Source organism: Lupinus angustifolius, chromosome LG01, assembly GCF_001865875.1.
Source record: "Lupinus angustifolius cultivar Tanjil chromosome LG01, LupAngTanjil_v1.0, whole genome shotgun sequence".
In the NCBI taxonomy this organism is placed as follows: domain Eukaryota; kingdom Viridiplantae; phylum Streptophyta; class Magnoliopsida; order Fabales; family Fabaceae; genus Lupinus; species Lupinus angustifolius.
The window spans coordinates 26907150-26979238 of NC_032009.1; the positions used below are offsets into that span (position 1 = coordinate 26907150).

A 72089-nucleotide genomic window follows, 5' to 3' on the forward strand; every position below is an offset into this window, starting at 1 on the left:
TTTTGCTTCAACATCATTAGTGCGAGACATAATTTGAGACAACATATTATTATAAACTCCCCAAAATGAATAATTCACTTAGGTTTGTCTGTAAGTTGGTATTCAGAGGTTAATAAAGAAAAATGATAAAACTTTTGAACCATAAAATATACTTTTAGTCATTCCCATTTATTTATTTTTTCCAAAAATCAAACTCGCAAATACCCTTAGAAAAACATGATCAACTTTTATCAAGACTTGTATAGTAGGTTGCAAAAGCAACCCTTGTTTTTTTGTTTCTCATGTAAACTTGTATAAATTAAATTGTTTCATTTCATCCCCCTTCAAATTTAGGGTATTGTGGATGATTATTTCCTTTCTCTCTACTCAATGAAAGAGCATAGTGGAGATTCTTTCACTCTCGATGTGATCACAAGCTTTTGTACCGGAGCCCGAGATGGACTCCAAATTTTGGCACAATTACTGTAATAATTCTTACTTCTTTGTTACATAATTATTCAATATTCTCATATACATACTCTTTTGTTTAACTTTGATATTTTATTTTCCCTTTAACATAGGGATGAGCCTGTTTTGAACCACGAACGTGTGGAGGAGTATATTTTTAAAGTTAAAGGCAGTTCTTTAAGGTAATTAGCTGAACCTGTTAGGTTTAGTTCTAGTTTCATATATTTGACTGAAAATTTGGTAATGCACGAGTGTTAGAATTTGTAAACCATGGTTTTGGTCTTGTAGACATAACGATTCTTTTTGTCAAACATGTTAATTTGATTAATTATTGGCCTAGTGCACTTTTCTTTCGTTATGATATACTGCATATACCATGTACTTCAACCTTATTCTTGCTTTTGGTTGCTTACTCATCTTCTTTTAACATGTTAATCGTGTAGATGTTAGTTTTTTTTTCGATTAGCAAAAGATTAAGTTAAAAGGGCAAAGGGTGCCAACCCATATACAACAAAAAATTTATAACACATTGGCCAAACCAGATTATAGAATCTGTACTGAGAAAAACATTATTGTTTTGTCTTGTACGATGTATATGTTTGATAAGTGGTATATTTTGTTTTTATACTTTTTTTATCATTTATATTTAAGTTGGTTGGAAATTAGCCCATGGGAACTTATAATGACATAGTTTGAAAAATGAAAATAGAATCAAATAAAAATATTTTACTCAGATTTAGGATCTATTAAATTATAAGTTTATTATATTCAGTTTTAGAGGCATAATGACCACAGTAAATGCTCTCCCGAAACTTTCTGATCACCTACATATTTAATAAGATTGTCACCTGATTTAGAAAATATAATCCTTATATTCATTTAATGTAACTAGATTTTCAATTTAAATTAAAAGATCAAGTGCAAAAATAAAAATCCGGTTACATAATATTTAATTTTCTTTAGACATGAGATAATAGAAGTTAGAAAACAAAAAGTAAAATAAAAATATCCATTAGTTAATTGGTTGTTATATAGAGAATTCACTCATTTTTATACCATTTAACACGCATGCCAGCTAGCCCTAAACATCAAAACATGCATATATTGTTTTCATTGTACTTGCCTGACTTATTTGACCTTCTCAACGAATATCTCTTATCCTAAACTATATTTTATATCAATTAATATGACGTATTTTCATTAATGTAAGACATAGCTTGAGATAACATATTATTGCATGTATCTTTAACTAAGAATACCTTCAATACAAATGATGATCGTAGACACTTTGATCTTTATTTAATTTATTTATTTTAACGAACCAATTAATTGTTGTTTAATATGTTTGCCTAGAATATTTCAATAATTAATTGATTTGATTAGATTTTCTTAGATTTTATCCACTGATATATGCTGTTGAAACTTGAAAAACAAATCCAAATCATTCTCATAAAGCATTTTTTGCTTCTAACTATCTTCATATATTTGTGCATCTCAGCGTGGGTGCTTGTCGTGTGGCAAAAGCATTGAGTAACTTTCAACGAGTTTTTCAAGCGGGCGCTTCTAAAGAAGAGTGATGCAAACCTAAACCTATCTTTTTTACACCAAACCTAATTAACTTAACCTTACATTCATTATAAACCCATTTTCAATGAAAGAAATAGAATTCTCATGGAACTTTTTTTGCAGATGTCTGAAGGCACTGAATCAAGCTGAAGAAGAATACAGTTCAGTGGAAGGGAAGTTCCATGCTTGCATTGAGGTAATTAATTTATTTCATATAACTCGTGTGAAAATGTGCATGTAAGATATGAGTTAGGATCATCTCTAATGGAGAGTTAAGTGCTTCAAGGTAAAAATGTCAAGTTATATTATCTTTTTTTCTTTTGTTTTAGATGTATTTGTCTCTCCATTAATACAGAAGATCCTAAATCGTAAGATATATACTTTCAATGTCAACTTAAAATGTACGTTCTTCAAGTGTTTTTTAGGAGAGGACGGCAAATTAAATATGAACATTAATTTGATGTCAAATTAGTAATTTTGTTAATAGTTAGCATGAGAAAAATTACAGTAACGAATTCAACATGATATTAACCTAGGATTGCTTGAGGTGTCAATTTAAAAATCACAAATAAATAATGAAGAATAAGTTCATTAGGGGATGGGCATGATAAGGAGATTTAAGATCTAAATTGTGAAAATTAGTATGTATGGTTGCTCTTTTAGTCTTCTTCTTTTGGTTTATTTCATTTTCAAATAACTTCATTAATTAAATATATTTACAAGAGTGTAACATACACATTGATAGTATAAAGATATAATATACACAATCAGTATATTATTTATCATTTATTTGTATTATTATAAAAAAACTCTTACACATTTAATATATACATCTTATATTCTATTTACAATGCGAACCTGTTTTATCATGCAGCTTGAAAGCAAAATAATTTTAGGAGTCCGCACAGGGCAAAAGGTCGAGTGAACAATTCAATTTTGATGGTGCTGCGGCCATTGATGGTGATGCAGCTGTTGACAGTTCTATAGAAGAAGAATAAATATCTTTTCTTCCAAATTTTGTCTCTCACCAATGATTTTATGGAAGAGGAATAAAGATTTTTTTCTCTCAAAGTTACTTGTATTTATAAAAACCTTCACCATCCAAATTGTTGAAGTAAAACTGAGATGTAGGTAATACTTGTCATTAGATGTTTATTGATGATAGAAAAAAAAATGATGTACTGGGAACGAGTTCAGCTCTATACAATTTATGGATTTAATTTAAATTAGATTGTGTTTTTGGTTTTCATTCGGATAAGCTCTCTTATTCTTTTGTTTTTGCACCATAGTATATGGTCCTAGGTCTTGTATCATGTCCTTATCTTTATGCTGATAAGCATCCATTGTGCTTTCTAAATGTTATTCTTTCCTTAGTACAAAAAATGAAAGTAAAGTGGAAATGGGCAAGCTGAATATCATGCACGTTGATCGTTACTCACCTAATCAAATGATGAATGTCTTCTTTGTTATTGAGAGTGAGTGATCTGGATAAAAAAAGATTCATGCAGGCCTTGCAAGCCATCTAGAAAAACTTGTGTTTAGCCGGTATCTAATGTTATATTATGAGAAAAGCATATTTATATTTTTTGTATTATCATTTATGAGTAAATTTAAATTAGAATTATTTTTAATATGTTGTCAATAATTTATTAGTTGTCTCTATATATCATATATATCTACAAGTATCTATGCAAATCTTATTCATACTAACAAAATCTATTATTTGATCAATCATGTGCAATGCTTTCAATTTTCTCACATTTTCCGAGAATCAAGTGTTCTTGTAATTCTCTTTTGGCAATTCTCATTCTGGTGTTAAAGCTTATTAATAATTGCTGTTACTTTATTACATTGGTGCTTACTTTCATTAGAGGTCTGTAAATGAAGAAAACTAGCATCTTATGAAATTACATCAACATTCTTATCAAATAGGTATGTAAAGTGTACATTAAGAAGGGCAAATGATATGGGACTTAATTAAGACATTCAAAAACTAAAGAAATCAACCAAACAATTATGGTATGGTTGGAAGTGATGAAAATGAAAGGGAGGGATGGAAAAGAACATGCATCTTACATATGACAAGATACAGTGTCAAATTTCGTTCCTTCAACTCCACTTATTCTATTTTCATCACTACAAAACACACCCTTCAGGAACAAACATAAACATTTATAAATGTTGATATATTAGGTTGTTGTTGTAAATGCAGCAAATTACCATAAGAAATTGGTAAGTTGAGATTGAGCATGAGAATCTTCAAGATTCAGATCTGGTGGAGAATGTACATGTCTACCTTCATATGTGGTTATCACCATTCTTGGATCTTCTGCTAATCGCTCCACGCGTTTCTTTACGCGACAATTTTCTTGTGTACAACGGTAGTAACTTCTACATTTACTCAAATGTTACACGAGATTATTTTTTAGAGTTGATAATAATAAAATATAAATAGTAAAATTGTATAAAACACATATATTATTACACAATTTTCTCTCTATTTATATATAATTCAGTGAACAAAATCTGACATGATGATAAACTCACTTTTTTGTTTTCAGAATTAATTCTCACAATTTACAGTATCATGCATTCTCACGAAATTCTTGATGTTCAATCCTGACATGTGGAATTTGCGACCTCAATTTATTTTAAAAATAAAACATCACTAATACATTTCAAATAATGTCATCGATTGTCATAAATTCTCAATCGACATTCTAGACAGTAATATTTGTCCTATTTTACAGAGAATTTGAAACAACCCAAACATCCAAATAGGAATCCTCCTGAATTTTTGTAAATAAAAATTGACAAAATAATTATTTGATAAATTAAATCTATGATAATAAATGATAAAATCTGATTGAAAAAATATATCAATAACATGTAAAATAATTTTATTTTCAAGCTTTTGTTATTAACGTTGCATTTTAATTACATGAAGTACCCATATTAAATTGATATTAAAAATATTTAATCTTTTCATAAAGTATCCATATTAAATTAATTCTGCAATGCAACTGCAAGATTACTTTCCTAGTGTGTATAATTCAAATGAATTGAGATCCTTTACACCGGATCATCTATTATTAGAATGTCAGGGAAATAAATAATTGTTTATTATTTAATTAAATTTTAAAAATAAAAATCTGATCCATTAAAATTTTATTTGTCATAAATGTCAGTATTTATACCTAGTGGACCTTATGTACTGAAGATAATTTAGACTCAATTCAAAGGGCTTATAAAATTAGAGCAAGAGTTTGTAGTTGGCAAAATCTTTTTTCAAACTCCATGAAACGGAAACTTAATTACTCAAAGACTACCAAATGATTAACCGTAAAGTATTATTTTGTTTTTTAAGTCTTTTCAAATTAAAAAAATAATCTGGTTTTTTTTTGTTCTTGTAAAATAATTTTGATTTCAGTTTCTATCATCTAGTTGCAGTGTTACATCAGCACTTACTATATTTTAGTTAATGATAAAAATGAAAATAAAAAATAAACTAAGTTGTGACTGAACAATTTTTTTAATTTTCATTGACTAAAAACAAAGTGACCTTACTTTTAGGGTTGATAAATACAGGTCAACCTAAATGAAAATATGGAATGTGGTAGGAAATAAAAAATGTTGTATGTATGAAAAGATTCACATCAATTAATGTCCCCTTGTTCAAAATTTAATCAGAAATATAGAACTCATGTGGTAACTGGTAAGTGTTGTCATAGCATACGGTTGAAACATTATTGATGCTAAAATCAGAATCATTGATCATTAAAATGCAAGGGTTATCAATACCGTAATAAAGGCATATTCAAGAGAACATTATTTGTATTTTTATTAGCAAGTTTCAATGTTAAATCCTGGAATGAGAACTATTTGAGTTCAACATTTACATACTATAATAACACATGAGAGCCATAATTTATCAGCAGCTCTTTACCATTGGCAAAGTTTCATCTTTTCTCAAATAACATAATTCACTAGCATATTATTAACTTTTCAGAAATTGACATAAAGTGAAAAAGCTTTAACATCTTTAATAATTGTAGTTATCCCCACATTACTCAGAAAAATAAGATCTTCCTCTAGCAAAGCCAAATATGCAATTATGATGAAAACAATAATATATAGCAAGTGTTTGAGTACACCCAATCCAAAGTTTGTGTATGAGTTTCATGCAAAGTTACTACATTTATCACTTTTTACATTTTATTATTTTTGACTTTTTAAAAAAAAAATCTAAATCAACGGTTGATAATAATGATTTTGTATAAAATTTTATACTAATAGTGCATAGATATTACACTCTTAAACAAATATATAAACTTTTTTAAAGTTTTCAATCAAAGCAAAACAAAAAGAGAGAAATTTTGAAATGAAGAATATACCTTGGATGCTGTGTGTTCTTTACCACTTTCTGTCCGTACTTCCTCCACTTGTAACCATCATCCAACACATCCACATCACTCATTGTCTTGAAGCAAAACCTAGGCTCCCTCACCTTCCTTCTTCCCTTCATTTTCTTCACCTTCATTTTGATGTCAAAAAACCCCATATCATGGTTTTCTTCTCGGCTTCTTTTACTTCTGAAGCAATCAGTTACCTCTCCAAAGGACCTAATTAAATTGAATTATACATATATGAAATCTACTAGGAGACTAGATATATAGACTTCATAACATTTAACAATGCTGTAGGAGATAGTTTTCTCCTCTTTTTCTGTAGGTGCTAAGTTTTGTTAAGATTCCATTTCAAAATCTATTGAAAAATTAGAGAAGTAGTCTAACAAGTAATATAAATGATGAGATTTACTTCTCATGATTAAGGTAGATGACATGAGAATTACTTCCCAACAAGTTTTAATCAAAACAAATTTTAGTTTGAACATGTATATTTAGTGAAGGCAATAGCTAGGTGGAATCACTATGGATGGTAAAGCTTCTCTACCAATTATTTAAGGTAGTTGTATTATTAGAGACTAGAGCTTGAGATGTCATTTTAATCCACAACAATTTCTCACCAATTAATCCATGTTTCTGCGGTTAATTAATTAATTTTATTATCATTTAAATCACTACAAATATCCCTTATTTTTAGCCTTTCTTAATTTCATCATAGTAATTTTGTATCTACAAATAAAGTATTTTGTATGGAATAATGATTAAATAAAGTTCTCAAAGTATTCCAAACCCTAACCCTCCTAGTTCCACCCAACATTATCTAATCTTTAACTAGTATCCAATTCCAAATGAAACCACACTCATGAGTCATGGCCCAAACAGTCTTAATATATGTCTAATTATGGATGTTTTTCATTGATTACACAATAAAAAAGAAAAGATTAACATGCATGGTTATATATAACAATAATTTAAATAGCAGTTATCTCACCATGGATTTACGTTAGATCTATGCAAGGAAAGGAATTGAGGTCCTCCAAAGGTGGACGTGAGGCCATGTTTTGACTTTTGAGCAGTGATTGCAACTAGGGTTTGTGCTAGATTTGATGTAGAACCATCATCTAATTCATTAGATGCAAGTGATGAAGGAGTTATGGAAGTGAAGGATTTAGAATATTGAGGAGAAAACAAAGGAGAAGAGGTAAGGTTTGGTGGGAAAGGAAGAAGGAATCCCATTTGTGTAGGAATCTGATCAAACTGCTCCATGAACAAGTTGTGGTAAGAAATAATTTAATTTGCTAAGTTGTTGGTATGGTCACTTCTTATGATCTCTTGATCCAATAATATATGTATATAGAAATTGATGATATTTCAAGGGAAAGAGGTTGAGGGCATATTACAGAGGGCTTATTTTCTTAACCTTGGCGGCAGATACCAAATCATATATAACTTATTACATTGCCAAACCAACTTTGTCTTTTTGCCCTCTCTCTCTCTATTATATATATATATATATATATATATATATATCTTTCTAGGGGTGTTAATTTAAAGCATTGTTACCTATACAACAATGATATTATTATGACTACCAGTTTGGGCAATTCTTTTTTTATATGCAAAAATAAATTATTATTATAGTGGGAGTATGAGTGTAGCATATTTGTTTGTATCACTTTTTATACCACTCTATGTACTATCAATTCTCATTGGTAAAAGAAAAATTAAATTATAATTATTATTAAATATCTTTTTGACTAATCATACGTCCTGACATATGGAGTGGTTGTGATCGTGAATACGATAGGTACCCAAACCATAATACATCTACCTTAAATTTGTAGTTGCATTGATGCATACCGGATAAAATAAAAGATAAAAAGTAGGTGAGAAATAAAAATATTTTCATCTATCGTAAGAGAAAGGTGTGAAATTTGAAATATATGTAAGATATATTCCTCAACCAAGTTATTTATAAAAAAACAATTGTTATTATGATAAATAAGAACAATTAATATGAACAGTTATTTATGCATACAACTTTTTTAAGTGATCATATAGAAAAAAATCGATAAAAAAACTGTATTAAACTAAGTACAACGGATGTTTGTTAACTCCCTCCCCTCTCACTTCATGGGTAGTTTCCGTGAAAATGGAGGAGTTACTTTCTCCAATAACTCCTCCTAAACTCTCCTATAAATAGAGGCACTCATGCATTGGAAAAACATCTCATTCAATTCATTCTTTGTTATCTCATGAATAGAAATACAAAGTGAGAATTATATAAGCACTGGTGGTTGAGAAAAGAAAGTGTAGTGTCGTATAGAGAATGAAGGAAACTGAGTTCCTAACATCAAAGAACGCGTAAAGGAAAGTCGGAGAGGTGAGAACAAAAGCAACCAAAAAGTACATAAAGGAAAACACAAATAATGGAACCAAGTATTTCTTACTCTATTCTTCTATCACATGTGAATGTCATAATGTTAAGGTCTTACATTAAGGGGTTCTTATGAGTCATTAAAGGCTCATAAAAGTTTTTAAAAGTATAACAATTGATATCATAGCATCAGGTTATGGACATTATGATATTCATTGTATTTCTAGAAATGAATAATGTATACATGAATAAACATGCATCCATAGCAGACATACTTTGTGTGTAAAATGATCAAGGAGTACTTCCAATCAGACATTAGTGATAAGTCTATGGTGGGAAATCTCATGACAGAGCTGACGACCAAGACGTTTGACTGGTCGCAGTGTTAGATATTTTATGAAATGACAAGTGCACCGTATCGTCCAAGTAGTAAAATCCAGTAAAGCACCGAGATATCGTCCTTAGGGAGCAGAGTGGAATTACACTAATTCTTACAAGAATTAGTTGAGCAACTATTTATACGAATTTGTTTGATAATTTGATAATAGTTTTGTAACAAGGTTAAATTAAAATAAAAGGTGTGAATTTAAAAGAATTGAGATCAAAATTCATCATCTTTCCCTTTTGACATCCATAGATTCAATTTCAAGCAACTTGCGAAGTTACTAATTCTGATGCACATTTTCGGCAATTCATTAACATCATGTATGCAACTTCCCTTTCAACACCAGTGTAACCCATTGTTGTCACCAATTTATAAAATTGTCTAGATGTGCATAAGGATCTTCATAATCCTTCCCAAAGAATTGGTGTGCACTAACCAAATTCAGATATGCTGGCTTAATTTCTAATGTTCTCTCTGTGTATGGAATAACAATGCTTGACTAGTGCCTCGGACCTTGATACATTGCATAATCACCTAATATCCTTCTTGGAGGATTATGTCTCTCATTATTTCCAGTTGCAGCATTTGCATTCTCCACTTTTTAGATTGAGGTTCTGAGATTGTTGTCGATTGATAACTAGAATGTGTCTCCTGAGTAACTTGCTTCTTCTTGTCTTTTGCTTTCTTCTTGTTGCTCTTGGCTGATCGCTCAATCTCAGGATTAAACTATAATTCATCTTCAGTAAACTTTCCTCTCAAGAGCATAAATGAGAAGACTACAACAAGGGTTAAAACAAAGTGTAATAAAAACGAAAACTACTTACAAAAAATAAAAATTAATTACAACTACGCAATGAACTATCTTCAGAAACTAATATAAATCGCACATTGCTCCCCGGCAGCGGCACCAAAAACTTCTTAGATATTTTATGGAACGGCAAGCGCACCGTATCGTCCAAGTAGTAAAATCCGGTAAAGTACCGAGATATCGTCCTCGTGGAGCAGAGTGGATTTACACTAATTCCTACAAGAATTAGTTGAGCAACTATTTACGCGAATTTGTTTGATAATTTGATAATAGTTTTGTAACAAGGTTAAATTAAAATAAAAGGTTAACTGTGAATTTAAAAGAGTTGGGATTGAAATTCATCATCTTTCCCTTTTGACATCCATAGATTCAATTCCAAGCAACTTGCGGAGTTACTGATTCTGATGCACATTTTTGGCAATTCATTTACATTAATTCCTTGAGTATAAAATCCTTAGATAATCACTCAATTACCAATTCCTTGGCTAATTGACTAATTAACTAGCATTAAAAACAATGTAAAAGCAATTCTTACATCATTATCCATTCCTGAAATAATGATGTATGAAGGAAGATAATCCAAATTAGGTGTTAAATTTATTCAGTAACTAATTAAACTCATACATTAAGAACGAGATAAACTTCCCAAAATCAAATAACAATTACATTAGAATTGAATCCAAGAGTACAAGGTAAGAAGATTACATTTCAAATCCCAACAACGAAGAACTAGCCACAGATCCTTGCCATTACAACACTCTAATCGTGAAAAATACAAGAAATTCTCGATCTAAAGTTGTTCTCACGACTTCTCTCTTCCTCCCCAGTGTTTCTCTCTCTAAAATCGTGTGAAAAAGTTTGGAAAATGACTGGACCACCCCCTTTGCTTTTCGTAACCGCCTATATTTGTTCCCGACTTTTGGTCTCTCGCTCGAGCGAGAGAGCAAATTTCAGCATTTAAAAAATCTTCTAGCGTGAGCGACAGATCTCTCGCATGGGCGAGAAAAACACAAAAACTTTTACATCCAAAATTAGGAATTGTCGCTTGAGCGACAGTCCCCTCGCTTGAGCGAGGGACAAGTAGTGATTTAAACCTTTTTCCTTGAATTAGCAATTGTCGCCTGGGCTAGGGATCCAGAGCTCCTTTTACGTAGATTCCTTCAATTTCCATCTTTTCTACTCCTCATTCTCCTGCAATTGACACAAAAACATATAAGGTCCTTAAACAAGATTAATCACACTAGAGTTTTTAGAGTTGTGAATGAATTTCATCATAACTACATCATAAGTGCTCAAAATTTATATGAATTTTCTTCACAACATGGCACTTAATATGCAGCCCATTCATGTTCATGTAACTAGCATGGCTAATATGGTTGTGAAAATGAAAGGCATGGGGATGGAGGTGAGAGGAGCATTCTTGGTAAAGTTCATCATTAACTCCATTCCCGTTGAGTTTGGCCAATTTCAGGTGAACTATAACACTGTAAAGAAGAATTGGAATTTTCAGGAAGTAAAAGCCATGCTCGTTCAAGAGGAGGGGAGGTTAAAGAAAATTAAGAATGTCTCATTCACTTGTCCATTTAGGACCCAGGTAGCACCAGCAGATTCAAGCCAAGCAATAGGAACAAAGGAAAGGGAAAGAAAAGATCCCCATTAAAGAAGGGAAAATCCATAAAGAAATGAAGTGCTTTTTTTGTAAGAAGAATGTGCAGTATAAGAAGGATTGTCCTAAAAGGAAGAAATTGTTCGAAAAGAAAGGTAAACATTTTGTTTCCATTATAGATGAATCATTTCTTAGTGAGGTTCCTAATAATACTTGGTGGTTAGACTCTAGTGCAATAACTCATGTGTCATATTGTGCAGGGATTTCTTTCAATCCAAACCCAGGAAACTGAGAAGTTTCTTTAAATGGGGAACAGAATGAAGGCACGAGTTCATGGATTTGGGACATACAGATTGACCCAGGAAACTTTATGTTCCTGAATATTCCAGGAACTTGGTTTCTGTTGCGAGGTTGGATTGTATAGGTTTTAATTTTAAAATGGAACATTCTCGTTTTAAATTATGTAAACATTCATACTATTTCGGTTCTGGTACATTAACGAATGGTTTATATTGCTTCAATCTTGATTTTAAATTTAAGGAATCTTTATTTAATGTTGAACATGATGTTGGTGGCAAGCTTAAAGATTTTGATAAGAAATATGCTTACTTGTGGCATAAAAGATTAGGCCATATATTCAAAGAAAGGATAATGAGGTTAACAAAAAGTGATATTTTACCTCTTTTGGATTTTGGCGATTGGGATGTAAAATATCAAAGAACTCAGCCACAAGTAGTAGCAAACTAAACACATATCAATGAACTCAGCCACAAGAAGTAGCAAACTTCTTGAATTGATACATACAAATATTTGTGGTCATTTTGATGTTCCATCTTGGGGTGGTGAAAAGTTTTTCATCACTTTTATAGACGATTACTCATGTTATTGCTACCTATATTTGTTGCATGAAAAATCTCAATCATTGGATATCCTAAAGATATTCATTGATGAGGTTGAAACTCAAATTGAAAAGAAGGTTAAAGTTGTGAGGTCTGACAGAGGTGGTGAATATTATGACAAATATAATGAGAATGGACAATGTCCATGACCATTTGCAAAGTTTCTCGAAAGTCAAGGCATATGTGCTCAATACATTATGCCTTACACACCGCAACAAAATGGTGTGGCTGAAAGGCGGAATCGTACTCTAATGGAAATGTTAGGTCAATGTTAAGTCATTGTGATGTACCTTTATCACTGTGGATGTACGCATTAAGGACTGCTGCGTATATGCTAAATAGGGTTCCTAGTAAGGCAGTTCCTAAAACTCCCTATGAGTTATGGACTGGTTGGAAACCTAGTTTGAGACATCTACATGTTTGGGGTTGTCCATCAGAAGTGAAAGTGTACAACCCAGATGAAAAGAAGCTTGATGCAAGAACCATTAGTGGTTTCTTTATCGGCTATCCGGAAAAGTGAAATCGGTATAGATTTTATTGTCCTAACCATAGTATGAGAATAGTTGAGAATGGTCAAACCACGAAAGGTGGATATTATAGAGACTTCTGATGAATCTTCTTCACCGAAGACGTCTCCTGATGTTGTTGTTCCTCTAGTTATATTACCGTCAAATAATACATAGAGACAACAAGATAATATTTGAAAACCACAGGATGAACAAATAATTAATGAGCCGATTAATGAAGTCATTAATGATCAAGTGATGAAAGAACCGCAAGAAATAGCATTAAGAAGGTCTGAAAGGCAAAGAAGACCAACTATTTATGATGATTATATTGTATATTCACTTGAACATGAATGTGACTTAAGCATTGATAAGGATACAGTCTCATTCGTACAAGTCATGGAAAGTGACAATTCTGAAAAGTAGCTCAATGCTATGAAAGAAGAGTTGAAATCAATGGATGATAATAAAGTTTGGGATCTAATTGAGTTGTCTGAGGGATCCAAATGAGTTGGTTGTAAATGAGTCTTTAAGATCAAACGTGACTCGAAAGGCAACATTGAAAGATATAAGACTAGACTTGTCGACAAAGGTTTTACTCAAAAAGAGGGCATTGATTACAATGAAACTTTCTCTCCAACATCTAAGAAAGATCCTTTAAGAATTGTTGTTCGTGACCACATGAAAGGAAAATCTACTGTGTAAATTAAATAAGTCAATATGCGGACTTAAAAAAACTTTCAGACAATGGTATATAAAGTTTAATGATACCATTATATCATATGGGTTTGTGGAAAACATTGTTGACCAATGTATCTACATGAAAGTTAGTGGTAGCAAGTTCATAATGTTAGTCCTATATGTTGATGACATTCTGCTTGCTGCAAATAATAAAGGATCGTTACATGATGTAAAGAAGTTTCTCTCTAATAATTTTGAAATGAAGGATATGGGTGAAGCATCCTATATGATAGGAATAGAAATATTTTCTGATAGATCACAAGGATTGTCTCAGAAAACATACATTGATAAGGTATTAGAGAGATTCAAAATGGAAAAGTGCTCCGCATGGATTATTCCAATCCAGAAAGGGGACAAATTCAAGGAAAAGCAATGTCCAAAGAACGATTTGGAACGTAAGGAAATGGAATCAATTCCCTATGCATCAGTGGTTGGAGTTTAATGTATGTTAAAATATGCACTCGGCCAGATATCAGCTTTACTATTGGAATGTTAGGCTGATATCAAAGTAACCCCGAAATGGACCACTGGACGGCCGCAAAGAAGGTTCTTAGATATTTGCAAGGCACTAAGGATCACATGCTCACGTATAGAAGGTCATATCACCTTGAGGTGATTGGTTATTCGAATTCAGACTATGCAGGATGTGTGGACTCAAGGAAATCTACATTTGAGTATGTTTTCCTAATGGGTGGAGGAACCATTTCATGGAGAAGTGGTAGAAAATCTGTAATTGTTACGTCCACCATGGAGGCTGAGTTTGTGGCATGCTTTGAGGCCACAAATCATGCATTGTGGTTGTGGAATTTTACTTCAGGGCTTGGCATTATAGATAGTGTAGCTAGGCCGCTGAAGTTTTATTGTGATGATTCTGCAACTGTATTCTTCTCTAAGAATGACATGTATTCGAGAGGTGCCAAACATATGGATTTAAAGTTCATGTCAGTTAAAGAAGAAGTACGGAATAAGAAAGTGTCTATAGAGTATATCAGTATCGATTAATGGTAGCGGATCCGTTAACTAAGGGATTGTCGCCCAAAATTTACATTGGTCATGTAGAAAGGATGGGCATTATAGATAAGTCTGTGTTAATGTGATATTATCTGATGTATATATACATGTATAGATATTTGCTTATCATTGTATGGCACATTTGAATTCAATGAAAGTTTCATTTCCGTAATTAAAGTTTAAGTTATACATATTAAAGATTGTACTTGTATGATTTTAATGAGATAACTTGGTGAATCTTCAAAAGGTAAATGAAGACTCAAATTAAAGTTGGTTGAGTTGATTGTAATACATGGAAATGATCAGGTTGCCTCATATAATTTGTGACTGCCATGATTCAACCATTTTAATTCAATTAAGAATGATGATTTGTAAGGTTCAATTAAAGTGCGCAATTAAAATCATGAATCTTCAAGTAATCACATGGACCAAGTGAAAGATTGTTAGATTAATTCTAATTAGTGGTCCATGTTCTTGGAAGTTACTAGTTATAATGAAAGTGCCTAATCAAACTAGTAAGGGTGTCGTTAACTCCTTCTCCAATAACTCCTCCCAAACTCTCCTATAAATAGAGGCACTCATGCATTGGTAAAACATCTCATTTAATTCATTCTTTGCTCTATCATGAATAGAAATACAAAGTGAGAATTATAGAAGCACTAGTGGTTGAGAAAGAAAAGTGTAGTGCTGTATAGAGAAGGAAGGAAACTGAGTTCCTAATCATCAAGGAATGCATAAAGGAAAGTCGGAGATGTGAGAATAAAAGCAACCAGAAAGGCAACCAGAAAGTACATAAAGGGAAACACAAATGGAATAAGGTATTCCTTACTCTATTCTTCTATCACATGTGAAAGTCATAATGTTAAGGTCCTACATTAAGAGGTTCTTATGAACCATTAAAGGCTCATAAAAGTTTTTAAAAGTCTAGCAATGCTCACCCAATACAAACGAAAGATCAAGATATGATCTTTGTGGAGACTACATTAATACATAACTTATGATCCAAGCACCATCTAGTAAAAGATAACTTGTTTGTTTTACAAAAGAGGAAAATCAAATTCAGGATCTAGTTTTCATAATTATCCATATTTAGTTGTAAGACTTGGATTTATTCTTGTTTTTTTATCGGCAAAAGGTAAAATATTATTAAAAAAAGATAGATACAAGAGAATTAGAAGAAGAGAAAAGAAAAAAAAAACAATTACAAATTGAAGTTGAGGCATGCTAGGGGTTTTTCTACTCAATCCAAATAGTTTGCCGAGTCCTTGCCCCTCTTTCCGTTATTCCAAAGCCAAGATTTAACCATTGCGGATTCCATTGTTTTATGAATAGAGGGTTTGACCAAATTAAAGATATGATCATTCCTAGTTAGCCAAATTGTCCAAATTGTAGCTAACCAAATTACACTCTAAAGTCGCGAAATAATGAAATGATGAGATACCATGCCCATGTGATTAATGAAATGATGAGTGAGATCAAGAGGTAGAGCGGTGCCGATGTCCAACCATTGGTAAATAAGTTGTCATACAAAATAATTGAAATCACAAGAAAAGAAAAGATGTTGAGAAGTTGGCAAAGAGAGTCTCCTCCATGAGCTACAGAAACCCCCTCTTCATAAGAGTCTCCATCGTTGGTAGCCTATCCTAGAAGACTTAGATTTTTTCTTATAGTTTTCATATGAAAATTATTCTCACATGAGTCACTCAATAAGCATGAAAATATGACTTATAACGAGCTTTTTTTTTTTAATCATTTTTAAATGTTTTTTTCATCTATTGTACACTCTAATTGAGGAATAACTAACTACCTATATATCAACATAATCAATATTAGGATAAAATAAATGAGGCAGGGAATTAACTAGCGTATAATATGCCAAAATTTAAGCTGATGGAGACTCTAGCATACAATATTCAACCAAAGTTGGCAGTTTGCTAGGGATAGTGATGGTACTGTTCCTCCTAAAATGCTTTGAAATTACATGCCTTTCATTGCTAGTGGAATTTTACTGTAACAAAGAGGTCAATGGTAGATACAGTAATCAACCGTCTTATCTTATTTCATGTCTTAAGCTAATGATATATTACCACATTGATAAAAGAAATTTTTTAACAACAAAAAGTAACATTTCAATTAAATTAAAACAGTGAAGAAATATCATTCAAGACATATGATCTCTGTCCTAATAGTACATGATAAAATGACTCAACAGATAAGTATTGATGTCTTTGCCCTCAACAAATGTTTGAGTATGAAAGTTCCATGCAGCATCCCCAGTAATAATGATCGTATGGGCAAAAGGGAAACTTAACTTTGTTGAGTGCACAATAATAGAAAAAGATACATAATTATATGTAAGTAAAAATTATCTATAATTCATCACCAACCCCGATAAAGTATCTCAATAAACAGTGTAGAAAGATGATAATCACTTTTTTATATGAAAAAACATTAGTAAAATTTAAGTGGTAAATTTAACATGTGGAGAAATGATAAACTTAATTTCCTAACGGTCAATTACTCATTTAAAGTTGAGCTATCTTGCATGATCATGGGTGTGATATTGGTATAGATACAAGTAAAAGATATGACATTTAAAAAAATCTGAAGTATAAATTTGATAAAATAAATTTAATATATATATGAGAAATGTATGAAAGATGGTCTGAAGATCATATGTTTGAGATCAAAAACCACCTGAGATGTAATGATCAAAGATTAATTATATGACCTAGATTCAACATTATGATATGATTTAGAAGAAAAGTGGAAAAATTCTAAATTTTCATGCAAAAATACCATAATTTTGGAATAATTTACACCAAAGGAATACTTATATATAAATACCAATATTTTATAGGTCTGTAAAGTACTCATTTGAAATTATTTATGTGGTCAATTTATGGATTTGAAGATTTATGTTGCACCATGCTGATTTTATTATTTTATTATAATGATCATCTCCTTTGGGGCAACACATATATAAAAGAGGGGAAATATTAACGAATGTGTTTAACCTATCCAAAAATATTAAACTTATATTTTCAATTATTCACTCAAAATATTTTTCTTTAATAATGTATAAACTTGTTAACACAACCAGAAAAAGAAACATGGGAGGGCAATGATGATAGATATTGGGTGATCTATCACCCTCTCTCTGCAGCAGTGGTAAAGATCATTATGATGGGTGATTGCATATTTGACATTTTTGCATCAAAAAAGCTTATTACCTTTCTCACAACCCTTTTTTCTCTTTTAACTTTCTAAGACTCGAACTAACCCCACAATACCAACCTTTTTCTCTCAAATTCCAAACCAAACATATAATATTGCTATCATCTCTTGAATTAATTAAGAGTGTCAATCATGATTAGCTTTATATTTTGTCATGCCTAAATATTTGTGGACCCATTGGGCGATTGAAAGCATGTAGTTTATCTACCCGTTAGAGATTTTTGTCATAATTCAATAATTATGTTCTCTCTTTGTACTTCATTTAGCAATTAATTATAAACACAATTTTTGTTGAAATTAATGAATGAAGTAATGAATACTAAGAACTCCTATATAGAAAACTAAGGATTCTGTGATTGTAAAATCCATAAGCAATTAATTATACAAGTATATATATATATATATATATATGTTGAAAAGGGTCTATAATTAATAGAGTATTTGGTAAGGGGTGTTTTACTTAAAAGCGGACAAAATCCAATCAGAAAACAAAAGAAAAATATGCATTTAACATAATAAATAGCATTAAAATTTAAATCTCAAGCAGTTTGTAAAAAAACATCATTTGTACTTTTGTACATAAGAAATTGATAGCTATAGTAACGTATGTTCAATATTTGATCTTCATATTGCTGCCACCTCTTCAAATCTGAATAAGTACGTAGATGAAAAGAAAAATGATAAATGTAATTGGTAGCTAAAAGAATTTGGGAGTTGGATAAATCTTTGTGCTTAGCTTATATTGATAAAAATAGTGAAGTTGTGATAAAGCAACTCCAAGACCCTTGATTCTATAGTTTTTATGGAGGGTGGAGTTTGTTCAGGGGGGTAGTTTGGCTTATTTTGAACCAGGATCTTCTCTCCCAAAATTTCTTATCTTCATGTTTTAAATCAATTATATCTCACCAAATAATATAAAAATATTATTTTATTTTTCTTTTTAAGTATGTGACAATTTTCCATTAAATTGAGAGAACTTTTCAATTTAAGTACTACTAATAAAACTTGTTTTTCCTTTAAAAATATTCTATCTTTATCCAAATTCACTTCTCTCAATCATTAACTGATTTTCCCCAAAGTATATTTTCTTCATGTCTTTGTGGGTGGAACCAAATGATATAATCAACATGATCATCATGATAAAGGGAAATAGATTACGATCATATAACTCCAATTGAGATTAAATAAATATTCTACTTATACTAGGATATGAATAGTATGTATTTATAATATTGTGATTTTATGAGTTTCGTAAGACATCACAAGTGCAATTATGACTGAAAATTATATTCTTTTTTTCACAATTGCATTAAACTTGATCCGGATTGAAATCATAAAATCAAAATTCCAAAATCTATAAGTTGTAGCCTTAATGATAATCGTTGCACAAAAAAGAGAGCAATGCTCTAAGCAACTTGCTCATTTTTTATTTGAAAATTGCTTTTCTATAAACACTTCCCAAAAATAAGTTTAAAAATTGTTCCCCTCTAAAAACAAGTTAATTTTGTAATTGGAAATTAATATAGAAGGTTAGTGTGGAGAAAATCATGTGCATATTGGTGAAATGGTTTTTGCTGGCGTTATGCTATCGTGCTGATGATGTCAGCGGTAAATATTTCTTGCATCATCAACAGAAAGAATAAACCATGGATTATTAAGCGTATTGATTTTAAATGACTATGCTTTTTTCTTTTTTGCTTTAAGCCTTAAGTGATTAATCTTGAAAAAGCTAAGGACATGGCCGGTGGCAAACATGCATCATTTCCTTTTGTCTATGTTTACAGGTGGACACCATTATATTGAATTTAAATTACAAGCTATTAATTTATAGTTTTACTTAACTCGCTTTACCTTTTTTATTTTCTTCATGTTCTATAGGTGAAATTATTTATATTTTTGTTACAATATGTAAAATTATATACTAGACATGCAATGTACGTACCTTAATCAGAAGCTACTATACAATTATAACAGGATGATTGTTGGGTATAAACTCCCCACTTAGTATTTTTCTTTTTAGCTCAAGTAATTGTATTAAATTGCAATTCTGTATACACTTTTTTGGGTGAAATTTATTTTCTTTTTCTAAGTGAGAATTGTGTATATACTTGTTAAATAAGTTTATTCATCTATAATTAATTTTCTGTTTTGAGGAGGTCCGTCGAGTTGTAGTCGAATGGTGAGTCTTCTTGAATATTGCCTGAGATCTGTTTGGGAGCACCTAAGGAGGTATCGAAAAGATACTCTGATATTCAAATCAATATTTGAGAGAGGTATGAAAGTAGAGAGAATATAGAATGTAAGAGTAAGTAAGAGGGTGACGTTAAGATCAATAGTAACTTCCTTATGGGGGAGTCCTCTATTTATAATATTGGATATGCGCATAGAATATTCCCTAGCAGATGTAGTTGTCCTAGCTGACCATCTAGCCTTGTTGGGCATGTTCTAGACAAACATGAGTTGGCTTACCATGTTGGACGATCCTAACAGGTTCACACTTTGTGGGTAGTTGACTTACAGCTCATGGTAGGTTAAGCAGCCGAAATGTAGGTCTATCCTTGTCGCATGACAGAAAGTGAATATAGTGTGCAGGTGGCATGTGGCTTGTGGCAGAGGTCTGTGCTGTTCAGAAGGTATGACAGTGTAACACAGGTGGTGTGAACTGACCTACAAAAGTGGTCCATGTACTATTATTTGGATCATGTCCGGGTCAACAATATACATTTCTGAATTATCTGATTGTTTAGTCAAGATCTGAGGTACTCAAAATGGACTCGTCTTGTCCGGCAGTGGGGTGACGGCGGTTGGTCTGGCCTAGCCATTTTCGATTGAATGGAACAATAATAAATGTTAAAAGAAATCAATTACACAACGGTTATATTCACAATTTAGTAAAGCTACACAGAGCAGTTTAATTTCCATGAGATTGTACACGTTCAACAAAAAGAGTACGAGAATGTCCTTCATTTCAACGCTATAAAAAACGTAAAAAATACGTTGAAACTCACATTTTCTCCGATTTTCAACAGACACGATCATAGTTTGTTTCATTTAAGTCAGAGTAGTTCCACTTAAATTATTCTATATTAAAAGCTGAATATATATAACATATTGGTGTCATCTTTGACGTGAGAAGCAGCATAGTTTCTTTGTCATCAGTAATCTAGTCATTGCAATTCAAAGCTATCCAAATTGTGAAAGTTTCAGCATGTAGGATGTGGATACAAATGACCTCTTTCAATATTAGAATTTTGTGATGATCTGTGAACCATCAATCTTAAGATCTTGAATCTCATGATTCTATATATATATATATATATATATAACAAGAATACTGTGAACACCCAATTTTGTCTGGCCCAAAATATTTTTAAATAAAATGACAAATAAAAATAAAATAAGTGTTTATGGGTATTTTCTATCTAAAAAAATGCATTTTTAGGTGACCCAAAATAAAAATAATTTAAAATTTGAATTCTTTAATTTATGATTTTTATTGAATTCGAATTTCCATCTTAAAATACTTTGATGACAAAAATCAAGTTTTGAATTTGAATTAAAACTAATAAAAATTTGATTTATGTGGAGAGGAATAATTTCCCTTAACTCTCCAATGGTTTAATTGAGAGATTAACACATTATTAGCACATGTCCAAATACATTGCTATAAATAGTTGGCTAGATGCACATACAATGGGAGAAAATAAAAAACACAAAAGCACTACCAAAAAATAGTAGACTATGCCTCAGGTTCAATGAAATTTCATTGTTGAGTTTCAGTTAATATATGTAAGTCTTATTGCACACTTAATTGACTAAGGAGTAGTGTTGCTCTGTAATGTGCCGCCTACGCAATAGCCCATGACAACAACCATTGTCCACGCGCGCCAACCGCCATGCACCAGCTCACCGTCCCAGTCTACATTTGGGGTACTCCTGAACCAGCAGATCAGCGCCCCTGTGCATCCATGTCTCAGCTTTCTCCCTCCATACTTCAATTCCCCACACACGTCTATGTCCTTTCTCCAAGCCTACCACGTGAATGCTAGGTATATTACTTTCATTTCTTTAATGTTATCACTTCATTACTTTTTATTATTAGTTTATAAAAGTAAAACAAAAGCAACAATAAGTTACTCTCATATAATTAGTTCACTGTTTTGCTTATAAAATGGGTACTCTATTTTTTCTTCACAATAATAATAATAATAAAGGAACAACATGTTTGAATAATATTTTAATTAATTTTTTTATGGAGTCTTTATAGTACAATTATGGTTCACGTTGTCTCTAACGTTTTTGAAAATGAGAAGAATGTTTATGACCAATATCATCTTTTTAATATTAGTTTCATTAAATTAAACAACAATATATTTTAAATCTTTTCAAATTAATACAAATAAAATATATTAATAAGGATTCGATAGTGAGGTTATGACTCGTGTCACATCTTTCTTTCCCTTCGAGCCGAGAAGCGGTTGCGGTCATTAGTACTGCCTTTGTTATTTATCGAAGCGGGAAGAGAGTAAATGACCTATGTTGATTCTTCGTCTATTAATTCTCCTTCGATCAATTTAAGTAATTTATAAAATTTTAATCAAATCAAACGAATCAATGCAAACATTTTCAAAACCAAAACTACGTAGTCTTGATTTCCATATTGCACTCAGGGATACATAGGAGCAAGATAAACTTGTCAGACACAAAAAATAAAAAATAAATATTTTTTTAAGTAATTTAATTTTTAATAAATAAAAGGGTATTTAATTAATGCAATTAGTAAGGGTATCGTTTTATTACGGGCAAATGAGGTGCTAATACCTTCCCAAATTCGTAATTGACTCCCGAACCTGGATATCAAAGTCCAAGGCCCAACGTGATTGGACTAAGAGATTTTTCTACATTTTTCACTGAAAAATGTAGTGGCGACTCTAAAAAGGTCGCGCATCCGAAAATCGGGGCGCGACAGATACAATATCATACTTGAACTCATGCTCTTTGATCTACTATTTTAATATATTTTTTGAGATAATTTTGGTATGATGACATTCCTCAACCAAATCCTGAATTCCTTTTGAGACCTTCATATTCTCTCTGATTGGGAGAGATGAAATTATTTATGATTTGGTGTCTTGGAAACCATAACTGTTCCTTATACGTTAACTTATAGTGTTTCCATTATCCCTTATAGGCAAATCGTTTGGGTATCCACTCATTAAACTCATATTCGTTATTAGTTTCAGAAGTCTTATGAATTGTCACTAATTAGATACTTATTTTGTAAGCCAAATTAAATAGCCGATATAATTGTATTAAATATATGATGTCCACCTTAATTAGAAATTATGAATTTCTAACAATCTCCCACTTTGGCTTCATATTTTTCCAGAAACAAATATATCACAAATTCTTTAGGTACGCATCTCTATGCTATTTATATTTAGACTTCTCCTTAATACAATCTGGTGCATCTTATATATCAACTAAGTAACCACCGTGACCTTCATCACATTCAAACGTGACTCGACCATAATGATCACCATATTAATATACTTAATGACATAGATCAAATTTGGATGAGTGACACGAAAATTTTATGCAATGTAATCTCAAACATGTTTATTTCCAACTAGTCATTCTTTATTTTTTTAGTGAGATTAATCCAAAGTCTTTAATTGCAGCACAATAGTTACAATACACAAGTTCAAAATAGAACAATAAGTCATCAACTTTATTATGCATAAAACTGTATATAACATCCAAAGTAAATCATAAAACATATAAACTCTCACTGAACTAAAGTATCCTAAGGAGAAATACTTATATGAGCAATATGCTCATGAAAGACTTGAGGTACCAAACTCTTAGTCAGTGGATCAACTAGCATAAAATTTGGCATCATATGTTCTACAGAAATTTGTTTATTTTGAACACTTTCTTTAACAACCAGAAACTTACTGTTAATAAATTTTGATTTTGTAAAACTCCTATTATTGTTGGAGTAAAGATCCGCATACTTATTGTCATAATAAATTCTTAGTGATCTTTAATTGTTATCGACCACATGTAACTCAATGACAAAATTCTGCAACCATATGCCATGATCCGACGTCTCAAAACAAACCATGAACTCCAGAGTCATGGTTGAAGGAGCTATGAGCTCTGTTTAGCAAACTTCCAAGAGATAGCACCTCCAACCGACATAAATACATACCCAGAGGTGGAGTGTCTGTTGTCTAGACATCCAGCAAAATCAGAATCAGAGTACCTAATGATCTATAAATTCTCAGATATCCAATAATTGAGCAAATACTCATTTGTTCTCTTTAAGTAACGCATAACACATTTGACTGTCTTCCAATGATGTATTACAAGATTGCTCAAATATATTCCCAAAAACTCTCACGACAAATGTTATGTCGGGACGTGTGCAAACTTCAGCATACATTAGACTTCCTACTACAAATATATAAGAAATCTTTTGCATCTCATATTTTTCAACGTCATTTTTTGGGCACTTTCTGAGACTAAACTTGTCTCCATTAGCTATATGGGTATCCTCTGGTTTACTTTCTTTCATCCTAAATCTATCTATGTTTTTATCTATATAGCTTTCTTGTGATAACCTTAGGATACCTTGGAAGCGATCTCTTAGTATATGAATACTTAATACAAAATAAGTTTCCCCAAGATCTTTCATTTCGAACTTCTTCATTAGAAATCTCTTGGTCTCTTATAATAGTCTCATATCACTGCTCGCAAGGAATATATCATCGACATATAATACCAGGAATATAAATTTACTCTCACTAAACCTATGGTACACACAATCATCAACTTCATTTTCCTGAAAACCATACGAGGTAATAACTTTATGAAACTTGTGATTTCATTGATGAGAAGCTTGTTTAAGACCATAGATGAATTTCTTTAATTTGCATACTCTTGAATTTGAGCCAATTGACACAAAGTTTTATGGTTGCACCATATAGATTGTTTCTTTAATGTCACAATTTAGAAACACAATCTTAACATTCATCTGATGTAGCTCTAAATTAAAATGAGCTATTAGTGCTAATATTATTCTAAAAGAATCCTTCAAAGATACTAAAGAGAAGATTTATTTATAATCAATATCTTCTTTCTGAGTGTAGCCTTTAGCAACTAGACGAATTTTATATCTATCAACATTACCCTTCGAATATCTCTTGGTTTTAAATATCCAGTTGCAATCAATAGGTTTCGCACCTTCAGGTAATTCGATAAGATCCCAAACGTCATTATCATGCATAAACTTCATCTTATACTTAATGGCATTGATCCACTTGTGAGAGTTAAAACTTTTCATGGCTTGACAGAAGTTCAATGGATCATCATCTGTTAACCTGATGCCTTCCTCGCATTCTTGAAGAAATACAATATAACCATCAAGATTTACACTTCTCCTTTCTCTAGTGGATTTCCTTAATGGCACTTCTAATTCTTGAGGATGTTGAATTTGTTCTATAGATACTTGAGGGAGAACATCATTGTTGTCTTGTTCTGGAATAATGTCAGGAATAATATTCTGAACATTATCTTCTATTACCAAAGTTCTTCATTGAAAGGTAATAGGCACAAGAACTTGTTCATCCTCAATGACAGGTTCTTCCTCAAAGACAACATTCATTATATTCTATTCCTTCCCAAAATCAACTTCCTCAAGAAATCTTGCATTTTCCGTCTCAAGAAAGTCTTGAAGTAGGGTCGTAAAATTTATAGCCCCAAGAGCGTTCAACATAACAAACAAAATAGCAGCTAACTGTTCTTAAGTCCGATTTTCTTTCATGCGACCTATAAGGTCACGCTTCAATTCGACAACCCCAAATGTGCAAATGTTTTAAGCTTGGTCTTTTCTTACTCCAAAGCTCATATGAGGTTTGTTAACTACTTTACTTGACATCTGATTAAGGATGTAAACTGTGGTCTTTAAAGTTCCCCCAAAGAGACTCTGGTAAGGAAGATTAACTAATCATACTTCTCACTATATCCTTAAGAGTTCGGTTTCATCACTTAACAACACCCTTCATGCTAGGTTTGCCTAGCATAGTGTTTTGTGGAACAATTCCATATTCTCTAGGGGAAAACATAAATAACCCTTTTCACAACATTCTTATTGTTCTTTCTTTTATTATTCTGAGAGGTGATAGTCATGTGCGCTTTAAGTCTTATCTATTTGCAGTCTCTCTTTCTCTTGCACACAGTGAGATATAAACTTATTAAGAGACCATTTGTCCTTTTGAGTGTTATAGCTCACATTGAATGACCCAAAGTATGCAAGAAGCGAGATTAAAACCAAATGCATGACCAATTCATCGCCAATATCTAACTTAAGTGACTTGAGTTTTGATGTCAGATTAGACATCTCCATAATGTACTCTTTTATGTTCCCTTTGCCTTTATACTTATTGGAGATGAGTTTAGCCAAAAAGCTACTCGTCTTTGCATTTTCATTTTTTTCAAAGTATAGCTTTATTTCTTCAAGGAACTTCCTTGCACTCTAACCCTTAGAAATACAGCCCCGATACACTTCTGTAATAGAGTATTTCATGATCATAAGACACATTCAATTAGAGTGCTCTCATTCTCAATTTTAACTTCATGGAGGATTTCTAGAGTATAAATGAGTTTCTCCACCTAAATTCATACAATCAAAAATAATTTCTACGACTTCCTTATATACCTTAAATTTTTTCCCATTTAGCAATGAGATGTTCTTAATTTGAGCTGAAATATTTTTATCACTAGTAAAATAACAGAGAAGTCAATAGAACAAAGAACAAAACAAATTGCAATCATTCTTATAATTAAACTCACATTCAACTTTAATACTTAAATTCAAATGATGATGGAGCACATCACAAGTTACCTTGCACAACATTAATATTCAGTATTTAGACAAAAATATTAACTTTTAAGTGGTACACTCAATGTAGTAATCAAACATTGATAAGCAGTCCTATCAAACAATACGTTTTTCTTTCGACCGACTTACTATTCACACATATTTATTGCTACAAGTATGTTTGTAATTTGGGCCAAATAGTAATCTTCCTTTGGGACGATCACTTTAGCATAAAATGAAAACATACAATTGACTTGATATTTTATATCAATCGCTAATGGTACTCTTGTTTGAAATAGTCAAACATTGATCATAATGTATGTCAAGTAATAAACTCTTCTTTAGACTGATTTATCATTCACATATACAACCTTATAATAATCACATGTTTACCATCACATGTGTGTATATAATCCAGCCAAATCATAATCTTCCTTTGGGTCGATTAATACTCACACTTTTATATATATGCACTAGCATTTGACATTTATTATGATCAATTCACAAAAAAGATCACTTTGGCGACTTCTTGTTTAATAGATTCACTTAAAATGTCAAACAATTTTATTTTCCAAAAGAAAAACCATTTAGCTAAGTTTGATTCAACACTTCATTTAAAATATATATTATTTATATCCACATATAAATACATAAATCCATGATTGCCTATTGATAGTACTGCATCATTCTCATCACAAGGATCTACGTTTCAAATTCCAGTGATGGTCGTTTTGAATTTTCTATTTAAAAAATGTATTACCGTTTTATACATGACTAAACATGGCAAGACACACTGTCCAAATGAAAACAGTGATTCAACAATAACAACCCTTTAATAATGCAATCACCCACCTACCAATGCAACAAAACATAAAGTGTTGTAACCATTTTAAACAAACAAGGCACATAATATACCGGCTAAGTCACTACCAGGTTGTTCTCTTTAAGATGTTTCGTGGCACTGCCGCAAGCAGACTATCAACCATGTTATCCTCAAGATAAAACAGTCCAGATCTATGTTATCGAGTTCTTACTGCACTATAAGAATCGATCTCAAATACGCCTACCATAATATGGCTACCAGTGTCAATTCTCAAAATTCCCACAATATGGCTATTAGTGTTGATTCTCGAAATTCCCACAATATGGTTACCCATGCCAATTCTTTTTCCACAATCCGACTACCAGTACCAATTCTCGAAATGCCCATAATATGACTACTTGTGCCAATTATTTTCCCTCAATACTGACTACTAGTGTCAGTTCTCGAAATTTCCACAATTTGGCTATTTGTGCCAATTCTTAGTGGCACGGAAAGAAATGGGGGAAAATTTGCCATAAATGCATCGGTGGAAAATATGAGGGAGAACAATGAGGGGATAATGTATCTATTTATAACATGATATTTTTTCCAAGTTCCTCATCTCTCCAATGTGGGACTTGGGAGTTGTTTTTTCAAAACTCTTCTACGAGGAGGGACTTTGAGGTTTTTTAGATTTCACACCTAAAAGTTCTCACTAATGGCTTTCAAAAAACAAAGTTCCAACAATCCCCCACTTGAAATTGAAAAAACGATTTTCAAAAATTTATATGGTCTCAATAAGATTGTGCATAAACAAAGGTATCATGTGACTTGAACCATTGTATAGTGAATAAGATCCAGATTTTACTAGAGTGACTCGTAGTCTTGAACTCTATCTCCAGCATCAAACCACACACAACCTTTTCAAATGTGTATTTCGTAAAGTATGTGCATTAAAGGCCATACACGTCTATCCCAGTATAGTGAATGCTCTAGAAATTTATGCCCAAAATTTCATAGGAAGCAACCCTTACTTCCACATTCACATAGGTAGTCTATCAAGAATACTCTTGTAGCCTAGGTACTCCACTCCAATTGGAGTATAGATCTCATTAAGAGTTTAACACATCGTTACATATGCTACAGGAATCATGTTTCTCATAATTTTATAGCATGTTATTCTCATATCACTTTACAACTTGTTATTACCCATTGAACCTATTTCTTGGAATCTCGAGTCAGTTAGGTCGGGTTACCATCATGAGTGATCCTCGTTCTAAAGGCAATAGTCTCATACTCTTAATAGTATTATGAACTTTCTCTCTAGCTAGTCCTTTCGTAAAGGATCTTCTAAGTTATTCTTAATGCGTACATGATTCACTCTAACAGTTCCACTAGAGAGTAACTCTCTAATGGTGTTGTGTTTACGATGTATTAGTTGTTTCTTACAATTATAAAAGCGGTTCTCAATTTTTACAATAGCTGCGGTACGATCACAATGGATCAACACAGCTGGAATCAGTTTTTCCCATTAGGAGAATCTCTACAAGCAAGTTTCTCAACCAACTAGCTTCTCCACTAGTTGTTGCTAGTGCTATCATTTCAGTTTTCATAGTGGATTGAGCCAAAATAGTCCGTTTCTTGTTAGACTGTGGATAGTCTATCTCACCATTTATGGTTTCTTGCCACAAATCAGTATACAAAGAAGTCAAATTTTTTTGGAGAGTCGATGGATTCTCCTCCAATATATAGACCATATAATCAGGTCTATACTCTCTAACAGTTGTTGCTCTCTTACTTCTTCTAGGTTCTATTTCAAACCTCTCATTTATCATTATATCTAATCACAAGTATATGACTAGTTAGTGTGCCCCATTATTCCTCAATTTAAAAGATAAATTTTTTTCTTTGAAATTATCATCGTTTAGACTCAATGATCATTTTTGTATTAAGATCATAAAACATGTACGTCTTGCTGTTTACAGCATACTCAACAAATAAACATTCATAGGCTTTGTGAGTTTAACTCTCTAGGGGCATATTATTCGAAATGATTTCATGAGAATCAATTCTATATATCTCATAGGACTGAGACTCTATTAATTTATTATCAGTCATTTGATACTTGATGTAACGACTAACAACATACATTTTAGTTTCAGCTTCCTCAGTATCATATTTTTCTTTCAAGTGCATACCAAATTAATTTGGCAGACATGTATGAACTGCAGTAATCATAGATATCATCAGACAACTCATTCAAATTGGAGTTCTTACATAAGTAATCACTTTCATTCTAGAGAGCTGTTTCAATAGCCAGTTTATTCATTTCCTATTTTTTAGCCTCATCTGACATCATTGGAATGTCGGTTTTCAGAACGTCAGTAACCTTTCTCATAGTGAGGAAAAATTTCATCTTATGTTGTCAACGTTTGAAATTTGTTCTGTCAAACCGAAATGGCTTGTTCAAATCATAATTGTTTGGTCCAGTAATATTATCTACGAATATCATTGTAGTAGAAATGTCTTAAAATTGTTGTTATTGTAGCTTGCAATAATTCTAAATAGCACGAAATAATACTTATTGACTGAGTCACGAACATGTCGCTCTCTTTAAGATGTTTCATAGCACTCCCCAAAATGTGCAAGCAGACTATCAACCACACCGTTCTCATGATAAAATAGCTCAGATCTCTATTATCGAATTCTTACTACACTGTAAGAATTGATCTCGAATACACCCACCACAAGGACTACCAATGCCAATTCTCGAAGTTCCCACAATATGGCTATGAGTGTCAATTCTTGAAATTTCCACAATATGGCTACCCCTGTCAATTCTTTTCCCACAATCTAACTACCAGTGTCAGTTCTTAAAATGCCCGTAATATGACTACATGTGTCAATTCTTTTCCCTCAATACTGACTACTAGTGTTAGTTCTCGAAATTCCCATAATTTGGCTGCATGTGCCAATTCTTAGCACCACAGAAAAAAAGTGGGAGAAGCTTGCCGAAAATGCATTGACGAAAAATATGAGAGAGAGAGAGAAAAAAAAAGTTGAATGAAAGCGCATTCAACTTGGGGCGAGTTATAATGAGGGGAAAATGCTCTATTTATAACATTAGATTTTTCCAAGTTCCTCATTTCTCCAATGTGGGACTTAAGAGTTATTTTTCTTCTTCTTCAAAACCCTTTTATATGGGACTTGTAAGTTTTTTATATTTCACACTTAAAAGGCCCCACTAAGGACTTTCAACAAACCAAGTTCCAACAATAATATAGATTTTAAAGAATAAGTTCAAGCATAGTATGATTTTTGTTTTATTAAGATATTCCTTATGGCGATAGTTGAATATAATTCTTTTACTTCAAATAACATATATTTTTAAAATATGTTCTGTTTTTATACACATCATGAATTTTGATTTCTATCTACATAAAAAATTCATTTACCTATCTACACTAATGGCAATATAAATTTTAAATATCAATATAATTTTTGAAACAAATAGAATTATTGGACTCCAACTAATTGTAGCCTCCAACAATTGGGAAGTTTATTGTTACCGGGTATTATAAGAGAAGAGTAAAGATTGAAAAGTCACAAGTGAGACACTTCGTCTTGAACTGAAACCTTAAGACAATGGTTTTATGAGTTTTTTCCACATATAAACTCTTTAATTCTTCTTTTCATATTCAATGTGAGACTTCATACTTTAATAAACCTGACAATCTCCTATCGAGTGTGGGTATCATATACTTATCGATCTATCCCTCTTAAGATCGTCATGTCTCATTTGAACAATCAGTTTTGATACAACTTGTTATACTCGATTGCGACTGAGGAGTTTCCTCATTATTAGGACATGAGAAAAATAAAGAGTCACAAATGAGACGCCACGCAATGAACAAAAAACTTTCAATGGTTTCATAACCTTTTTCACTTGTAAACTCTTGCAATCTCTCTTTATATCCAAAATGACACTTCACATTTCAATAAACTTGTTAATAATAATTCGTAATGTAATTAAACTAAACCAGCAAAATTATAATATAACTCCCTCACCAATCATCTATATTTTTACTAGGAAATGATATTTTTCTTTAAAATATACTATGACAAACAGAAATAAATGTCAATCATTTCCAACTGAAAAAGGGAATGATTACCCAATGCCAATATCTTGCTCTAGTGTGTATTTGTGGGGTGCTCGTCCATATCATATTATTCTCTTTATTTATTAGAAATAATATTATCTTCAGTATTGAACCCTCTAATATCGGAATATAAGAAGATAAGAAATTTTTTTAAATTTTAAACTTCTAAAATTATATTTTGAAAAATAACTAAAAATTATATATCCTTAAAATAACTTTAGTGACAGATGCCAATATTTTCATCTAGTATTGAACTATTAACTAAGGATATACAATCCTTTTATCATAATCTACTTCATCAATGTTCATGCCACTATGCTAAACAAGCTATTCTCGCTATGTTGATTATAAGCTGATCCATAATTTAAAAAAAAAAAAGAGGTAGAATCATTATTAGTATTTAATTTTAAAGTATAAAAGAATAATTTTGTGAAATTCATAAGACAAGGTTTAAGGTAACAGTTTATTGAGATTCCGAAGATTATGTACCTTATTAAGTCTTTGCTTGGATGAGTGGAGTTAGAAAAGAGAAAGACAGAAGTTGAAGAGAAATGAGAAATTTTTACCATTTGGTTGAGAGATGAGAAAGAAGTGAGAGAGGAAAAAAGTGGATGGACCCACAAACTTTCTTTCTCTCCACTTATTATAGGGAGAGAGTGAGAAGAAAAAGAGAAATTTTATCCGGACAAGGATATGTTGTCTCAAATGATATTCCAAACTATGTTACAAACAAAACAATTGAAAATGTTAATTAAAATTATAACATTTGTTTTTAATAATAATAAAACAATATTTTATGTATTTTTTCTTTATTTTATAGACATTTTTGTAATTTGAATCATAATATCATCACTCTCTTCTCATTTTTTTATCCAAACAAAAAATAAAGAGAAGAAAATACTTCTTTCTATTCATTTTCTTTCATTTTTCTCTTATACCAATTATCACAAAAACCTACTACATTTCTCATCTTTTTCACCATTTTCTTACGTAAATCTTTCTCTATTCTTATTTTCTCTTCTCAACTGAAGAAAGCCTAAACTTTTTACCATGTTTTAGGCTTGGAACTCTCAATATTTGGAACAATTGAAATGTGTGGAATTTAACTAAGGTTAAAGAATACAAGTTTCAAGACTCTGAATATTTGTGAAAGAAAAACATCATCAGTAAAGCATAAAAGAAAGATAGCAAGATAAGTTACTAAACCACATCATATATTTCGAAGTATTTGATGTTCCATAGTTTGTGTTATTGTATATGTTATTAATTGTGATTAACCAAAAAATTATTTAATTATTAGTTTTTAATTTAAATATATTTTTCAATTAATCACACACTGATGATACATTGAGTAACATAATTTGTGGAACAAAAAATGTGTTTCTTATATCTTCAGTCAAATAAGTTGAAAATAACAAAACTAAAGAGTAAAAACAGAAAATGTTTTTACTATACTCTACGATGGATATTCTTGATTATTAAGATCGTGTCACTCGTATGACTAACATTCACTTTAGGATTTTATTATCTAGCATTTAAAATTTTAAATGTTATATGGGGTGCTTGGAAATCAATCATTGAAAATGTCATACTTATTTCTTTTCAGTTGTTTTCTTAGCAAATTTTACTTCTTCTAGGAATAGCTTTATTTTAGAATCTTTAATTTTTTTGATTTGATTACTTTTCATCCCATAAAAATATATTATTTTTTATCATTTACGCTGGAAAAAATATTCTTAGAGAACTAGCTCAATCATCATGTAGATTGTTTACAACTCTAATATAATTGTTATTTTGCGGAGAATACTAGTGTATCGTTGGTCTAGTAGGTGTATGTTTCTTCTTGAGCAATGGTCTAAATTCGATATGGTATATAATATTAAAAACTTTCACTCAAAGTAGATTGATGATGAACTAATGGGTGTTGGTTCAAGTGGTACATACTTGATTTCCCAAGATGTTTGAGTCTTGTGAATGGAAAAAATGCTCGTTGGGAAAGTTAGCTCCACATACTTGTGGATGTTCCCGGCTCGGACAAGATTGTCTCCAGTGCGAGGATACTTGTAAGAAACAAAAAAAAGGATATTGATGAGAAATAAAGGGGAGAGAGATAGGAGAAAATTATAGTATATTTTTGTATTGTTTGGTATGAGAGAAAGATAAAAGAAATAGATAAAAATAAATTTTTGAATAACAAAAATATTACTGCAATAAAAAGAGTATAAAGAAGTGTTTTACTACTAATTAAATAATTAAGATTGTAAAATCTATTTTCAATGTAAAATATTAAAACTTGTTTATTCTAATGTAATTTTTATAACATTTTTTATTAAATAAATTAATTTATTGGGTAGTAGTTTGTGTAAGAAGTCAAGATAAGTGAGAGATATTTTTGTTATTGCTAAACATTTCTCTTCTCCCTTATGCTTTCTTTGCATTCAATGAGAGAGTGATTTTTTGTATGAGTCTCACATAATTTTATTCTCTCTTTTCTATTTGGCATACAAAGCAAAGGGGGAATACACTAACTCTCTCTTCACAACTTCTTTCTCCATTAATTCTTGCATACTAAAAGAAAGCCCAGTGTGTTATTCCTAATTAAAATAAGATTAATTTTCTTTATTATATGTAAAAAAATAAATTAGAGCAACACATACTTCTAAAATATAGTTTTAAGGAAACTCTATAAAAATATAAGCGAAAATGAAAGGAATATGGTGTACAAATATTTTACTCTCTGATTTTCGGTTGAACACTAGATACATGTTTAGTTGGAGTTACTATTATATTTTTACTGCCAAAATGTAGAGAACTATTTTTGCATCCATTTTGGATTGGATTGGTATTTAAATTTGAAATATGGACTTAGAAGTCAGATACAGACCGAAGAATGTATTAGCATCCTGACCACCCATACTAGACAACACTCTCATAAGTTGTGTAGACTATTTTTATATCCAAAGTTGTTTTATTATTTGAATTTATCATTTTTTTATTTATAGAGGAAAAACTTTATTTTTTATGTTTGTATGTGACAAGATTGTATCTTAGTCCTATGTATCTCCATATAACAATGAAAAATCAATACTATATAGTTCTTAGGTAAAAAATATTTCATTGGTTAGATATTTTTTTAGGTTCAAAAAGAAGAAAAATGCTTAATTGTAATCCGTCATTTTCACTTAAGAAAGTGAAGTGTAATCATATATATGATATCACATCTCAACTTAAATAAGTTAGTTTAAACGAGCTTCGAACACTAAAATATCTATTAGTTTGTGTTATCACATCTCATATACTCATGTTTTTGATAAATTTAACTCATATCTCACACCCTCATCGCACCATCGCTCATCTTGCGAGTTGCAAGTGCCATGATGGTTACTCAAAATTAGACTAGTATTCATATTGAGCTTTTGTAAATGTGGACTTTATCATATAAATACTTATATAAGTTTGTTTCGAAATTATTTTATTTATTTCTCATTTAAAAATGAGGATGACCAAATGGGTAGTCATACCCATTTAACAAGAACCCACAAAATCCCCGCAAATCAAAAGTTGATGCATGCATACATGTTTGTTTATCTCTATCATACAAATTTTGATATCTTACCCATTTTAAAATGGCCTAATGGATGATTGTGGGCTTTGATGAATAATTGAAAAAGAAAATGAAATTGGGTAAGATGGATGATTCAGTGTAAATATATAATTGTTGCATTAGTCCAGTAAAGCAAGAACATGACCTTCCCTAAAAGAAGCATTATCAATATCACTAGTTTCCATGAAGATGAAAGAAATTTTCCAACCATTACAAGAAGCATTATCAATATCACTAGTGCCTTTTAACTTGAATCCAAAACTTGTGAGTAATGAGGTTTAATTTAGGTTATATTTGTGTCTGATCTTCAAGCATCATGGTTAAATGCTTTCACATTAAAAATCAATAGGAATCATAGCTAATAAAATTATATATGAATGGATCACAATTTCACACTAACTGAAACAAGTAGCAAAATAAACCATGCTATGCTTAATCATGCACCCAAAAGACATAAAGTTGTACAATTTTAATTTTTGATCAAATTGACTCACTTGTTGTTGCCAAAAGAATTGACTTACCTATTGTAACCTCGTCAAAATCCAATTGGTTTTATTTAATTTGACTATGTTGCACAAGCTTGAAACTTTTATTGCAGCTGGTAGTTTTTTGTGTCACTCAATAAACTATTAGAGTCCCTCAATTAAATAAAAATTAAAGGAAACTTGAAACTGAGTCTCTCATTTATAAATTTCACTCATCAAAATATTTAAATATAAAACCGGTAATTTTTAGTAATTTATTAAACCTCAACCTATTCCAAAGTTAGTCTAAACAACACTAGTTCAATAAATTACATATATAATTACAAGACTTCCAACACCTCCTTTACACCTACATATAAATCATTCTATCCACGAGAAAATAATATATATCATAAAATAATATTTTTTTATTAATGATTGAGTTATAATTCACATATCAAAATTCTTGTGGTAATGAATATTAATCCTACCATATGCAAGTACACCACATAAGAACATAAATTTAGTGTCCCTAAATGATTATGTCTCCGACCAATCAACTTTCTCTAAGTAATATAAAAATATTTTTATATTTTTAAAATTTTCTTTTTAATTAAATGATAATTATTTTCACTTTATTAAGATAATAAATTACCAACAGGGCCGCGTTGGTTCAAGTGGTACATGACTCCAGTGCGAGGATACATGTGACAAAAAAAAATAATAAATTGGGAAATGTCCCACCACATAAACCCTACGCTTGGAAAACCTATGAACCTTGTTTAACAGCATTAGTATAAACTATAAACCCTAACATAACAAACCTGTCAACTATTCTTCCAACACTTCCTTGCTGCGGTCTACTTCTACACACTCGCGCCTCCTTCACTCTCTCCCACCGTCGTTTTACTCCACCTCTCATTGTCGTTTCGTATGATAAAATCTCTCTCTTCGTTCTTCCACTTTTTTCATACTTCTCTCATTTCACTCGAATTTTGAATAGTTTCACTTTATTGCACTATTATTTAATTAATGTTATGCATGTCCCTTGCAAAATGATTTGGTTACTTATTTGAACTTGAATTTTTTCAATTTGAATAACAACAGAGAATAAGATGAGGAAGAAAGTGGATGAACGAATCAGAACTCTGATTGAAAATGGTGTCAAACAAAGGCATAGATCCATGTTTGTTATAGTTGGTGACAAGTCTCGCGATCAGGTTTATCATTTTCTCTCAATGTTTCACAAAATTTGATTACTCGTAGAATAGTGATAGTGATAGTAGTTTTCTTAGTGTTTGAACGGTTTTGGAAATTTTGTTATGTGCAAGTGAAATTAAGGGTTCTGTTGTTAAGGTTAACAAAAAAATGTGATTTGTGTTGTTGTGGATCTTTAATATTAATTAATGAGAAACTTATTTGCATTTGGCTACAATTATGAAAAATGCTTTTAGTAAGAGCTTTTGTAAAGTAAGGGGCGTTTGGAAGAGCGTATGGAGGGTTTATTTGAGCTCATGACAATAACTTATTTCAGTAAGTTTATTAGATAAGGTCATGAAAGTAGCTTATGACCTTCCTGTAAGCATTTTTTGTATTTAACTTTTTTCAGTAAGCTTATGAAAGTAAGCTCTTTTCAGTTTATTTCAAAAAATATTATCGAATAAATGCTTAATTAAGTTGTTTACCTAAACTTGCTCTAAATCAAGAACTTTTTAGAGAAGCTAGAAAATATAGCTTCATGCATTCCGTTAAAAAAAAATCGTCTTTCCAGCTTCTTTTTTTGCACTGTTTTCTTTTCAGTAAAAGACTAACCAAACAAACATAAAAGTGTTGGAATTGTTTTAATATTAATAGAAGTACTTTTTGTGTGTGTGAAAAAAGCTTAAACAAACAGATCCTAAGATTCGGTACAATGTTTGAGTGCTAAATGCAGTCTCTGTGATGCGCAGATTGTAAACCTTCATTACATGCTTAGCAAGGCACAGATCAAATCCAGGCCAACTGTCTTATGGTGTTACAAGGACAAACTTGAACTCAGCAGGTTCTGTGTTTGTGTTGAAAAATACTTCTTTATCTGTATCATAAACTATGATATAATACTTCTGTGTTGCTTTAGCTATTCTGGATTTCTGGTTTAGGATTTATGTTAACTTGATTGAGATGATTGTCAATGCAGTCACAAGAAAAAACGTGCAAAGCAGGTTAAAAAAATGATGCAGAGGGGTCTTTTGGATCCCGAGAAAGTTGATCCATTTTCGTTGTTTGTAGAAAGCGGGGGATTGACTTATTGTTTATATAAGGATTCAGAAAGAATCCTTGGTAATACCTTTGGAATGTGCATTCTTCAGGTACCTTACTCTTTGTACTGGTCCACTATTCTGTGCTTCTTTAGGTTTCCTTTTTCCAATATAAACCAATTTAGCTGTTGTCTTTCTTTTAGGACTTTGAAGCGTTGACACCTAATCTCCTAGCAAGAACGATAGAGACAGTGGAGGGAGGGGGGTTGGTTATTTTGCTGCTTCGCTCTCTATCCTCACTGACCAGTCTGTACACCATGGTCATGGTATGAATGCAGATTCATCAGATTTGTATTTTAGAACTATTATTTTTTGTTAATTCATGGTTAGTTATAACTTATAGGAGTTCTTAAAGAGTATAACTTCCTCTCCTATTGATCTTTTAGAATCTGCGACTAGGAATTTGATTTCAGGATTTTCTTGTGTTCCTTTTTCTGCATTGATTTATTGGCGTTCGTAAGTCTCGTTAAATATTACACCCCCTTCTTGTAAATATTTTGTTTTAGAATAAAAAAGGATACTAGTCATCATTTGGGCAAAGTTTTGTATAATATTTGAGTCCTTTTTATTGTCATAAGAGTATGTAGTCACTTATGATGCCTGTTATAGACCAGAAAAACATACATCATTTGATGAAAGGAAAATGCCATAGAAGTTGTGAATATAAAAATAATTCAAATTGATATCATATGTATTTATAACCAGGGAAAGTTTTCTACTTTTAGGGTGTTCCTGTAGGTCGTAATCATTATGCTTCATTGTTTTGGGATGCTCTGGTTGAGACTTGAGAAGTTTGCTAAGAGGCCTGATTACTTGAATGGTGGTTATTTCTCCATAAGTGGGGGTTTTCATTTTGATTGAAATTTCTTTTTTCTATTATCTCTCTGGGAGTCTGGGGTTGTGGTTAAAGATTATGCTGGGAACTTCTAAGGTTTGGGCATGGGGGCTGAGAGAGAGATAATTTGATTTGGTGTAAATATTGGTATGATTAAAGAGGTTTGTAGCTTAGTTGTGTTAACTTGGTGTATAAGAACAATTCTGTAGTGAGTGAATTGGTGGTTTAAGTTATAAAATGGAGGCCATGATATTGCATGTCAGAGTTTCTGAGAACCACACAAGAATGTCTGGGTGTCATTGGTTTTCAATGTGGCACCATGGCAGCTGCCAGACTAATGGTGCTGTGGTTGGTGGCTGCTCCACAGGTGAAATGGCAGTTCGAAGTAGAGACCTCTCGTCCACCCGCATACTAGTTTATGGATTTACCCATCAAAGAGTAAAAATAGTTTTCTGCAACTCTGACAGAAAACTCTCGTTTTGAGCGTGCAATCCATTTACAAAACTATGCCCATAGTACAGAGGCTCAAATGTTTTACTCGGAAGAAAGCCTTGAAAAAACAGAACCAACATGCTATTTTTATTTCAGAAGAGATTGCTTTCATGTCTTTCTTCCAAGTGAACATCTTATCCTCAATAGGTGCTACCCTTACTGTTTGTTGCTAATCACATCATGTCTCAGTGTCTTGTATGTCCATTCATCCTACTCAAAAGATCATCTCAGTAACAATGGACTTATGCTCTTGTTGGCTTTGTACCGCCCAAACATTCAGTACCATAAAGAATTGTGATTCTTATAGTTGTGCGATAGCACTTTCCTTTAAGATTGAGACACATTTTTTATGTTACAAATAACAGCAAGAACTTCTTCATTTCATTCATGTAGCTTTATTCCTATGGTTTACATCTCTAGTTCATTTCTCAAATAGAACATATTCAAATCGTGTAAAGTTAATTGTCAAATCTAATACTGTTTTCAAGCTTATAATTATGAAAGATATATAGTCCTATTTGTTTTCTTGAGGCTTCACCTAAAATAAAGGTGTTGTATGTGACAGGTTGGTATTGCCCCGACAAATAATTTAGGCGCTGCTTGAATTAAAATGACTGTTGTTTTCATTCTCCAATGTCTAGGCACTTTTCATGGAAGATTGGAAACCCAAAATTTATGTTTCTATTGTTAACTAGCTTATAAGCCCATTACCATGCTAATTTTCTGTTCAAAGTCACATTAAATTCAACTTTCATGTGGTTCATTGATTGCAGGATGTTCATGACAGATTTCGAACTGAATCCCACACTGAGGCTACTGGGCGCTTTAATGAGCGCTTCTTATTATCACTTGCTTCTTGCAAGGCATGTGTGGTCATGGATGATGAGCTGAATGTATTACCAATTTCATCTCACATAAGGTCTATAACCCCCGTTCCTGTTAAAGAGGTAACCTTATATAATCTTTAACTATCTATTTCTTATGCCCCTCCCTTCTTTTCAGAGGAGGGTTGTAGATAATTTTTTGTTTTAATGCATGAAGATTGGCATGTTTGTTATTTGCGTCTTTAAGTTATACGGGGATGGGAAGACCGGAAGTTAGCAAATTGAATTTTGTGTTTTTTATGTTCACCATATTTTAATTATGCCTTCAAATATATAATTTATCTTGGATTCTTCGTTGATGATTTTGAAGATTATGGTGCAACAATGTCCTTTTCCCTCTCCCGAGAATCTAGATGGATAGTGTTGATATTTGTTGTGCTTTCGGTATATATGATAAATGTTTGAAAATCTTGGGTATATTTTGATTGTATTTGATGACTGTAAAAGTGAAGATATTTATACTGATTAATTTTCACTTTTGGTCTTCCATTGGGATGCAAAATTCTTCATTGTTAGTTTCAGATGCTTGCTCATTCCTTTAAAATAGTCATAATTTTGAGTTATTATTTGCTATTTTCTTGTGTTTGTAGTTTTTCACACAAATTTATTTATTTGTAGAATTACTTTGACCCCCCTTGAGGTTTTGTCTAATTACACTTAAACCACTCTTCTTTTAAAAGATTAACTCACCTCCCCTTTAGGAATGTCTGTAACTTAAACATCATCCTTCAGGGAAAGCAAGCCTGTTTGTGTAATTTCTAAAACAAAAGAGATGTCGGTTTTAATTAAGCCAAACCTCAGGGTAGGTTAACGTTATTTTTTGTTTTAGTTGTGTTGAAATTGCCCCCAACAGGTTGTCAGTTAAGTTTTTGGCTGTTTCTTTTTGCTCTGTGAGGATGTCTTATCCTCTTCTTTGCAGTATTGTCACCTCATCTTAGATACTTCTTTTATTATAAAAAGTTATATTTTTGGCTGTCCTAGTATTTGAAATACTGCTAGTCTCATTATAAAAAGTTTCTATAACAGTATAACTTATAACTAATTGTAACACACATTCAGTTTTTTAATATTAATGCCAAAAACAGTTAAGTTATATTGTATGATTTTCTCCCTTCTCCCTATGATTCCTTGGCAGTCAAGTCAAGATGACACTTTTTTGTCAAATTTTGTAAGTTATATGTAATTGTTTGCCTCTGAATTGATGCGATAGGACTCTGAGGGACTCTCAGAAGCGGAGCAGGACCTTAAGAACCTCAAAGAACAACTAAATGAAGATTTTCCTGTTGGGCCATTGATTAAGAAGTGCTGCACGTTGGACCAGGTAGGATTTTGTTTACCCCCCAACTTTGTCTTGTCTACTGACCACTGTGGTAGTCAATCAATTTTTTTTTGGAGTGGTAGATTTAAATTTTTATGGTTTCTGGAAATAGGGAAAAGCTGTCATCACATTTCTGGATGCAATTTTAGACAAGACACTTCGAAGTACTGCTGCCTTGTTGGCAGCTCGTGGCCGTGGCAAATCAGCTGCTCTTGGTTTATCAATTGCTGGGGCTATTGCTGTGGGGTATTGTGCTTTTCAGACACACATATTCTTCTTATGTGATCTATGTACCAATTTTTTTATTTTTTATTTTGGACCCCAACTAGTGGGATTAAGACTTGGTCTTTTGTTGATGTTGTTGATCTCATTAGTAAATTGATCTATGTAGGTATTCAAATATCTTTGTAACTGCCCCCAGCCCTGAGAATTTGAAAACCTTGTTTGAATTTATATGCAAAGGTTTTGATGCACTCGAGTACAAGGTACAGGCCCTCTTCCATCATTGATAGCTATTACCGTTATTGCTTCATTATGATACATTTAGTTGCAGATGTTATTAGGAATTTAGGATGGCAGCTGGATATTTTAATTTTGGTAATGAACTGGAGTTGCAAGTGTCCAGTAGCTTACTTGTCCACCCTATTTGCATTTATATTTTGATTTCACAATTGTTGGATGCTTAGTCACAATATTCCTGTTACGTCCAGTGCCCATCATAAATGATAAATGCAAATGGTAAATTTGAAGTTGGAGAATATCTATTGGCTATATATAATTAATATTATTTGAGATGTTTTTTGGCTCCATCAATTATGAATTGTTAACCAATAACTGAAATATTGTGACTAAGCATCAAATCACTAAATTTGTTGGTTATCATTTTTTACCAATGATGAGGTCTTCTGTGAACATCTGGTCTATCAAATTGTGGACTAAGCAAACTTTTCAATTCAAAAGGTTATCAACTTGGCTCGTATGATATCCTTTTCAGTTCATTTACTATGAGAAGAGAAGAGTGGCAATATAATTCTCTTGAAGGCTATTTTTATAGTATTTAGTTCAATTAATATTATACCTCCTAATTATGTGAACAGGAACATCATGATTTTGATGTGGTAAAAAGCGTGAATCCCGAGTTCAAAAAAGCTACTGTAAGGATCAACATTTACAAGCATCACAGACAAACTATTCAGGTAAGTTCATTAGTGATGCTTCTGCATTACTGGTCTATGATTTAGAAAATGCCTTCATGTTAAGGAAACTTACTGTTGCTGTATCTATGGATACATGTAAACATAATTTTGGACTTGTTTCTCTTAATTTCTTTCAGTATATACTGCCACATGAACATGAAAAGCTTTCACAAGTTGAACTGTTGGTTATTGATGAAGCAGCTGCTATTCCACTACCAGTGGTGAAGTCTTTGCTTGGACCATATCTCGTCTTTCTGTCATCTACTGTTAATGGGTATGTCTAGTTTGCTTAAACTTCTATATGTATGCAAAAACAATTATTTCTCGTTTCCTTTATTTCCTTAATCAAGTTGAATACGTCTTCGAAGTTAAAAGAGTTAACTGCTGATGTGTCTTGAAAGCTAAGAGTTAAACTGATGTGATTTAATAACTGATATTTTTCTTTTAACTCGTTGGAAGATATGAAGGTACTGGACGCTCTCTATCACTAAAACTTTTGCAGCAATTGGAACAGCAAAGCGCTGTGTCTGCCAAGAGCACAGAGGGTGCTGGTTCTGGTACGTATGTGCCTTTTGCTTTTAGAAGTCAATTTATATAAACAATATGCTTGCCGTGGGCTCTTCAGAATCGTAATTCATGGATTATAACGTTGAGATCATTGGTTTCCAACGATCCATCAATATAATTGTTATACAACTTTTGAAGGTGCTGTGTTGATAAATTGAGTTTTAACTTTCAGGTCGTTTGTTTAAGAAACTTGAACTTAATGAATCCATCAGATATGCTTCTGGGGATCCCATTGAAAGCTGGCTTAATACTCTACTTTGTTTAGATGTTTCAAATGCCATCCCTCATATTAGCAGGTTATATCAAGCTTATTTATTTCATATCTCGTTCGAAGATGAGACCATTTTTTATTTATCTCCATTTACGTTTCTTTGTTCTGAAATCAGGTTACCACCACCCAGTGAGTGTGATCTATACTATGTTAATAGGGATACCCTCTTTTCCTATCACAGAGATAGTGAATTATTTTTGCAGGTAAAACCAGATTTATCTGGTAATATTGGGTGGCTTTTATTTGATATTAATTTACTTGTGTATATATGCTGTACTAAAATATTAGTATTTTTACAGCGAATGATGGCCTTATACGTTGCTTCACATTACAAAAATTCTCCAAATGATCTACAACTGATGGCAGATGCTCCAGCACACCATTTGTTTGTACTACTTGGTATTCTTCGTTTCCATTCTTATTCTTCTTCTTCGGTTCCTCTGTTTAAATTTTTGTTTGGTATAACCAACAGTATCCTCTCACCTTATGGGTAAGGAACTAATCCCTTTCAGGGTGCATGACTGTCCCTCCTAACAAGTGTCGCCCCCGGGAATTAAATCCTTGACCTTTTGGTCTACCTAGGGATCTAGTGGGGCCTTACACTACTAGACAAATGCCTTGTTTGTTCCTTTGTTTAAATTGGCATTACTTGAGTTAAACATTTAATAGTATTTGTGTTTTATAGGACCTGTCGATGAATCAAAGAATAAACTCCCTGATATTTTGTGCGTCATCCAGGTTTGTGTCTCTGGCTTAAGACATCCTATTTCTTTATTACATTTCTGCCTATGTCGTAGTCACTGGCTTGCATGACTTGGCTTGTGTTCTCTGTTTTGACAACCTGGGATATGATGGGTAGAAGATGTTAATATTGTCCATACCATCTATGAAGCAACACGCATGTGTCATATCATGGTATCTGTAGGATACAGATATTTTGATACTGGAATTATCTATGGACTAGGACAGCATCTTTTACTTTTTTAAAATGTATGAAGCATGTGGTCCCCTTTGCCAAAAAGGAAAAGGCTGATTTGTGTTACACAGATATGAGAAGCTGCCGTAAGTGCTTATTAATTCTGTTTTTTTTCTTTTATAACTTTGTACTTTATCTTGCTGCACAAAACTGGTATTTGAGGAATAACTGAAAGTGTTTGATTGTTACAATTTTTGGGTGGCTTTGTAATTTCCCTGTGTTAGAGTATGCTGTTTTATGCTAATATAGTTAAGAAAGGAATATTCCACTTTATACTGGTAGAATATTCTTAATTCAGTTAGTTTGGAAGAATGTTTCAGACTGAGTATAAATAGTAGAATTTCAGTTACCAAGTTTTCAGATTCACAATGTGTTTTCTCATCCAATTTATTTCAGACTCTCCATTTCTCTTATCCTAGAATTCTAAGACCTTCACTTAACAGCAGTTTTGGCTTGGTGTTAGCTATAAGTTTACAATTTATTTGTATTTTTTGTTACAGTACAGATCATTATGCTTATTGTATTTGTCCCTTTTCTGTTTGCTAAGCTTTTCCTTTGGTTGTGACTTCCACATTCAATGGTTTTTATTTACAGGTCAGCCTTGAGGGACAGATATCTCGCCAATCAGCGATGAATAGTTTGAGCGAAGGTCATCAACCTTCTGGAGATCAAATACCGTGGAAACTCTGCGAGCAATTTCGAGACACAGTTATTCCCTCACTTTCAGGTGCTCGCATAGTACGCATTGCCACACACCCGAGTGCCATGAGGGTAACGTCTGTATTCTGGCATATGGTTCCGTTTAACCAAATTTTTTAGAAGTCATAACTTATAACACATATCTCTTTTGATCCTTTTTCTTTAATGTCAGCTTGGATATGGCTCACAAGCAGTTGAGCTTTTAATACGGTGAGTTCTTTCTTTAATTGGAGTGATGTTCATTCTATATTTTGTTTTATGCAAGAGTTTCATTGAAGATTGGATATTTATCAAAAGTTTTCATTTAAAGTTGATTTGGTTTGGGTAGTTCTAAGGCATAGTCGAAAATACTTTTGATATTTGCATGTGGGTAGTCATTCAGTGCTCTAATCAAGGAGCTAGTTTATGTGCCGAGTCCTCTTGTAGTTAGATTGTAATTAATATATAAATACAATGCTGTGCTAGTATAAGTATATCCTTGTATGGCTGTTTACACACAATCCGATTCTTCTAGTGTAAGGCTGCTGCTTTGTAACTTGATGGTGTAGCCATCTTAGAAGTATTCATATCTAACCCTGCTTGACCACAGAGCCTTACACATTTTCCAGTTCATTAATACTTTGCTTTAAAAAAATACTGTAACTTGGTGCTCATTTCAGTGTTAAATATATAATGTAGAACATAATTCATATCTATTTAAGTTGCCTTCTCTCTTCAGTTACTATGAAGGACAACTTACTCCTATCTCCGAGATGGACATTGAAGATAAAGTGCAGCCTCCACGGGTTAGAGTTACAGAAGCTGCAGAGAAGGTCTGTTACTGCTAAGATCCTTTTTTTCTGAATTTATTAAGATAATTCTATTCAGTTCTCTCTCAGAATGTTTTTTTATGTCGTAGTGGTATTGAAGCTATATCTGACTCCACGTAGTGAGAGATTAAGGCTTGGTTGTTATTGTTGTAGTGGTATTGTCTTACTTCGACTTATACGAAAGTCATGTTCTATCTTTAGAAGCACATAGCTTTCCTATAAGTTGAAGTAAGACAAAGTATATGGAATGTGAGTTTAGCAAGAAGCGAACAAACTCTACTATAAAGGTAAAGATTTGAGATCATTCCATATGTCTATCTATACCACTAGTCAATAAATTTAGGGATCATGGGCCAACCATACTAGACGATGGGAAATTTGATGGATATGTTAACCATAGAATTCAAGTGGGTTGAATGAAATGACAGAGTACTTTAGGTGTCATATGCAATAAAAAAGTATCACTCAAGCTTAAAAGGAAGTTTTACTGCATGGCTGTTAGACATGCAATGTTATGTGAGACTGAATGTTAGGTGATAAAATATCAACATGACAATAAACTCAATGTAGCAGATATGAGAACGTTGCATCAGATGAGTGGGCAAACTGAACAAGATAGGATTAGAAATGAATCCATTAGGGGGAAAGTTGGCGTAGCTTCTATTGTAGAATAGATGGTAGAAATACGCCTTAGGTGGTCTGAACATGTGTGAAGGAAACCGGTAAAAGCCCCATTAAGGAGAGTAAATCAAAAGGAGGTTAATCCAATTCCTAGAGGAAGAGGGGGACCAAGGAAACCACAACCGAAACGATTAGAAAAAAATTAGAGATCAATGTTTTGTCAATGAATATGATTTATGTAGAATATTATCGTGTTGTTCGATCCATGTAGTTGGCTTCACCTAGTGGGGTTAAGGCTTGATTGTTGTTGTTAGTTGGGCTTCTCCATCACCCTTTACTATAACTGTTTGTTGTTATATGGGTGATTATATTCTCATGACTTAGTGTTGGTGGGTTAATGACTGTTGTCATTCAATGCTGTTTACACACATACCCAAAAAAGATGGTCAGCCATTCAAGCTAGGGATCCAGCATTTTGGTTTCTCATTTGAAATGCATCTTTTAGTAGTGTATTCAATTAAATTTTTTCAAATGAAAATGTTTCAATATTTTTGAAGCATACACCGTAGTCTGCAACTTGAGCAAAAGTAATGAGCTTTATTTCTAATGTTAATATCTGTGCTTTTAAGGTATCACTTTGTGCTTATCTTTCCAGTATATGCATGGCCTTTTTTTATGCTACTGTGTATACAGGTTTCTCTACTTGAAGAAAATATAAAACCTAGAACAGATCTTCCTCATCTGTTACTGCATTTACGTGAAAGACGCCCAGAAAAGCTCCATTACCTTGGTGTCTCGTTCGGGCTAACCTTGGACCTTTTTCGCTTTTGGAGAAAGCATAAATTTGCTCCTTTCTACATTGGTCAAATTCCAGTTAAGCTTAACTTCATTTATTCTTAAGCACTAGACTCTGAGGCATAATTTATTCTTATGAATGAGTAACATGTTTTCCTCAACTTAATAGAATACTGTGACTGGTGAGCATACATGTATGGTCCTAAAACCCTTGCTCAATGATGAAATTGAAGTTGATGGATCAAATGAGTGGGGATTTTTTGGTCCTTTTTATCAAGGTGGGTCCCTCTTCCTTTGCTATTATGTTTTGAGTTCAATCTGTATAATACATTTTCTTAATTGATGATTTATTTCATTACTAACAGATTTTAGGCAAAGATTTACAAGACTGCTGGCTTCCACTTTTCGTGGCATGGAATACAAGCTTGCTTTGAGGTTAGCATTCAAGAATTTAATGATTCAAATGTTAGCAATTCACATATATTGATTTAGATATTTTGAAGTTCCTTGAATTCCAGGGACCTAGAGTTTTTAAAATATTGACAATCAGATAGTGATGAATAAGATAGGTCTTATTATCAGAGAAGAAAATTACCAAATTACAGAATGAGAGGTTAAGTTATTCTTCTAGATGAAAGTAGAACACACGAAACAGAGATGCCTGTGCAAAACTTGAAAGACAAATCAAGAATAAGGCGTGCTTGTCTTTTCACATGTTCTCTGCCAAACCCCCTTCAGAATATCTATTAGCTGAGCTCCATAAAGTGGTTTAGACCGCTTTATCACTTAAAAGTGGGCAACATAAAAAAGTTCTCTCAGAAAAGCTCCTTCATTGATTATGCCTTTTACAATTTATTTTTCCTTCTAAACCACTTCATTTGTTTTTGATTTATTGAAGAAAAATCAGAGGGAAAGGATAACATGCCTTTTACAAGATTGCCATAATTACTATTGCATCTGCACTTTTTTTTGGATTGAACTAATTAAAATGAAATTAAAAATTCATGTCTTTATCCTTCCCTTGTATTCTAAAGGTTCTGAATAATCATATTCATCGACTAGTATTCAGATCTAAAAGTGTATTCTTGAAAGCTGTGTAATGTTCCTAGCACTCTAGATTTCGCACCCCTCACACAGAGAGAGACATATATATACATATACATACATATATATACATATACATACATATATATACATATACATACATAATATATAATATCCATTATTCATAATGCTTATTGTAGTATTAATTTATACAGTATCATTGATCCAAAAATAAGTTTCTTGGAGCAAGAACCTGCAACGACCATATCTGATAAATCCTTGGGGTCAGTTAGAGAACATTTATCACCACATGATATGAAGCGATTGGATGCTTATGTCAACAATCTTGCTGACTTTCACCTGGTAAGATCTCTAATGGTTGATATAATACTAACCAGTTTGTCTTAACAGTTTCTTGATGACATTCCAATTATTTTTTGATAATTGAAAATTGTTGTTCTGTACCCCTAATGCTTCTCGCTCCTTTGGCAAATTTCCTTTTTCCAGTAAAAGGTGATCCCCTTTTAAATTATAAACTATAATTCCATTTTCACCCTGGTCCCCAACCTATTTTTAATTGCTCCTAGTGAAGTTGTTTATCTTCAATTGATTAATGGAAACCACTAAATTTTTTCCTCAAGTAATTGTTGTTTCATTTGTCATTGTTTTTTTTTTACTTCATAACTAAAGAAAATATATTTTTAAATTAAAGACTCAAGAAAATATCGCAAGGTAATGTAATCATTTTGATTGGATAAAAACTGCAGTAGCCAGACAAACTAAATCAACACATTTCATTTAGTTTGCTTCACATTTATGAGCTGAATATGTGAGAATTGTGATCGGCCAAAATCAGAAACTGATGAATTTTCTGCCTTAAGGTAGATGTTCTTTAAACTGTTCATTGTAAACTTGCCAAGGCCTATGCAACATGCTGATGGAGAATGAAGCACAGGGGATCCAACCACCATTGGTTGTGATATCAGATTTGAAATGGCCCGTAGTGAGGAGAAAGTTGAGTGAGGGTTTGTTGATGGTGAGGATGGTGGCTACCACTGAAACCGTGGCCAAAGCAACGAGGGCCATGTTTTTGAGGTGGTCACCGAAAGAAGGATGTGATGATGGAAGGGGCTTGTGTTTCCAGCTCCGATTTTTTAGTGAGAAATGATGAAACGTAGACCGGAGGAGGTTTGGCTGGAGATGCCAAGGTAGAGACCGTGTTGTTGTCGTGGTTCTGGTGGCTCATGGCAGTTACATGCGGTGGAGGCTGTTGTTCAAGGTTGGAGGGCGAAGAGAGAGAACAAGGAATTGAACAAGATGTCGTTTTCAGTAGTCACCCCCATAAGGGTTTCTAACAGCTATTAACAGGACAAACTTGGAACATTTTTAAAACATAAATGTCCAAATTAGAACCCAATTATGAAATAAAGGACAAAAACCGTTTAAGCCAACTATATGCACCATATACATTCTATTACTTTTACCCTTGATATTGAAACTCTGAACCCTTGTTTATGTATTTGAAGCGCTTTTAAGTATGATATTGGCCTTTCTATTTTGTGGCAGATTTTGGATTTAGTTCCCATCCTTACACATCTGTACTTCCAAGAAAAGCTTCCAGTAACTTTATCGTATGTTCAAGCTTCTGTGTTACTCTGCATTGGTCTTCAGAATCAGAACATTTCATACATTGAGGTCTGTTTTTGTTAACTTACTAATTTGTTTTGTTGAAATATCACACTGACATGACTAGTTCCTCATTATTCTCTTGAAGCTTATTATCATGTATGAGTCAATTTATCATGATACACCTCACTATATTATAACGAGTCACTCTAAAATCCAATTAGTGGGTCACCTTGTTTTTGGCATGATGTAAAATTTGTTTTCCTGTTTGATGACTTCCCTGTTGGTGGCTTTTTGGAAGATGGAATAACAGGCTCTTATGCCCCATTTTGTTTAACAGGGACAAATAAAGTTGGGAGAAACAAAGTTGGAAAGACATCAAATATTGTCTCTATTTATAAAGGTTATGAAGAAGTTCTATAAATATCTGAATAGCATTGCATCCAAGGAGATTGAATCAACCTTGCCACGACTAAAAGAGGTAACTTTCTTGATAATGATGAATGATATAAATAATAGCAAGGCCAAGGCTTTACTTTGATCAAATAACTGAGGTTTGGTTAGGGTCCTGACATGCTTTTGCTGCAGTGTGTTTGGAGACACAAATTTTAATTTCTGGCTCCCCCTTTGTAACCCTTGCTAACTTTTCTTTTCCCCTTCTGGGTTTTTTACTTTATTATTTTTTCCATTAGATTGTCATGGAACCCCATGCTGTCTCCGTGGATGAAGATCTTAACAATGCAGCTAAACAAGTTGAGGTTTGTACCTTCTTTTGAATTCTTTTACCAAAGATCCATACCGAAATCCCCATCCTTGTTTATTTCCACTTCTACTTTGAAGTAGCTTTAACTTAAAATGATTATTACTGACAGGATGATATGAAGTCAAAGGCAGAAGCACTCTTAGATCCTGAATTGTTCCAGCGATATGCCTTTGCAGATGGTGAGTCTGGCTTTGAGAATGCTTTACAAAACAATGGTGGAAAAATACCCACCGGTGGTCTAGTTAGTGTGAAATCCAGTAGGGATGTATCTGAAAAAGGAAAGGGAAGCCATAAGAGCGACAAAAAGCGTGGTAGAGACGGCCACAGCTATAAATCATCAAAGAAAAGATCTTGATTCTTGACTATGTGAAAAACCATCAAAGATAGAAGGCTTTTGGGGATTAATGGTCCATGGAGATGACTCATAACACTAGACCTTGAAGAGCAAAGCAAACATACAGACTGAAAAATCCCCTGGGAAATGCTGAACCTGTCTTGGTCTTCATGGCTGAGTGAAACCATTTTTATAAATTTGAACTATATGCTTCTGTACTGCTACTAATTTTGACGATTCTTTTTGTTTTTAATTAATTTTCTTCAAGAAAATTAGACGAATATTCAGTATTAGTATTAGATAAATGCCACAGCTGGAGAGAGATTTCAATATATGAAGCATCCAAATCCAACCCCGTTTTTGGAGGCTTTAGTGTATGAACTCAAAGTGTGGTGTATACGCAATTGAAGAAACAAATATTTCAATGGGCGAATATATTAATGTTATAATTTTTCCAGAATTTTTTTTCCTAACAGGAGATTAAGTGATCTACTTTCTCTGACTTCAAATGCTGAGTTTGGGGTTAGGTTTGGTATAGACAGTACCCGGCCCAAACTTGATTTATATATTAAATGTCAAATTATGGAATTATGATATGTATATATATATATATATAATATTTATAACAAAAAAGCAAAGAAGACCATTTAAATGATAAAAGGCATGTTTTAGGTACATGTTTAATATAGGCTTCGGTTACTTGAAACTCGATAGAATTAGAGGTATTAATTTTATTTTAGTCTCACTATATTTGTGTACAACTTTTCAAATTCAGGATTGGATAAACATAAACTTAACCTCATTCGACCTATTGTCACCTCTTTGCAGTATCTCTATGCTTGAAATCTTTAGGGAGTTGTTTTTCTGTGCTACACAAAGGGAAAAGCTTATAGATTTGCACTTTCATCCGAAGCAATGCATCAGTAAATAATAATGGCATGCTTGGTCAACAGGACTACATTTATCAAAGCTTCGAATAACTTTTCTACAATTTGGAATCAACAAACAATTAAGAACCTAACAACCACAGTTAAGTTGAGGGTAGAAAAACCCTTTGCTCTCAAGTTCTTCAACACTATAAGCATTAATTAATAGCACCAAACAGTACCTTATATGATAAGAATTATGTTCCCATGCTGCGGATACATGCTCTCACTTCAGTGTGAAGTTGTGAATGTCATAGCCTCCTAGTTTGTACTTCAGCTTTAATGAAGAGTCAAAGCATATGATATTTTCAACATGTTTGATGATGATATTAATCCAAGTATCCAACTTGATCATCTCTTTTGTTTGTAACGGCAACAATTATTATTATATCAACTTCAGTACATCTTTCTGCAGTGTCATGGCCCTTTGTCCATTAGATTGAATGTATTCATCAGTAAATACAACAAGTTCATACCCTTCATCAACCCATTTCACAAAATGCATAAAAAGGACGACGCAATGCACAAAGCTCTAGTCAGTAAGCTCCGAGAAGTAAAAGTATATAGTCTTAACCCACAAGCGAAGAGGCTCTTTCGAGTAATCACAAAATGCATATAAAAGAAAATTATTATGACAAACATACTATACGTATTAGGTGTATCAAAAGACACATCACAGAGAAATACAAAGTATTTCTGTCACAAAGTTCTGAAATACAAATCTGCAAGCTATTCAGATTCCAGACTAATTTGAAAACAAAAGGCTGCAGCAATAATAAGCTCACAATTTTTATGCCCTTCTCTTCCTCCTCCATAATTTTTATTTCCATTAGAAGCATAGGCTCCGTGTACACAACTCTACTAGCAAATTGGGCCTATAAAAAGTGGGATTTGTGCTTGTGGAAATTATCGAGTCATCGGGGATAAGAAAGACAATAAACAATTTTTGTGAACAATGCGGAGTAGAATTTGTTGATTCTCAAATACATAGATACAAAATGGACTATATAAAACTGGCATGCCCTGTAACACACAGTGTGGTATTTGAAACGTCAATCTTGAATTATTCACTCAGTCTTGCTTTGTTAGTATCACTGCAGAACTCAACTTTGATTCATTCATCATAAAGTAGGCTCCAGAAACTTCCATAGACAACATACGAAATCACATTTGCTTGATAGTAATTTACACAGATAGTTTTTTCTTATCCAATTCTTAAAACTTGTCCATTGTAAACAGACATCATAGTTCTCTCTTCAAAATAATTCCCTAAATTGAATGCTGAAGTTGGACCTCAAAAACAACAACCCTTTAGAACTATACAAAATCTATCTGTCAATCAACCACTAGCACCACAAGATGCCTCAATGCAGCAAAATAAATATAGAGAAAAAATAAAAGTACATTGACATTTCAATCCATAAAAGTCTCATGTAATTTTTGTGGATGGCCAAAAGTGAAGATGAAAGATTGAAACCTTAGATTGGGCATGGCAATAGCCAATAAGAGAGTGGGAAATGAAAGGTTTAATGATGAAAAGGAAAATGAGGAAACTGGTTTCGAAATCTTTTAACATGTGGCTGCAGCACAGACATGAAAATGGTTATGGTTAAGCAGTGCTTATTTGTTTGATAAACAAAATAGACAAGAACCTCTTAATATGCTTAGTAAACAGTAGCTAGTAGCATATTAAGAGGCATAAGTGTAACTTTAAAATTTCTGACATTTTTGAGTTTTAGATGTAGTTAACTTTAAAATTTCGAAACCCCATTTTCATGTTTTTGCATGGCATAATCTCTGAAAACCTACTTTTCAGTATTGACAAGAAAGGTTAGAGAACGGTACTTGCAGAATCCAATTATAATAGTCCCACATTGCTGAGGCAGAGTGAAGCAGTGTAAAGAATGGGCTATAAAAGTGGGATAGGTGGGACTGAGCAACATACTTACCTGGACAGGGTCAATGGGTGATCAAGAAGGCTCATGGCCTAGAGTAGTGACCTCCATTGCACTTAGGAGGGGTGCTATTCTAAGGTCTACCCAAGTGGTGGAACCTATGTCATAATTTGTGGAAGTGGGGGCCTGCGTTCGCGCGGCCCCTTCCAATTCTTAGTTTTAAATTTATTTTGAATTTTGGGCTTGACTCCTACTATTTGGGCTGCAATTCCTTTGATCGTATAATTTTGAAACTATGAAATAGTTTGAAATTTTAATGAATTGATAATCTTGGTTTTCTTCAACAATTTCGCGCTAGTTTCGTCATGAGTGCTAAGTTTCTTTTCTTTGTTTATAATAATATAAATTGAAAAGTTTCAAATATAAATCTAGTCTTAAATAAATTACTGCAACTTGTTTTATTTATTCTTCAAAGTCCGGTGGTAATACTATGAATGTTAACATTACATTGTTTGTCAAACAAAATTCTTGTCAGTAATTATTATATAGAAATAGGTTCGAAATATACGTGAAAGAAATGTTAGGTAGGTAAAATGAAATCCTTAATTACAAAAACTAGTCAAAAGGTTTCCAATGTTACTTCAAATTTATCATATTTACGTTGGTTGTGTCAAAAAAGGGTAAATTGATGCTCCTAGTTTAAATTAATCCTTCAACGGGGTATTTCCCTCACCAATTCATAACAATGTTCTTTAGTCGGAAGCATCCAATATAGAAGCAGTAGCGGAGTCCGAAAACACATTACTTTATTTTAAAGGGCCTTTGCAAAAATCAAAACAAAATTGTATTAGAAACTAGAAAACAATTTAAATTTATTTTATTTACATTTCTCGATACAATTTTTTTCATTTCGGATTTCTTAACTAGTCCCGCTGATTTTTAAATTTTAAAGCAGTAGAATTAAACATAAACCCATCTGGTTCTCTGATTTCATAATGGAGAATTAATATTTTTATCCTATGATTATTGAAATATTGGTTGTAGATTTGGGCCTGTGACTGTAAGCCCAAATCCATTAGTAGTAACCCTAAATTTCTCTAGCAATCTGTATTTATCTCATCAGAGAGAGCTATGGAGGCTATAAATGAATGAAGAATTATCTTTTCCTGTCATTATTTTCTTATTCTGCACATTAATTTCTCTATTATCTTCCATACTTACTCAATACTCCTATCAACATAGTTGCCTGGGTCGCTGAAATTCAAAGTAATATATGGAAACGATGAAAAAACTGGAACAAACGCATAAGATCTGAGTCAGAATAAATACTTAGAAACAACGTGATAGCACAAAAATCAGAAAATTTGATAGCTTCAACTGCTAGTTTTAAGCAGGTCTTTGGAATATAAAGAACCTTGAAAACTCAACTCTACAAACTGGCGTTGGTGTTGCACTTCCAAATCAGTGGTGTGCACTTATTGAAGAAACAATGTTTTCACCATTTTATCCAAATGAAATAATTTTTAGTATACGCAAATTAATGAAGATGTATCTTAAATGAAGTTTCTAACGTCCAAGGATTTGACATCAACTGTTCCCTCATCCTTGAATTCCTCCCTGAAAATGACAAACATGACAACAAAAATTGAATCTCAAAATTGGTAAAAACTTCAAGAGAATGAAGGGAAAAAAAGAAAAGAAACATAAAAGTAAGAAATGGTGTAATGGGCAATACCTCTTTGATTGAGTTTCAATAGCCTCAAGAGCATCCTTCTTCAGCTCTTCCAGTTGTGCTTTGGCAATGCTAAGTTCTAGCTTCTCTTCATACTTTGGCAGATCTTCTTCCCGAATTCCAAGCCTGGTGGAAAACAAAAAGAGAAAAGGAAAGTAATCACAATCCAGTAACTCATTCTGCTCAACTCAAGAGGAATGAAGACTTCAGAATCCTCACTAATAAATGGGGCATTTAAAATCAGCCACAGAAGTATGCTGTATGCCAGTTGGCAACCAACAGGATATAGACTAAACAATTTCCTAAGAGTTTGTTTGTGAGCTAAATTTTGGACGGGAAGGAAGGGAAACGGAAGACTTTATAGCCATCTCACAAGTATCAATATGATGCAAAAGGTCCAAAGTTTTTCTCTTCTATACTTATCACAAAACTATTTCCTCTACACTGTCAGATGAAACAAGGATTTTCTAATTCAACAAGGTTTAGAGTTTATAAATGCTGCTCAAACAAATGTTTCTTTTAAAAAACACCTACGTTATTTATAGACAGAATCCCATGCTAACAATCCACATGTAAATGAAGAATATATATATATATATATATATATATATATATATATATATATATATATATGTCAATAAATATTAGCCCAACATATCAAAAAGAGATGTAGAGATTTGAACTAACTTCTTGTTGATTTTATCAAACTCTGCCAAAAGAATGTCCATTCCTTTCTTATCATTTCTCAGTAGAGGTTTTTTCAAATCCTTTTCAATTTTGTCCAATGCCTCTATCATCAGAGCCTCTGCACCAAGATCATCTGCAAGACCACTCCTGTAAAAGGATGTACACGTCAATACCCGAGCTCATAAAGTAGAGAACCCAGGATATCTTGAAGCAAGGAATGTGTGTACCATTTTGTCTTTCCCCTCAATTGTATACATAAAAATGTACTCATAAAGGTTGGAAAAGAAAACTAATAAGGTAAATCCCAATAATAATTTAGATTAGTTACACTTTTCAGGAAACATGGCTTTGGCAAATTTAAGAACCAAAGTTGTTAAAAAAAGTATTGTTTGACAATGAGCTCAAAAGGGTAAATTGAAATGAAAAAAGCATAACACATCAAAAAATAGTACTGAACTTTGTATAAAACAGAAAATTAAAAGGGCATGATACATGTCAATAAGCTCGCCTAGTTACAGAATGGGGAAAGTAGAATAGATCATCACATACTTGATTCTTATTTCCTTCAGGGTCAGAAGATAAGTTCGAGCATCTGGAATATCTGCAGTTTGAGTTTCAATGGACTCTTGGATATGTTGGGATTCTGAGGACAAATTTGCCCTGTAAAATGCACAACAAATTGTAGGCATGACATTAAAAATTAAAACATTTAAAAAAAGTACAAGAAATGCTTGCAAGATTATAACAAATAAAGAAACAATATATTCAACAGAAGAATCTGATAAAAACAGTAAGGTACAGCAGAATCTCACTTCTCCCTAATTGTTTTCATGACATTTGCATAATGAGAAACAGCAGCTGGATCATCGGGATCAATGGTGATCTTCTCCTTCTTTAATAGTCCTATGGCTGTCTCGTATTTGTTCTTCAACTCCACAAAAATGTTCTTAAGCATCGCTAGTTACATAAAAAAATTAAGAGTACATTGTAAGAAAATGACATAAAAAGAACAAAATTTCTATTAAAGATCAAACAACATCTGTATTTTTTCTCTTTACATAAAGCAAACTCATGTTGCACCGATACACAATTATCTAAACTAAAAGTCCAACCACTGGATCAAATAGAGAAGCAAATATGATTATATTTCACTTCAAATTGAACAACAATCAGACAAACAACTAAGTACAGTGATAAACTCGGTAAAGGAAATCTAAAATAAATGATAAAACTCGAGGAAAACTCACTATCTCCCTTAAGGGCGGGAGGGGCAGACTCTTTAGCAAAGTGACGAACTGGAACAGCATATTCCTTTTGCAGAAGTACTTGACTTCCATAGACCTGTAAGAACAAGGAAAAAATGAGCATATGGCCAAAAAGTAAGTAGGTATACACATCACAAAGTCCATTACTTTTATTAACAAAAAAGTTTCTCACATTAAATAATTATTAACTAAGGTGCTTAAGTATGAAGACATCGGTTTCAGCCCGGGAGAGCTCTATAAGTTTCTATGAAATACAAGGTGGGGACACACACACATACACATATATGAGAGGAAGGATCCATTTACACAGGTGCAAGTCTAAAAGCATTCTTACTCATATGTATTGCATGTGTAGCCAAAAACTATTCAATCATATCATTCACCTTAACTCAAAGTGATAACAATGGATGATGATGATGTTGAAGGATCATCAGACAAACCCAATGTATTGACTTAACCAAAGTGCAAACTGTAAATGACCCAATCAATGAAGGAAAAAAATATAACCCTAGTACCATTCATTTTTTCCCAACAGATATTTAAAAAAATGATATCTTATTGAAAACCATGGACAAAAATCACAAAATTATCGTTATTTCAAATAATTCATTCTTTTAAAAAAATCAGAGAGATAATCAGAAATCGAATCTTAAAAAACAAAAAGAGGAGCTACGTAGATCTGGAAATTACAACAAAAGAAGTGTGAGAAGAACGTAATAATGAAATTTAGTCGTGTTCGAGCATCAAACCCTAGGTATAGGCAGAGAAGTACTAAAACAGAATTGAATAATAAAACAGAAAGAGAGAGGGAGAGAGAGAGGGAGAGAGAGAGAGAGAGAGACCAATTTGGATTTGGATTTGGAAAAGAGACGAGGAGCGAGTGCCATATTGAGATCGAATCCAAGTTCAGTGTTGTTCGTGTTCTACGCTCTGCAGATTTCTCTCCAACTCCAACACTACTTACGCCAAAAATACCTTTTATTCCCTCACATTGTTTCTATCAATTTTTACCATTCACTTCTCATCGACTGTGATAAATTAAAAACAAATATTTGACTTTATTATTAAATATTTTTTTTAATTTGTTAACATATTTTATGGCCCTCAATTTAGTCTATATTGTTATCCATATTTATTATACAAGATATATTCATTTTGTATTACTTATATGGAAGTATAAAAATTAAATATAAATGGAAATGGAAAAGAATTGAACTACTGCCAGTCTTCAAATACTGGCATTACTCATTACAAAACAGCAAGCATATTAAGATAAGTTATATATCTGATCGAAAAAAATCATTCCTATATTTTAAGTCAAATAATCATTTTCTTATGCATCAAAAAATGCTTAATATCGCAGGAGGCTTTGTGCATATATAAGATTGTACTTTGTTCTTAGTTTTAGCTAATATTACACTTCTAAGATTACACTTCAACATATGACTTTAGGTAATACAAATTATACAATATTGTACTTGTTATCCCAAACCATTTAAAAAGGGTCACGGAATAGTTTTTTTCAAGAGAAAAGATAGAAAAAATGTATATTAATTATGGTTGGCCATGTTCATTAATGAAATTTTTTGAGTATACTGTTGTACTCTGTTTATAGCTTGTAGAAAGAAATATTATGCTGTAGTAGACTAAAAAACAGGAGACTTTTTTTCTTTTTTTCTTCTAATAAAGCAATCAGAATTATTTACATTTCCTCCCTTGAACCATTTTGTTTGATCTAACAAAGAAAAGAAACCCAAAATATAATCATGTGAGAATTAAGAGCTAGAGAACTAGTGCCCTTCACACCTTATTAAACCACCCACGTATATAATTTTTTTTCTTGTGCATCAATTACTTGTTCACGACATTACTAATAGAAATAGAAGTTTAATGTTAATTTCAAGTTTTGTTGTACAGTCACTATGGTAGGATTTCCTACCTTAGTGTTCCATGAATCGTATAGAGGGAATTACAATATTGCTTGATCCCTTTCCATAACTCACCTTAAAAAATCATTGTTAGAAAAACTGATATAGATAAGAAAACATTACAAATGTTATTATGAATAAACTGCAACGAGCTGCATAAAATACAGCACTGATTAATTAACTCCTATCATGTATCAGCATTTACCTTCAAGTTTCAGACTGTTCTATTAGGATCCGTTTGCAAGTTGAGTTTCGGAGGGGAATGAATGAAAAGTGAAGGCTTGTGAGGCATGAAATACACTTATGATATGACTCTAGAGTCTTCTCTTTCCCTTCCTTCCCCTCTAAAACCCAACTCACAAACGAACCCTTAATGTCCAAAATTGATGCATCAACAAAGGACCTTACCAATCAACTGAAGCACGCAACAAATATAAACAGATTGGAATAACAAACAAACTCAGTAATTTGTTATTGACAATTCTTGTAAATGTAGTTCTATTCTATTATTTAAAAAGGTATATGCATTACAAAGTATTGCTTCAAACAACCACCTTAGTATTGTGACTATTGTCTATAAACATGCTTTTACATTTCTGCAGCAAAGGATTTACCACATCCACAAGTTTGTGATGCATTAGGATTCTTGAAAGAGAAGCCTCCCCCAATCAGTGCATCACTGTAATCCAGTTGCATGCCAAATATGAAGAGTAGGCTCTTAGGATCACAAACTATGAAAACAGAGGGAAAGGTCAAATATGTCAGGCAGTAGATTATGAATAATTTAAGTAAAAATTGAAACATCAATTTCCATAAAAGAATTCTAGAATTGAACTAATGAAACTAAACTCCGTCATATTTATAAGACAAGGATGTGAAATGCAGTTGATTGCAATATAATATTCTCAGTGAAAAAGAGACTCAGAGAATAGGCCTCAGCTTGATTTTCCAAAAACCCAGTGTTCATTCTTTCATCTGGCAACTGAAAATGATTTTATCACATGAATTTTGAGGGGTATATACAGGGGAACCAACTTAGATGAGTTGGTGAATTGGTGAAATGTAGTTGGTAAATTGATACTACAAATATAAAGAAAAGTCTCCTACACATAACCATCATACACATTCATCATTTTAGATTTAGCTTAAAGTGGAATGCAGTTTGCTTCCTCATGAGAGAACCTTCACCATTTTTCTTCTTTTATCTAACAAATATAGCAATGCACAGGCAGTCTTCTACAATTATAATATTAATAATTATAATAAACAAGTGCAGTCTTAACTGTTGTTCAACACTTCAACCATAAGAGCTGACAAAACTATAGCAAACAAAGGTCAAACAGAAGTTAACAAGATCGTGTTGAGAACCGAGTTTTCGTTTCAGTCCATGATTTACATTCGTTCCTATTTAAGGCTAGCAGGTTACTGGCTTGCATTTCTTGAGAACATTATGAAGAATTACACTCAGTTGATACATGAAGCTTTGTCAAAAACAATTAATAGATGAAGCACAGATAACAGACAAAAACAGGTCCAGTAGTTGACTCTTGGATCAAGGAAAAATAGTTAATTCATATAAGAGAAAATGATCAATTCCAAATAAACTCGTTGTCTCTGACCATTAAAGTATTAAACAGTACTTCTTTTTAACTCCAGAGAATCCATATCCTAAACTCCCTCTCCTTCTCCCCATAAAAAGGAACAAGATATTTGTTATACTGCCTACTAAGATATTTTTACATACTATATAACCCAGTTCTGTATACACACCGAGCCAAAATGTCAGATGGGGTAAAAACATATATTAGGATTTTCATGGCACCTACAATCCATTTACAATCTCCTGCCTACAAATTTGCAACTGGTGCATATACACTTTTTATTTAAGTCAAATAGTTCAATTAGGAGAATGATTTTACACCATAAATAATGGTGTAAAAAATTGTACCAAACTTGACAAACCAGCCTGGAAACTTGGAAATAATGGATGTAGCAAAAGCATGCTACATACTTAAACCAGCGGATGCCACACACAAAAATTCAAAAAGAGAGTGAGAGATATCAATCCTACCCTATGAACTATAAATGCCAAGAATAAGAAGAATTCGAAGAGTTGAATCCATACCAATAACAAAACCTTTGTATTCAATGACAGAGTCATTTGGCCTTGTCTTAGCCCTGTCCTCAAAATCCATTGTGTATGACATACCAGAGCAACCGCCCTGTTTAACACCTATTCTTAAACATAAATCTTCACTTCGTTCTGACCTCATCTTATTCAAGTGCTTCAGCGCATCATCTGTAAGCGAAATTGCTGGTGCCACGGCCCCAGATGTAGGTGCAGCTGAAAGATATTGGGTCAATATGCCAGATACTGAATTCATAAAATAATTATAATGAATTTCATAATCTCATTGAATACCTACGAGAGAAAATCCAACTAAACAAACACCAGGAAAAAAACCTTGAAAATGTCCCATCAACGAAAAAATCAAAATATAAAATTCGATTCTTATTGTTATACTATTAACTCCAAAAAAAATGCATCATATCATGAAATTAATAAACCCTAAAATGAGAAAAATCAAAGTCTTCTACTGTTTATGCACAAACCCACATGGATGAAAAGCCCATGCCAAATGTTTGTGGGAAAAGAGCAACATTAAGAGCAGTTGACAACACCATGAATTCACAACTCTCAAAGTTCATTGAAATTGTGGAGCTTGAATAGCATGTTTGGTTTGTTGTTAGCAAAACTAAGTCTGGATCAACGAAAATGTAAAAAAATCTTGCCTCTTTTCAAACCGTGGGTTTAAGATAAGAACTCAGTTACAAATAGCCCAAAAGTAATTTTACCAAACATGTAGAAATAAGATAAACTGGGTCTGCACTCTGCACCCACCAAATCACGGTTTGGAGGGGTGTAAACCCTAAACCGAACGTACAGAGTTGTTATGAATCTAACGGGACGTGCTTGGCAGCATGAAAAGAACAAGAATGCAAAGGGGTAGGAGCATTATTACTGTGTTGATAAGATAACAAAATAACTAAGCTTAAAAGGAAGGAACCTTAAGCCTCCGATAAATCAGATCAAGGAAAGCTCTATTTATGCACACCAGTAAGGAAATGGAGTCCAAATATACAAACTGTTTAACAGACGGAATTTGAAGGAATTGCTACAACATAATTGGCTCTCTTTTACATGGAAATGATATATTTCATATTTGCAATGCTTAAACATCTCCTGAACAAAACTTTCAAATGGAAAACAGGCATGTTTGGGTGAATAACATGATTAAACATGTATTCAAATGGAAGAAAGCTCTAGTTATGCACACCAATAACAAAATAAAGTCCAACTTTACACACTGTTTAACGAATGAAATTTGAAGGAATTGCTACAACATTATTGAATCTCTTTTTACATGGAAATGATCTACTTCATATTTGCAACGCTTACATCTCCTAAACAAAGCTTTCAAATTGAAGAAATGACACTTTTGGGTGACCAAAATAATTCATCATTTATTCAACAACTTTAGTTGTTAAAATGAGATAAAAAGAGCTTATTTTCAGAAACTTCTTCCACAAACTCATTGAAAAAAACTCAAAAGAGCTTATACGAAATTCATAAGCTATTTTCATAAGTTCCTCAAATAAACTTAATGAAATAAGCTATTCACATCAAATAAGCTGTATATAAGTTATTCCAAACGACCTTAGTGCATCAATAGAAAATATCTGTCATATTCTTGAAACTAGATCATGTTATATCATATACTAAGAAAATATTGCACGCAACCAATACAATTTCTATGAAATTAACACATCATAATCGTTATTATTAAAAAAAACTGATATCGTTAAATAACATAGAAATTGACACCATGATAATAAAGGAGTAAGGAAAACAAGAGGATTACCGGGAACTGAAACAGAACGAATTGATAGAGATTTTGTGCGATTGAGATTTGATGGTGAAAATCGAAAAGAGAGTGATGATTTTTGAGAAACGGAGAGAGGAGCGAAGTGTGTAGGTATGTGAAGTTGAAGAAATTTGGGAGAAATCATAGGAATTGCAGAGAACGACGCCATGGTAGAATTTGTTTGTAACTTTTAACCTTCAAATTTCAATCACAGTTTCTCTTAGATTGAGGAATTTGATATTTCTTAGGAACTAGGGGACTCACATAAAATATAAAAGGAAAAGGAAAACTCAACGCGTTATTATCGGCCGCGACAAAATTCCCTAACTAATACAACAACAAAAAAGAAATACAATGTTTTAAATTAAATTATTTGTTAACTTGGTACGAAATTAATTTATAATGGAAGTGGGTTCAAATATTATATTTGATGTGAATATCTCATTGTAAAATTTGTAAACTCTTGTAATGTTAAGAGTCCCACCATAACTTTGATCAATGATTCGATTTATATGAAAGATATTTGTTAAGAAGGGCAATCACATACCACAAAAATAATTAATTCCGTACATACAAATGGTAAGAAATATTCTTAGTAGTACTAAAAAAAACTTACACTCTTTAAGTTATATGAATTTTTAATTATATAGAAAAATATATGCATTGATACAAGTTTTATATAATGTTATGTCAGTGTGGATCCCAATCATTCATATTTAATTATTAATTCTTCAAAAAATAATCTGAATGAATGATGAATAATATAATAATTATGTATAAATCTTTACACAATTTATAATATTACACTTTTAATTATAAAAAAATGGCCCTATTTATTGGACCTCAAAACATGGGTACAACTTAGGAAGAATCCTGATTAGTTCTCTGGATATAAAAAAACATCCAAACAAATATATTTCCATAGGTACATGTAAAAATATATTTTTTCTACAGACACTTGTTTGTATCTACAAAAATACATTTCCATAAATATTTATCTAAATGTAAAATACATTCCAAGGAGAGAGAAAGATCAAAGAATGTTTTGGATTTAAAAATATTTTGGGTTCAATACGAAAAAATGGAGCCAAAAGTTAGTCCATTGTTTAGTGGGCATTACACATGATTGGCTTAGGTTTTTCTCACATTTTTCTTTATTTATGTGTCTCACTTGATTATACGTAGGGATGGCAGCGGACACGAGTAGTAGTTATCCGTTACCCGTTTTAAAATAAAAGAGTAATATTCATACCCGCCCGTACTTATATAGGTACCGTATGCGGGTATTCATGGGTATTTTTGGGTACCCGCGAATGCAATGGATACCCGCGAGTACAATAGGTACCTGCGAGTTTCCTCTATTATAAATAAATTTTTAAATTTTTACTTCTATTGTGTTTCAAATAAGATGAAACTTAATTATTTTTGTACATTTTGATTAAATATTTGGCAAAAATGCTAAATTTATTGTTGTTTTCTATTTGTGTGATTTTTTGTTCTCATTTCTTTAACATAAAATATATATTTTCTTTGTAAAACATGTGTGTTTCTATACATGTAATAATATTTGTAGGGTGTTTCACCACCAAACTCAGTAAAATATGTAAACAAAGTAAAATGAAAAAATGTACATAATGCAATAAATGTTAGAATAATGTATTTTTTATTTTAATTAAATATAATATATTAATCATATAACTAACGGGTACCAGAATACCCGTACTCACCCGTATGTACTACGAGTATTTTTAAAAACTCGTTTATAATACTCATGGGTACCCGTTGTGACCCGTACCCATGCTCATACAGATTTTACCCACAGGCACGGGTTTTTTTGTAATCCCTAATTATATGTCGGAAAATAATGAATTAATATCATTAAAATAATGGATGTGAAAAGAAACATTCAAAGCTCTTCCAATGAGGCCTGAAGTTATCCCATGAGGCCTGAAGTTATTTTGGCATAGTTTCAATTAACATTAAATATTAATATGATCTTTATAAGGAAAAGAAAGGAAGAATTTGAAATGTCCAATTTTGCTAGTTCCCTTTTCTTTTCTTAAAAGAAATATAACTTAATGTTAATTGTAAACATAAAATTATTAATGGTTATGTGGTTATGGTATATATAAAAAGTTTTGTTGAGAGATGAAAGAAAGTAAGAGACACTCTTTATAAAAAAATATATATACCATATGACTAGACCTATCAAAATGGATTAGGTCTATAAGGCCAATATGCAGAAGCCCAAAAAACATAGGCCCTCTAATTAAATTTTGAATATTTTGCTTAAATGGACTTTCTAGTATAGTCTCACTGAGTCATAATAAATTTGAGTCTCAGATTTTCACTTTCCTCTTCTGAATATAAATTGAATTCCCTGTCGACTATGCAATATACACTAACATACATTCAATTACCTACTTTCAGCAGCTAAAATTATAACGCAGGTTCTATTTAACCCTTTAATACAAAAACATTTGTAAACACTACAAAAAATTATGACACATTATAACTTTAGCAATTGAGTAAGATAATTTATCTCATATTATAAAAATATACTTTATTTTCTTCTTATATTGATATCAATATTGGACACCAGCCAACAATATGTCTAGAATAAGCAATCTTTTTGAAGTTTGCTTATTTCCAAAATTCAATTATTTATTTATATTATTTACAACACAAAATTTATTTGTGATGCGAGATAGGATCTCGATCTTCAAAGGGTGGTGTGGGTCTCATATAACGATATTTATCAAACATGACAATTGATAAAACTTTCGTCATTGATATTTATCAAATTTATTTATCATATTAATTTTTTATCTGCCATAGCCTACAACTTGCTTTGGGAAGTTAGAATTGTAATTTAAAACACAAAATTTAATGAGGTTTTTTCGTCCAACTCACTTTATCGTGAACATGTTTGAGTAACCAGTTTTGACATTTCTAAATGTTACATAATTTGACACTCACTTGGATAATAAAGAAAATGTGCAAAGTTAAGATTTATTAATTTAAGTCAAGCATAAAGAATTGTTAGTAGATTTATCACAAAATATATAATTTCTTAAAATAAAAAAATGAAATCAACGAACATTTCTCATATACCATAAATAATAAATACATCTATTTTTTTAAACCCCTCGTTAATTTTTAATTTGCCCCCTCCAAAGTTTAGTGGCGATAACTTAAATAAATAATTTTAGAGTAAATTATGCTAACATCTCTGAATTTTAGTGAAATTATATATAATACCCAGATTTTTTTAAAACCTACACAAATTACTCCTAATTATCTATATACATTACACCAACTACCTATGTAAGATAGATAAGTATAATTTCTCAAACAAAAATAATAATGAGTGTAATTATGTTAAATAAAATATGATATAGTACAAAGACAAATTCATTAGTATGAGAGTTGATGTCAATTCATTATTTTTATTCGTTATAAACCATATCAATAATTCCAAGTATGTGTTTAAATTACTCTTATATTATGTTGTAACTAACCAAAATGATGAATAGACATCGACTTTTATACTATTTGGACTTATCTTCCTATATATCATATTTTGTTTGATTTAATTATATTTGTCTCTATTTTTTATTTAATAAATTACATTTATCTCTCTTACAGATGTAATCAGTGTAATGTATATATCTAACTATGAGTAGTTTGTGTAGGTTTTAAAAAACTATGGATGATTTATATAATTTCACTAAAACTCAAGAGAGTTTCAGTATAATTTACTCATAATTTTACAATATTGAATGTTCTTTAAAAATTAACAATACAATAATTCATAATAAAATCAAAATAGCTTCAATAAAGTCATTTGTTAGCTAATATTGACTTTCAAACAAAAGTATTACAAATTAGATGATGTACTGACAGTATAAAAAACTTTACGGTATAAGTTCATAAATTTTAAACTCTAAAATGTTATGTAGCAGAGTTTATTCTATAAAAATATGCAAGAACATAGAAAACAGAGAAGGGTTTCCAAGCCCATTGAAATTCAGAAACCTATTTCTGGATTAAAATGATGAACTTATGGATTAATTATTAATCAATTATTAACTAAATGATACACCCTAATGGATTAAATGATAGTATACCATAGTAGTACAATATGTCCATTAAAATACATTAATCCTCTAACATCCAACTTCAGCATGCACAGCTACGTCTTTGTTCTATTTCTGAAGCAGTTTCAGAGATTCCATGAAAATATCTGCCATTAACAGAACAACATTAGCGGCTAAGAGGGAAAAAAATACTAGTAGCACCAGCATTTGTTAAGAATGCACAAAGCAGAATAGAGAAGAATGTAGAATTGGAATAATTAAAAAAAAACCACTCGATCCACCGGACTCATACTTAATGGGAGATTAGTACAGAAATATTAGGTACAAATTCATTTGATGATTTAAAAATAAATTTATATAAATAACTTAAAATTTGAGTCATTAAACTTTTTATATAACACATACCATCATCTCATTCAGTACTGGAGATGATCCATATTCACTTAATGAAGTAGATTATGAAAATGGTAGATGTATGTAACCTTATTCCGCAAATTTTTGGAATAATTAAGTGATATAAGAAATTTAAAAAGTTGATTCTTACATGTCTTGGACACGTTCATTGTCTAGTGAAATTTTGGCAACACGTAAGAAAGCCTCATCAACATTGTAGCCCTCTTTTGCAGAGGTCTCAATGTATGGTATGTTACCCCTGGAAGCACACCATTCCCTTGCTTTATTCTCTGTAACCTGCAACAACTAGCAGGGAAATAATAAGGGCAGATTATATAAGTGCAAATCATTTTTCAATTACATCTACTTCTATTGATCTTATATTTTCATCTAAGAGTGTAGTTTATAAACACTTGCTAATGTTCACAATCATTGTAGAATGAAAATACTATTAATTGAAGATATAACATATAAGTGAAAAATACTTTAAGATAGAGGACAATAAAGACTACTTGCACTAATCAAGAAAATTTTAGTCAAATGAGAAAAACATTAATTGAAGGTTGAAGATAGAGGAGTATAAGAAAATTAGAGTGACAATAAAAAATAAGAAGAAAAATGGATTATTTTCATACCCTTCTACTGTTTCCACCATCTAGATCAACCTTGTTGCCTATAAGTACAAAGGGAAATGCTTCATTATCACCCAGATTTGCCTAAGGTTAAACACCAAAATATGTAAATCATGTGAAGATGAGTTTAACAATGTGAACCATTACTAAAATGAATTCATTCCACTTTCTAACGTAACTTGTTAGAATAATTGTATCTAACTCTAGCTCATTTGTTCAAATCATTATAAATGATTCATTACTCATATATTCAATCCATGAGAGACTTATAACACTTCCTGAGTAAAGTAACAAATTAGCAACACCAGTGATATAATCTGTTTTTTCACTTGGGATTAGAAGAAAGACATATCTGACTTGGTTTAACTTCAACCAATGAACAATGATTCAGTTAACAAGTACTAAGAAAAAAGAGCATGTAGAACAAACCTGATGAAGAAACTCATCATGCCAATTGTTAATCTTATCAAAAGACTTGTTAATATTTATGTCATAAACCAAAACACAGCAATCTGCTCCTCTATAAAATGCTGGCCCAAGACTTTGGAACCTTTCTTGCCCTGCTGTATCCCAAATCTGCAATAATATTGTTTTACCCCAAACAAAAAGTTGATAACTTTATAGTATATACTTAGAATAAAAGCAAGAGGTATTATAAAAATGTAAAACTTATATAACAAGTAAATTTTAAGTTGTTCACCTGCAAAGTTATGAGTTTGCCATCAATTTGTAGCTCTCTGGTAACAAAATCAGCACCAATCGTGGCTTTATACTGCTGACTGAATTTTTTATACACGTATCTGAATTGGAAGTTAATATTCCACAATACTATAATAAAATGGTTTTTAGTTGCATTCCAGCTAGAGATTAATATAAGAGAAAAAAATGTATGTATTCATAGTCTACTACTTTTGTGCATTATGAGTCCATCACCCATAATTTGTTTTTATCAATTATTGATTCTTCAAAAAAGTAATATAAATAATTGGTAAATAATGTACTGATTTATATAAATATTTACAGTAAAAAGATATTTCTAATACACATTTAAAACAAAACATAGTATACAGATTCAACTGATTCATTTACTTTTTATATTAATTTTATGAAATATTATTATGAAGAACCCATACATAGTATATAGTAAAATGAATTAAATGTATGGTTATAGAGAAATATATAACCATATTCTACCAAATGCAAATGTCAGAATGGATACTGGTTCATCAAAGATGTCTTACCCACCCTGAAAATAAGAAGAATAAAAAGGAATAAAAAGTTCATATTAAAATGACATAGAATTTGGGAAAGAAGAAAAGAAGAAGACAATTTAATTTGGAATGGAAAAAAAAACTATATGGCATACGGCATACCCACTATCACCAAGGACAATGACCTTAAGCAAAGTTCTTGTTCTGTGGGAAATTTCCATTATGGAGATTCAATCAAAAGCTGTTATAAGCAGAAACAGAAAGAACAGCTTTCACTTTTTTCTCTTTGGTGAAAAATAATGAGAAAGTTAATGGAAAAGAAGGAAACAAGTGTTAGCAGCATGCACTTGCGAAACAAAGGATGGTGATAAAAGAAACTTCACGATTCTTCATCTTTGTTAATGATACCCTTCATTATGGGAAATTGCTTTATTTCTTTTCCTATCTTTTTCTACATTTAAATGATTCAAGTGAGAACCATGTGAGCTTTGTCAACTAAAACCAAGGTTCTAGTGACAGCTGAGCTTATTATTCTTAACCTATAAAAATGTATTAAGGGTTACATATGTGTATATATATTTTCCCTTAATGTTTTTTGTGGTACTACTAAAGTATCTCTTACTCTATAAATAATGGACTAATCATTTTCAGGTGTGTAGTTGTCTCTTTTAACAAAGTTGCACTCAGTAGATTAATAAGCCCCCTTAACATTTTGGCATTTCTAGTGATTAGCAAAATATGACCTTACATCATTAGATCAACAATTCGTTAAAAACTAATATAACCTATATTTATATAATTCTTGAATCTAACATATTTACATTCGACTTCCATAAATTTGAGTTGAGTTGATAAGACTCATTAAAAAGGGACAAACTCTTCAACCTTTTCTATGTGTACAAGAGTGTTGGAATCCAAGAAACTGCTTAATGAAACCGAGCTTCTTTCCACTCACATGAAGGAGATTCTCAATCTAACTTACTATTTGATATAAATATTTTACAATGTTTAACCTGGTTTTTTCTTCAATAATGTTTGATATAATATGCATACTAAAGACATACTTTTTGTTTAAGTCTTTAGATAAGTAGAGAACTACCTTAATTTGTAAAATATTGAATAGGTAGTTCAATGCCTTTGAATATCTTTTATAAGATATCAGAAGGAATATTTGTATACATTAAACTAAATTACGTCAATTTTTAAATCATTAATAATTTTTTATATGATATAAATTATGTTAATTCATTTGTTGATTAATAACTATAAATCATTTAGATTATCTCTCTCAGATTTGAGAGAATCTAAACAACCAATATAATAGAGTTTAATATATGTGTATTGTAGTTTTTTACACTGACAACATATTATTTACCGTCGATTTAGATTATTTTTATTTGACAATCAATAATGACAAAATTTAAATGATAGATAGTGTATTGACAATATAAAAAAACAGTTACATTATCAATGTACACATATTAAATCCATATATATTCTATTAGTTTCAACTTCTTCGTATTCCAAATACATATTACTTTAATGTTAATGTACATAAAAATATTACTAAAATAGCTTAGGAACTTTCAACTTAATATTTGGTTTGGTTGAATTTATTTTATAAAAGTAAAAAACTTGTTATCCACGTAAGAGTTGACGTAATTTAACTTGATGTAATATATTCATCATTGTTATATTAATATGAAATTAACCATATTATAATGCATACTTAAATATTGCAAATTAATATGACTGTAATTTTAAAATAAAATAGAGTTTAATTAACTAAATTATAAACTTTCTAAAAAAGACCCTAGTCTGAAATATATTTTATTAGACGGGCCAAATGGTTAGACCTCATCGATAACTTGACCTATTCAAGTAATTGGCATTGACTTAATAGATTGATAATGAGTAGCCACATTGAACTTTGGACATACGTGCTTGCCTCTTATTATTTGATC

At 31.9% G+C, this 72089-nt stretch overlaps 5 protein-coding genes across 7 annotated transcripts; 1 reads left to right on the forward strand and 4 right to left on the reverse strand.

Annotated features, from left to right (window-relative positions):
• Positions 4207-7898, reverse strand: LOC109359100 (probable WRKY transcription factor 13). The gene is made up of 3 exons (XM_019603626.1): positions 7411-7898; positions 6408-6635; positions 4207-4404 (listed from the first exon to the last, which is right to left on the reverse strand). Exons 1-3 carry the CDS (start codon positions 7683-7685, stop codon positions 4230-4232), a joined length of 678 nt encoding a protein of 225 aa, XP_019459171.1. The 5' UTR covers positions 7686-7898; the 3' UTR covers positions 4207-4229.
• On the forward strand, positions 36692-51818 carry LOC109359108 (RNA cytidine acetyltransferase 1). The gene is made up of 27 exons (XM_019603638.1): positions 36692-36834; positions 37011-37123; positions 37853-37944; positions 38080-38251; positions 38344-38466; positions 40301-40474; positions 41622-41732; positions 41842-41975; positions 42121-42214; positions 42827-42925; positions 43063-43199; positions 43385-43482; positions 43665-43788; positions 43879-43966; positions 44063-44162; positions 44449-44501; positions 45334-45510; positions 45611-45648; positions 46157-46250; positions 47562-47741; positions 47833-47941; positions 48029-48098; positions 48923-49070; positions 50274-50402; positions 50674-50814; positions 51026-51091; positions 51206-51818. The coding sequence occupies exons 2-27, from the start codon at positions 37019-37021 to the stop codon at positions 51449-51451; spliced, it is 3102 nt and encodes a 1033-aa protein (XP_019459183.1). The 5' UTR covers positions 36692-36834; positions 37011-37018; the 3' UTR covers positions 51452-51818.
• LOC109359116 (probable ATP synthase 24 kDa subunit, mitochondrial) lies at positions 55550-58917 on the reverse strand. Of its 2 annotated transcripts, none has more exons than XM_019603652.1 (7): positions 58778-58917; positions 57918-58011; positions 57483-57627; positions 57220-57330; positions 56671-56817; positions 55987-56109; positions 55550-55868 (listed from the first exon to the last, which is right to left on the reverse strand). In XM_019603652.1, exons 1-7 carry the CDS (start codon positions 58820-58822, stop codon positions 55805-55807), a joined length of 729 nt encoding a protein of 242 aa, XP_019459197.1. In that variant the 5' UTR covers positions 58823-58917; the 3' UTR covers positions 55550-55804. The 2 variants fall into 2 exon arrangements, with proteins under 2 accessions (XP_019459197.1, XP_019459205.1); XM_019603660.1 differs by having other exon boundaries at positions 58784-58904.
• On the reverse strand, positions 60312-64065 carry LOC109359125 (iron-sulfur assembly protein IscA, chloroplastic). Its single transcript, XM_019603671.1, has 3 exons — positions 63787-64065; positions 61989-62207; positions 60312-60594 (listed from the first exon to the last, which is right to left on the reverse strand). The coding sequence occupies exons 1-3, from the start codon at positions 63956-63958 to the stop codon at positions 60452-60454; spliced, it is 534 nt and encodes a 177-aa protein (XP_019459216.1). The 5' UTR covers positions 63959-64065; the 3' UTR covers positions 60312-60451.
• On the reverse strand, positions 67802-70455 carry LOC109342930 (ras-related protein Rab7-like). Of its 2 annotated transcripts, XM_019581001.1 has the most exons (7): positions 70288-70455; positions 70134-70160; positions 69615-69714; positions 69344-69490; positions 68918-68998; positions 68434-68579; positions 67803-68035 (listed from the first exon to the last, which is right to left on the reverse strand). In XM_019581001.1, the coding sequence occupies exons 1-7, from the start codon at positions 70344-70346 to the stop codon at positions 67972-67974; spliced, it is 624 nt and encodes a 207-aa protein (XP_019436546.1). In that variant the 5' UTR covers positions 70347-70455; the 3' UTR covers positions 67803-67971. The 2 variants fall into 2 exon arrangements, with proteins under 2 accessions (XP_019436556.1, XP_019436546.1); XM_019581011.1 differs by lacking the exon at positions 68918-68998 and having other exon boundaries at positions 67802-68035.

Excerpts from the sequence above, each read along its gene's own strand:
- LOC109359100 (XM_019603626.1), bottom strand. The coding sequence starts at position 7,685 with ATGGAGCAGTTTGATCAGATTCCTACACAAATGGGATTCCTTCTTCCT. Across the intron at positions 6,636-7,410 it reads AGATCTAACGTAAATCCATG|GTCCTTTGGAGAGGTAACTG; the intron begins GTGAGATAACTG and ends CAATTTAATTAG. Across the intron at positions 4,405-6,407 it reads AAGAACACACAGCATCCAAG|AAGTTACTACCGTTGTACAC; the intron begins GTATATTCTTCA and ends GAGTAAATGTAG.
- LOC109359108 (XM_019603638.1), top strand. The coding sequence starts at position 37,019 with ATGAGGAAGAAAGTGGATGAACGAATCAGAACTCTGATTGAAAATGGT. Across the intron at positions 41,733-41,841 it reads AGTGCTGCACGTTGGACCAG|GGAAAAGCTGTCATCACATT; the intron begins GTAGGATTTTGT and ends TTCTGGAAATAG. Across the intron at positions 44,502-45,333 it reads ATATTTTGTGCGTCATCCAG|GTCAGCCTTGAGGGACAGAT; the intron begins GTTTGTGTCTCT and ends TTTTATTTACAG.
- LOC109359116 (XM_019603652.1), bottom strand. The coding sequence starts at position 58,822 with ATGGCACTCGCTCCTCGTCTCTTTTCCAAATCCAAATCCAAATTG. Across the intron at positions 56,818-57,219 it reads CTGAAGGAAATAAGAATCAA|GAGTGGTCTTGCAGATGATC; the intron begins GTATGTGATGAT and ends ATCCTTTTACAG. Across the intron at positions 55,869-55,986 it reads ATTGAAACTCAATCAAAGAG|GGAGGAATTCAAGGATGAGG; the intron begins GTATTGCCCATT and ends TGTCATTTTCAG.
- LOC109359125 (XM_019603671.1), bottom strand. The coding sequence starts at position 63,958 with ATGGCGTCGTTCTCTGCAATTCCTATGATTTCTCCCAAATTTCTTCAA. Across the intron at positions 62,208-63,786 it reads TCGTTCTGTTTCAGTTCCCG|CTGCACCTACATCTGGGGCC; the intron begins GTAATCCTCTTG and ends AATATCTTTCAG. Across the intron at positions 60,595-61,988 it reads ATACAAAGGTTTTGTTATTG|TTTGTGATCCTAAGAGCCTA; the intron begins GTATGGATTCAA and ends CTGTTTTCATAG.
- LOC109342930 (XM_019581001.1), bottom strand. The coding sequence starts at position 70,346 with ATGGAAATTTCCCACAGAACAAGAACTTTGCTTAAGGTCATTGTCCTT. Across the intron at positions 70,161-70,287 it reads ATTGTCCTTGGTGATAGTGG|GGTGGGTAAGACATCTTTGA; the intron begins GTATGCCGTATG and ends TCTTATTTTCAG. Across the intron at positions 68,999-69,343 it reads ATGATGAGTTTCTTCATCAG|GCAAATCTGGGTGATAATGA; the intron begins GTTTGTTCTACA and ends GTTTAACCTTAG.